Raw genomic sequence first — 72089 nt, 5'->3', positions numbered from 1 at the left:
GCATATGAAAAATGTCTAACTCATTGTCCTCAGATTCCTTGTCTTATATGAGGGCTGATTTCACTTGAAGGCCCTGAGACTAAAATCCCTGTTTATGGCTTAGAGAGGCAAACAGGAAATTGCCTCACAGCCTTACTCCAGAGCTTGAACATCCCTGGAAAGCCAATTGCAATTTGCTGTTTGCACTGGCAATCTCTTGCAGGGTTTCTGTTTAGCTTTTCTGTGGAATGGTTCAGTCTCAAGAATAAAATATTGCAAACTAAGACCATTTCATATTGTAAATAGGTATAGCTATATCCAAGTCAATGTTCAGTGATTACAAAAGGATTACACCAAGTTGTTTTTGTTTTAGGTAGGCATAGTTTGTACCACATTTGTGTGGTTTTTCACACAAATGCATACTTTTAGTATCCACACATCAGCTATGGATGTACCCTAATACAGATGAGTGGAGGAAAGAGCTATTCCAGCATGAGCTAACTTCCCTGGTGAATATTTGTGCAAAAACATCGCTGTAGAGATTTGCGGCTCCCTCAAGCTCTTCCACATTTGTTGCCCAGGATTATTAGTGTCAGCTAAACCTTGGTAAGTTTGACATTTCATTTCAGCCTAAATACAGAGTCTTTGCTAAATTTAATCTGAATTAAGAATAAGAATTATTCTGCTTAAATTGAGCTAGAAATTCTGTCCTGTAACTCCATCTATCATCTGATTTTCTTTTCAGTCCAGACCATAACCAAGCAGGTCAGTAAATGAATAAAAATAGGCGGAGGGAGAGAGGAAAAACGTTCATGGTAAGAAGGTATTAAACATAGTTTTCATCACTAAAAACTTCTATATGTCAACAGTTCAATATTTGGCCAAGGATTCAAATAATTTGCTATTTTTTTATCAGTATCTTGTTTTCTTAGGTCTATAAAATAATACGAGGAGAAGTTTAAACTTGTAGTAGTAACTTTCATTATATTACACTTGAATAATTTGATAAATGAAGACTATTGGCATTAGTGAACTTATCAGCTGAGGAAAAATGTCCTCTATGTAGAGTGTGATGATTTACATGAACAAAGCCTTCAAGAAGTGTCTCAAACACATTTTATTTCACCAAAAGTTTGATTTTTTCACAAGTTAGTTGAGAGCAAGGTGAACTTAAAGGTAACGAGAGAACTTTTTATTAACTTTTCAAGGAGGTTTCTGTATTGTGTTTCTGGTAAATTTGTATAAAATATTGAAACCTCATCATATTCTCTTGATAGAGTAATAATAATGAAGTTTAAGGGAAGACATACAGCATTGCCTTTCTTGGCTTTCCTCATGTGTAGGATATACCTCACCAACACAAATGTCTCTGAAAATCTGCAGATGTAAAAGGCCTTTCAGATAGAGATTCCCAAGCTGCCTGCTTCAGGTTGGAGTCTACAGGAAGCTATTTTATAAGTCTGAAATATCCATCTTGGTTGTACTGTCTTCCAGTCCTGGGTTTTCTTCCAGTACAAATGTAAATGATGTCTTATCAGCACTGGTAAGGCCAAATCACCTCGTGACATTGGTGTCGAGGGCTCTGTCACCACTGAAAACCTCCCCAGCTGGGTCCCCCCCATTGGTGGATGCAGCCAAGATAAGTGTTTTTGATGATGGTGGCAATTACAGCTCACTTTCTTCTAGTGGACTGGTTTCCAAAATTGATTCTGTTGAAGATCCAAACGCCATCCTTGCTGGCCAGATTATAGCCCTGTGAGATGAAAAGGAGACTGACTCTAGAACTTGGTTCCTACTTAGCATGCAGGAGTCCTGCTCCCTGCTGTTGTTTTTGCTGAGAGAAATTGCTGCCTTCTTGGCAGACTGCAGGGGCAGCCTTGCTTACAGAAACTCCTGCCCCAGACTGCCTGCCATAGCTATGGAGGGTCCAGGACAGCCTAAGCCCCTCTCTTGGTAGCCAGGATTAGCTACAGTGAGTACACAGGAAGACTGCAGAAACATGTTTTAGTACTTGGGATAGCAAAGGCAGCTACAGATGAGATAAATAAGCTGTGAGCAGAGCCCAGATGTAAACTTTTTTTCAATTCTAAACATCTTCTGTGCCAAGTATTCTAGCTTGACCACCCCAAAGCTGTCTGAAGCAAATGGAGCTCATTTCTCTGTTCCTTATTTCTGTTTTTTTTTTTTTTTTTAAACAGCAGATGGCAAAGCTGTTCATAGACTCCGTTTAGACTAATGTATGCTGTATTGTAAATAATCATGAACTGAACTTTCAGACCGACCATTCCCCAACCCTCATGTATTTTTATGCAACATATGATAAAGTGGTACTCAGAAAAAGTTCATATGTTTCTGTTATTATATCGTATAATTTTTGGGATGATTTGTGTCAGGTGGATGAACAGCCTGCCAAAACCCAGGAAGCCAAGGATCACGAGGCCTTGTGAGCTTTTGCTATTTCTGCTTTATTGTGGAGTAAATATCTCTGCTAGAAAGTGCAGATTGTGATATTGCCTTAAGGGCCTACTGTATCAACTACAATGTATTATAGCTTTCAAGTTCTGACATAATACGTTTTGCTGATTTATTATTTTGAAGTATAGAGACATAACATGACTGCTATGTATATAAAATGACAGTAAGTTGATCTATATTTTCTGTTTCTCTGTGCCTTTGGAACTTGAACAGGGCTCACTCATTCTGCTTTTTCTCCATTTGTCCTTATTATTGTACAAAATGTCAAGATGCTAGCTCTTCAGTAAAATTGCAAGTGTCTGTGTGAGGGAAATTATCTTCTATACTTACATTTAAACAGTTTTATTTGAGCATGGCAATGTCATGAGCTGCAAATACATTTATTCTTTTGAAATAACAAAGGTATTTTTCCAAAACCAGTGAGATTTCACAGAAGAAAATGAATTCTAAAAGATTTTCTATTTATAGTCTCTTGGAAATAATGATATATTTAATTGTCTGTAGGTTTCCATTATTTCATCACAAAAATTAGAAAAGTAAAGCCAAATTCTATCTAATGATAACTGGTCAAAGAAAGAACAAATAACTAATTTGATAAGACTTGGATGATGGTTTACAGTATCTGTTATACCAGGAGAGAGAAAGAAGATATCCTGCATGGCCTTGAACCTTTGCTGTATCATGCTAGAAAACACTATTTATGCTACACTGAATGATGTTAATAAAAAGGTAAAATTTGCTTTGTCCTTTCTTTACTCTTCCTTACACAGACCAACCTGCAAAGCAGAAAGACGCAAAACATTTTCATTTGCCACTCACTGATTTTATTTTCAAATCATAGTACAAATGATTAACAGTCCTTGCCTTTTCTTGAATTCTAGTGTGGGCTTTTAGTTATAAGTCTTGGAAATGCGTTGTAACTTGTGATAGCCACATTGATCATGTCTAAATTGTGGGATGTGTTTTCCCATGAGAAATCCAGTGTTCTGGACCTCCCATTTTCCAGAGCAGAGGCAATCTAATCCCTCTGGCTCCTATAAGCAGGTCTCTTCCCCTAGAGACTAGCACATTACTGAGAGTAGGAAGAATGGTGGAATCCCAGCGTCTTATCTCACTGTGAGGTCAGGAGAAAGCTGAATTTGACCCAGGATGTGAGAAGTACATCTTTGTCCCACAGTGAAAATCTAGCTGCTGAACACACTGCTGTATGATAGTGCTCTGAACTCAGCAATTGCATGACACCTTCACAGTCAAGTGAATTTCATGTCAGTCTTTGTTCAGGTCATTTTATGATATTATCAAATGTATACAATTTAAAACAAACCATAAAAAAATGTACAAAAAAGTTAGGTACAACATGAAAACCTTACATTCTTTCACAATAAGAAAAAAAAAATATTTTAGTCTTAATATCCATATTCACAACAACTGCTATGACAGAATGAACAAGATATAAAAAAAAAGCTAATTAAATTAGCCATGTTTTAGTTTCTACATTCACTTGGCTCTGAAATCAGTGGAAATGTTACTGTTGGGCTTTCTCCTGTAGAAAGAAACCTGTCTATCAGTAATCCTCAGTGAGACAGCCTGATTAAAATAGAAGCAATTAACAAAAATTTCCTTGTCTATTTGAATGCAAAATATGAAAGTATGCACTTTGTAAGTCAGTAAGAGATTTCCACACATATATGCACTACTTTATATCAAACATTAGTAACAAAACCTCTAACTGTTGCAAATCAGTGTAGGATCCAATTATTTTATTGATGTGATACCAATTGTTATAGACAGAGGACTTTTCTGTGTGGACAATTTCTAGAGATGATTGTGTTTGCTAGAAGCAGAAGCTGTGAGTTCCCGTACATTGAAAAGAAAATGGCCACTTAAGGAATGATGTTATGCTTTCTGAGATAAATCCTGTAGGACACATAAAGCATTGCCTCAGCTTCACTTCCCACCATGATATTGAGGAACTGGATTTAGTGAATATTTTGGGCCATGCTTGCAGATCTTCTTCAAGAAAATTATGAAAGTTTTTGTTTGTTTTGGGGAAGATCTGGGCCCTGTAGCTCAGGCTATGATGTGTGCCTGGTTATGCTCAGAGTTCAGATGCCTCAAGAGAATACTAAGAAGCTATATCTGCTGGATCTCTCCATGCTGTATCAAAAATGCTATACTTGTTTTGCCCTTAATTTTATATTCAATACTCATGCATTGAAGGTTAGAAAGGAACATTGCTCATCTCTTTGAGAGAGCTGTGACTGCCACAGAGCTTTTGGATTTACGCTGTAAGGCACCGAGTAACCTAACCACACTCCCTCAAACAACACAAATGCACAGGAGAGAAGAGCAGCGATGCAAATAACCAGATTTAAATACTTTAAACATATTTATTTACATTATTGTCCTGGGTTCATTGGTGGCAGTCATCTTTTTCTCCTTGGTAGCTGGCGCAGAGCTGTGTTTTGACTTTCAGCCTGGGAACGGTGCTGATAGCACCCATGTTTTTAGTTACTGCTCAAATATTTACTTGGGTCAAGGACTTTGTGAGTCTCATGCTCTGCCAGGGAGGAGGGGAGGCTGGGAGGAAGCAGAGACAGGACACGTGATCCAAACTAGCCAAAGAGGTATTCCATACCACAGCACATCATGCTCGGGAAGGTAACTGGGAGTTCCCTGGAAGGCCTCGCTCTCTTCCGGGTTGGGCTCGTTTCGGCGGGTGGTATCGTATTCTCTTCCCTTGTTTATTTCCTCTATCATTATTATTATTGGTGGTAACGGTAGTGATTTGTGTTATACCTTAGTTACTGGACTGCTCTTATCTCAACCCATGTGGGCTACATTCTTTTGATTCTCCTCCCTAACTCTCTGGAAGTTGGTGGAGAAAGGGGGGGAGTGAGTGAATGAGCTGTGTGGCTGGGTTTAAACCACGACAATTATGAAATTAATGAAATCAAGCCAGTACACCAATAAGTGTAAAAGTTTTACCAGTACAAATATCAGTTACATTTGTAATTGCAAATAACGTAATCACGTAAGCAAAAAGTTCACTATAGTTGTAGCTGTATCTGCAACTGCTGACATACAGTTATACACTGGTTTTCAGAAAGTGAAGCAAAACTGCAAAAGATTCTCCCTGAACATTTCTATACAAAACTTTGACAGAAGTCATACTTTAAGTCATCTTTGTATGAAATTCTGCAACATATATAAAGTTGTGTAATGTATATACAAAGTTATAATATGTATATAAAATGTCAAAATGTTATTTATGTACAAATATAGAAAAAAAATGGAGTGAAAACTCTAAGGTACTGAAATATAACTTGTCATTACATTATATATTTTCTTTATTCCTATTTTTTTTTTATTATGTATTTTTCTTAAATGACAGATTATTTTATAGGCAGTTATAGTAAAGGACCCTGGAATAAGAGTGTGAAATAAGTAAATATTTAATTTATCTATTGGGGTACTTATATGTGATTTCTTTTTTCTGACAAGTTTCTGAGAAGAGTAATAATAGTAATCATAAAAAAAATTGACAAGATGACTAAGATTAATTTCTTCAGTTTCTGAGTTTGAAGTATGAATTGTGCCTGAAACCTTGTCAAAATTTTTTGTCTGTACTTGTTGATCTAATGAAGCATAACACTTGGTCTACTTATGAACTTTGCCCTAAATATGTCCTACATGCAGCAAAATATTGCTCATGCATGGCTTTTCCAAATACATGAAAAAAAAAATCTGTAAACATTGAGACCCATCACTCTTTCTTATGAGAAAACATGTGGAATGGGTGGAATTTTCTGCTAGACTTTCCTTTCAGATGCTGTGTTTTCCACATAGTGAATATTTCTTCCAAAGCCACAGCGATATTCAGTCATGTATAAATGACAAGGAAGAAACTATCCATACCCTCATCCTATCACAATTCACATTTATCAAAGCTTATGTTGCTATAATTTCATAGTCCCATATAAATGTGATCGAAAGACTACACTGACAGAAAACTTGTATTACCTTGCATTCTTTCTATATTTTAAGAACAAATAGCACAAGATGCTTCTTTTCTATTGTGAACACATCAAGGGAAGAGGAAGAATGTATTTTAATCCAGTCAGTCCTCAGTCTTGATGCCCAACATCTTTATTTAATAGATGGATACCTGGAACAAGTTTCTTGCTTTTTTTGGAAGCTCAGAGACTCTTATAGTTTTTGTGCCAAATGGTGTAGTTCAGTAATTGGTTTTGACAATTTTTTTTTTTTTTTACTCAAAGAAGCACATGCTTGTTGACTAAAACTAACGCGATAAACTGATTTGAAATGATTATTTGCTTTAAGATGCACTCAAAATGTTCTTAAAAGCAATTAGAAAAAAAAAGTTTATTCAGTCATTTATCCATTTTTATTCACTGAAACTTAGACCAAAAGAGACTCCAAATATTTTCTTATTCCTTTTCAGAACTTTTAGGCTTTTGATGAATGAAAAAAAAAAGCTGCTTTAAGTGACTGTGTCCAGAAACTCATACAGACAAAACATTCAGTCCCTGAATTAATAATTCTGAAAATGCTAGGAAAATATACTTCATTTTCTACAAGAGATGATTCCTCTGAACTGAATTTGACTGGGTTGACTCTCTTTGGAGAGTGTAATGTCACTGCCTCCATAGATCTGTTCTATTCACTGCCATTCTATCCTTTTTCAGAATTATAAGACACTGAAAAGCAAACCGAAGCAAGCAGACTGCAAATAATATTGACTGGTGCTTTTCAGATGCTAATTTTATTTTTCCACGTCTTTCTAGAAATGTGCAGACCTTGTAGTTCATATATAAAAAAGGGAATAGCTTTTTCTTCCTGATACTATCAACACAGATGTTCTCATGGTTTTCCCAGTCAAATGTTTCAGAAATACGTGGCAAGAAAGTAGGAGCAAAAATAAACATTGAAATAAATGGAGGATGATCAGTGTACAGAACAGGGTTAATTTATTTTACAACTACCAACTAATACCAGAATACTTTGATTGATTGATTGATGGCTTGGCTTTGTGAGCAAATATTTGGGAAGGGCTTTAACAACTCTTACTACAAGCAAAATGACCAAGGGCATGTGGGGCACCTCATCTAAAAAATCCACTGCGCAGGCTGGAAGGTCTTACTCTCACTTGTCTGTATGGACAGGCAAGGGTCGAAACGGTAAGTGACAAGGTGCATGGGAAGCTGCAGATCCAACTTTACATGCAGGTGGACCAGTGCATGGGTAGCTCGAGATTGTTCAGGAGATGGCAGTCCTGGTCGGACACTTCCTGTTTGCCTAAGCATCCTTTTTTTTCCAACTAAAATACTTTGAAGAACTAGAGCAACAAACAAAATTGAAGTACTTAATTTGTGGTAAGAGAAATACACAAGTTAAAGTTGCTTGAAGTTTACCTGAAGATGTCAAGCAAGCCAGATTTAAGCGTAGAGCATCCTTGCTGCTACTCCCTTTACACTTTCTTTCTCATTTGAATTAAGTCAGAAGTTCTCTGATCATCTAGCTGGTGGAAAGGTAGACAAACAGCTGAACTAGACTGAGCAGTGTGCCCTTCTTGCAAAGGAGGTGACCAGCTGCATATTGGCCTGTGCTAACCAGAATGTAGCCAGCAGAACATACCAGACAATCAAATACCATTTATATCTAAGTTATATATCCTATTCTTTTACCAAAAAGGGAAAATGGTTATATCGGGAGTGAGAAATATGAATGAGAGGCTAGTTGAAGAGGTAGATGCAAATGTGAATGCAGATTACATAGACAAGCAGGCACTGTGGTTTATTTTCGCTTTGGAGGGTTTTATGGGTTTGTTGTGTTGTTTGGTTGGTTGGTTGTTTTTTTTCCAAGGGAGATCAAAACATCCCCTTCTCCAACTTAAAGACTCTGACCAAGCATTAATTTCAAATTAAGATAATATATTTTTAAAATTTCACCTGATTGGTTTTATGGGATATAGCCCTAAAGGGTAGGGCGGCCCAAGACTTTTGGTTGATATTCAAAGATCCCCTGCTACGAGCTCAGGAGTATTACGTCCCAACTAGAAGAAAGTGCAGCAGGAGGGTCAGGAGACCTCCTTGGATAGATAAGGAGCTGCTGAGGAAACTTAGAAGGAAAAAAGAGGTTTATATAAGAGGACAGGCTGCCTGGGAAGAATACAGGAATGTTGTCTGGGAAGCTAGGGATCAGGTTAGGAAAGCTAAGGCCCAGTTACTATTAAACTTGGCTAGGGTTGTGAAATATAACAGGAAGGGATTGTATTTGCAAATAAAAGACAGACTAGGGACAACATGTCTGCCCTTCAGAAGCTATCAGGAGAGCTGGCTACACAGGATTTGGAGAAGGCTGAGGTTCTGAATGGCTTCTTTGCTTTGGTCTTCACTGGCAAAGGCTCTGACCACACCACCCAAGTCTTGGAAGGCAGATGCAGGGACCGTGAAAACCTAGACCTTGGGTCCACTGTACAAGAGAATCTGGTTCAAGACCATCTTAAGAACCTGAATGTACACAAGTCCATGGGACCTGATAAAATCCATTCGCAGATCCTGAAGAAGCTGGCAAATGAAGGTGCTAAGCCACTGGCCATCATATTTGAAAAATCATGGCAGTCAGGTGAAGCTCCTGAAGATGGGAAAGAGGGAAATATATCCCCCATTTTCAAGAAAGGGAAAATGGATGACCCAGGGAATTACAGACCAGTCAGTCTCATCTCTGTGCCTGGGAAAATCTTGGAGCAAATTCTCTTGGAAGGCAGGCTAAGGCACATGAAAAACAACAAGGTGCTTGGTGACAGCCGGCATGGCTTCACTAGGGGAAAATCCTGCCTGACTAATTTGGTGGCCTTCTATAATGTGGTTACAGAACGGATAGACAGGGGTGAAGCAGCTGATGTCATCTATCTGTACTTGTGCAAAGCGTTTGACAATGTTCTACATGACATCCTTGTCTCTAAATTGGAGAGACATCAGTTTGGTAGGTGGACCACTCGGTGGATAAAAAACTGGCTGGATGGCACCACTCAAAGATTTGTCAATGGCTCTGTGTCCAGCTGGAGACCAGTAACAAGTGGTGTCCCTCAGGGATCAGTGTTGGGACCAGTCTTGTTCAACATCTTTGTCAGTGACATGGACAGTGGGATTGAGTGCGCCCTCAGCAAGTTTGCCAAAGACACCAAGCTGTGTGGTTTGATTGATATGCTAGAGGGAAGGAATGCCATTCAGAGGGACCTTGACACGCTTGTGAGTTGGGCTGATGCCAACCTCATGAAGTTTAACCATGCCAAGTGCAAGGTCCTACACCTGAGTCGGAGCAATCCCAGGCACAGCTACAGGTTGGGCAGAGAAGAGATTCAGAGAAGCCCTGCGGAGAAGGACTTGGGGGTGTTGCTCGATGAGAAAATGTGCACTCACAGCCCAGAAAGCCAACTGTATCCTGGGCTGCATCAAAAGGAGCATAACCAGCAGGTCAAAGGAGGTGATCCTGCCCCTCTACTCTGCTCTCGTGAGACCTCACTTGTACAGTTCTGGTGTCCTCCACATAAAAAGGGCATGGAACTGTTGGAATGAGGGCCACGAGGATGATCAGGGGTCTGGAGCACCTCCCATATGAAGACAGGCTGAGGAAGTTGGGGCTGTTGAGCCTGGAGAACGCTGCGTGGAGACCTCATAGCAGCCTTCCGGTATCTGAAGGGGGCCTATAGAGATGCTGTGGAGGGATTCTTCATTAAGGACTATAGTAACAGGACAAGGGATAAAGGGTTGAAACTTAAGCTGGGAAAGCTTAGACTGGATATAACGAAGAAGGTCTTTACTGTGAGGTTGGTGAGGCACTGGAATGGGTTGCCCAGGGAAGTGGTGAATGCTCCATCCCTCGCAGTGTTCAAGGCCAGGTTGGATGAAGCCTTGGGTGACATGGTTTAGTGTAAGGTGTCCCTGCCCATGACAGGGGGGCTGGAACTAGATGATCTTAAGGTCCTTTCCAACCCTAACTACTCCATGATTCCAGGATTCTAGACACTGCAGCATTTCCCCCAGCTTGAGGAGCAGCACAAGAAGCCTTGGTCAGCGTTGGTGCAGGCTGGGCCCAATGGCAGCAGCCAGCCAGGGGTCCTGCAGCCACAGAGGGGTCGGTGCAACCACCCACATCTTTGGTCCCTCGCCTGTGCCCAGCCCTGTCCGAAGATGCAGGGAGCCTGGAAGAGCCACTCTGCCAGGGCAGGGAGACCATGCGAGGACAGGTGGGGGGCCCCAGCACCCAGTGCCAGCATCCCCTGACCCCTCCAGCCCTGGGAACCTGGAGCAAGTGGAAACCACTTGTCTGCCAGCGCCTTGTGTGCTCACAGCAAATACAAAGAGAGACTGGATCAAGAAAGCATTGAGAAATTTATTTTCAGAACAAACAACACAACAAACCACAACTCTTCTACATAAAAAATACAACTATTCTATGAAAAAAACCCTCATCTGCAAAAACCCAACAATCTTCCATGAAAACCAGCAACTCTTCTGTAAAACTCTTCCGTAAAACTCTTCCAACACCTCAAAACCTTCATCTGCATCATCCCTGGAAACAAGCAGCACAAGGTCATTTCAGTGAGGCTCCTGATGGGTCATTGTGTTTGCCACAGCCCTGGGACATGCTGGGAAGAGCAGGATTCTACCGTGGGGCTCAGTCCTGGCTGGGGCTGGGAGCCAGGCTCTATGTGATCAGACTTGGCTCTCGTGGCCCCAAGGCAGTGCAGGGCAGCACAGTGGTGGCACTTGTGCTGCCAGGACGAGACCACAGGGCACCGTGTCCCTACAGCGGGACTGTCGCACACAGCTCCAGCCCCAGCGTGGCAGCAGCCGAGCCAACCTCACTGCTGGCAGTGGATGGGGGGCACGTGCTGCCTTACCACTCCTTAGTCCACCTCCATATCCTCCATCTCCTCCACCTCCACATCAACTTCCATGGGCTCCTGCTGCAGCCCCCCTTGGGTCCTGCTGGCAGCCTCGTTCTCCTCCAGCTCTCGAATGTGTTGGAACAGCCTAAGGCAAAAGCCAAGCAAAAAAGTTCATTGGTACTGCCCTGGGCAGCAGAGCAGAGCTGTGGGATGAGGCTCTGGGCACCCGGCCCCCTCTCGCTGCCCAGGCAGAGCCATGGGGCGCTGGGGCTCTGGGCACATCTCCAGTGGGAACTGGCAAGAGGCCGGGGGCTCCTTGTCCAGCAGCACCCACCAGCTCTGACAGGCTGGCACTTGAAGCTGGAGGAGCCTGCGCCTTCTGAGCTTCAGCACCTTGCGGGGCGGTGGTGCCTTGAGGACCTGCAGAGCAGAGATGACAGGGGTGAGCGACTGTGCTCCCTGCCTGCAGGCCCCGGGCACAGACCCGGCCCCGCGCCTGCCTCGACACCCACGGGCTCCATACTCTGCAGATGTAGGTGCTGGTCTCCTCGCTCCCGCAAGGGCTGCGCTCGGCTGCCAGCAGGACAAGTATGGGCTTCTTAGGGGGCTGCATGGGGGTACAGGGACAGGACCGTGGATCAGGGAAAAGGAGACTGGGGCAGGCAGTAGGTTAGAAGGGTTGGGAGTCAGGCAGCAGGGGTCCAGCAAGGGTCAGAGGGAGCAGAGGACAAGAGCAGGGTGCAGGGGTAAAGGTGTCTCTCTTGTGTGTCTCTCTGGTAACGGGCAGTTGCTGGTGGAACAGGGGCTGCAACATCACAGCTCTGTGACACTGGAGTTCCATAACAGCTGGGGATGAGGACGAGCCCCGAAGGGGCTGCAGCTTCGTGGGGAACATGGGGCAATCCTAACTTTACCTCTTGAGATGACTGAAATACACTCTTGTGCTTAAATAGACAATAAACTGGTTGAATGCTGTGCTGGCTGGCCAATTGCACAGGGCCGGGACCATCTCAATGTCTCTTTCACTGTCCCACAACCACTTTGAGAGTGATCTAAGCAGTGCTGACGTGCTGCAGTTGTGATGAAAAGTTATGGTTTCCACTTGCTCCAGGTTCCCAGGGGTGGAGGGGTCAGGGGATGCTGGCACTGGGTGCTGGGGCCCCCCACCTGTCCTCGCATGGTCTCCCTGCCCTGGCAGAGTGGCTCTTCCAGGCTCCCTGCATCTTCGGACAGGGCTGGGCACAGGCGAGGGACCAAAGATGTGGGTGGTTGCACCGACCCCTCTGTGGCTGCAGGACCCCTGGCTGGCTGCTGCCATTGGGCCCAGCCTGCACCAACGCTGACCAAGGCTTCTTGTGCTGCTCCTCAAGCTGGGGGAAATGCTGCAGTGTCTAGAATCCTGGAATCATGGAGTAGTTAGGGTTGGAAAGGACCTTAAGATCATCTAGTTCCAGCCCCCCTGTCATGGGCAGGGACACCTTACACTAAACCATGTCACCCAAGGCTTCATCCAACCTGGCCTTGAACACTGCGAGGGATGGAGCATTCACCACTTCCCTGGGCAACCCATTCCAGTGCCTCACCAACCTCACAGTAAAGACCTTCTTCGTTATATCCAGTCTAAGCTTTCCCAGCTTAAGTTTCAACCCTTTATCCCTTGTCCTGTTACTATAGTCCTTAATGAAGAATCCCTCCACAGCATCTCTATAGGCCCCCTTCAGATACCGGAAGGCTGCTATGAGGTCTCCACGCAGCGTTCTCCAGGCTCAACAGCCCCAACTTCCTCAGCCTGTCTTCATATGGGAGGTGCTCCAGTCCCCTGATCATCCTCGTGGCCCTCATTCCAACAGTTCCATGCCCTTTTTATGTTGAGGACACCAGAACTGTACAAGTGAGGTCTCACGAGAGCAGAGTAGAGGGGCAGGATCACCTCCTTTGACCTGCTGGTTATGCTCCTTTTGATGCAGCCCAGGATACAGTTTGCTTTCTGGGCTGCGAGTGAAAACTGAAGCTGGCTCACATTCATTTTCTCATCGAGCAACACCCCCAAGTCCTTCTCCACAGGGCTGCTCTGAATCTCTTCTCTGCCCAACCTGTAGCTGTGCCTGTGATTGCTCCAACCCAGGTGTAGGACCTTGCACTTGTCATTGTTAAACTCATAAGGCTGTCATCTGCCCAACTGAATTGTTGACAAATCATATGAAATGTCTTGTAAAAGCAGAGGTTGTATTCAATGAGTGGAGATAGTACTTTCAGTTCTAAATCTCTAAACTAAAATTAAAATATAATAATTTTAAAGGTGTATATAAACCAAGTAAACTTGGAAAGCGATTTTGAAGAACAGCAACAACTGCATAGCAGATATTTCATTCAGATGTGCACCATGGTGTAAACCCATTTCCTCTTCTCCTTGACGAATGATAACAGGACCTCTATGTGGAACTGTTTTGTGAATGCGTATAGCATATCCTTATTTTATTTTTTTTTTAGTTTACTTGTCTTTGTTATGGTACTATGGCTTAACACAATAGACATTGATAATCTGCATATATTTTAGTATAAGGTACTCAAACTCTAAACGGGACAAAAGAACTGTATTAATCACAGAGTTATATTTTTCTGACAATAAAACTCAGCAAAGACCCTGCAAACTGGCAAAATGAGCTATGGCTATTGAAAAAGTACTTCAAAACTTCAGAGGGGAAGATAGGATATTGTGTGAGGTTAAACCCCCTTCTCTGCCTTTTCTATAAGGTCTGACAACCAGTCTGGGAACCCACAGTGTACTTAAAAATAGGTATTTGATGTTCATGTACTAACTTGTGACACCCTGTATGCCCAGTACCTCTTGAATCCAGGACAGGGGACAGGGAAGGACAGGAAGGGAAAGACAGGGATTAGCAAAGCATATGTACCCTACAGACCCTGCAATGTTGGCAGCTGTGCACTGGCAGAAGTCCTATTTGTAAGATTTCCACAGGCATGTCTTGTGCTCTGTATTACAATCATATATTAGTATAAGTAGTATAATTGTGTCCTTATCAAGAGTGTACACAGTCATGAAGTTTATAGTTCTCTGGTCAAAGGAGTCCAACAGAAGTTGGGTGGTTTTGTACTCAACACTGAATATACGTTGTTAGCATTTCTGAAGGTCATAAATAATGGTGCAGTATTTCACATGCTGCATATACACCTGATATTGTGGGAACACAACACAGATTTCATAAGTTAGGAAATACAAGCTAAGCTTTCTTTTTTGTTTTTCATTAACTCATGAAAGCCATGGGTTACCAAATATAGATGGTAACTGAGGCATGGCAAGTCATCTCTAGCTTCTGTAGAATGACATAAAGTAGAAGAATTCAAAGCTCATAATTTCCCAATATATCTATTTCAGTGCAGCACATAAGGCCTAAACCGGTGTGTTGCTAATGACTAACACACGTTAATATCTATTTGTATACCTCAAGGTGGTTGAAGGTCATGCAATTCAGTTGCTGTAATAGCAAAAGTAAGTCATTAACTCATGGAAAGTTCTTAGCAAACTTGGAGAGTAAAGAAATAACCACAGAAGTAATCTTGCAGGGCAAAAGTAGACATATTTGGTTTTAATAGGTTTTGTTAATTAAAAAGGAAGGCAATTTTACTATATAATTATAATCCCAAATGTTCTTAGAAACTTCCCAAATCTCTGAAGCTCCTGAAAAGACCTGTTTTCACTGATGTGAACAGAACAGTCTGTGATAGGGATCTGAACAACCATTCTTGAACAAGAAACAAGAGCAAGCTGGTTATTATTAGAAAGCTCTACAATACTGCAGAGCTTTGTTTTCCCATGATGTAATAATCTATACTGTGGGAAAAAAAAACCCGTTGAGATATATAATTTTTCTCTATCAATACTTATAGCCAACCACTTCTTCACATACTCTGCTGCTGTACAGTCAGTCAGAGGCTTCTGGGCAAAATACTATTTTTTTCCCAGTTGCTTTTCACAAGAGGTCAAAAGGCTGTTACCCTTCAGGAAGATGCTGGCATGATTTTAATAAAGCTATAAACTGAGGCCCAAAGATCTCACTAGAAAATAAAATTTATCAAACATTGCAAACATTTAAATATTTAATTATGTTCTTTGTTTGTATTATATTTATGATCCCAAGAAGTATCAAAGCCCCATTTTGTCTAAATGTTATGCAAATTTACAGAAACATCCTGTGACACAGACAGTTGTTACAGTAATTACAGTGGCAAGTCCAGCACTGAATAAACAGGTGGAGTGGAAACAAGTAGTTAAAATAGATAATGGTACGTGTACTAGGATCCTACAGGTTATATCTTTGTAAACACAGCAGAAACTAGTTCAAAAAAGTACCGCCGATATATATGCAAAAAGAAGAATATTCTGTTTGTTAAGCATCAGCCTTTCCCCCTGGCATGTCCTGTTCCCCTGATCCTTTCTGTGAACAGCACACTGGATATATGGCCTACAGGCCTGACATCTAATGTCAGCATTTCTCCAGACCTGAGTCACTGCACTGCTAGAATTCTTAGATTTCTTTCATGTGTTTAACTTATAATGAGAACAAAGAGCCTCCTATAAAAATTGAGTCTCCATGTTTCTTCAAAGCTCAACATTCAAGTAGTTCTTCTGTATCACTTTCAAGGCACATTTTACAAACTTGTCCGTATTGAAATGATTTTTTATGTGTTCTGCTGTGTACTTTACACAGAGATGTTCTTGTTTAATTTAATGTTTCTTTTAGAAGGTTAATTAAACCAGTAGAAATACTTTTTTTTCAGAGTGCATAAGGCTTATTTTAGTTTGGTTTGAGTAAATTAAGAGGAAATTTGTACTAAATGAAGCAAAACAAAAGAAGAAAGAAACGAAAGCAAAGTGTAGTCTATATGCTAAATTTCTATCAGTATAACTAAGTAAATTAGGCATATTAAAAGTCACAGCACTAAGCAACATGGCTATCCTGGCTGAAACATTGTTGCATAGATTTACCAACAATGCTCTTTACTACCTAGCTCATTTTATTCAGATACAAACTCTGACAAATTGTGAAGTTGTTATAAATGAAAGTAATTTCCAAAGTGGAAATTGGAGTAAATGGAAATTGGTATAAATGGAAAGCTCTGCTGGTTTGCTGATACTTGTCTTCAGCATGGACAGGCTATCAGATTCTTTCTTCTATAATTAAGTGCCTAACGATGGATTCAAACAAATGTGAAAGCATGAACAGACATTTCAAAATCTTGCTGTTCTTGTGATGGCAACCACATTCAGTCCTCTCTTTCTTAGGAAGGTTACTGGCCTCCCATTCAGCAACAGCTTCATGAGCTGGATTATAATCCTTTATAACCAGGATTTAGTGAGCAAGAAGTCTCAAAAACAAAACAAAAGGAAACTGGTTTTGTTCCCCTGATGATATTCACCTTTGAAAAATGTTGTATAAACCAGAGGAATATTTCTGAAAAGTGGTTATTATGGCAGATGCGTTAATATTAAACCACAGGAATTAGCTACAGTAACCAGTGTAGGAAGCCTGAGAAGCACAGGCAGCTAGAAACTCTGAGGTTTCTAGCTGAGGCTGTCCCAGAAACAGTCACTCCAGGCATGCTGTTTCTCATATGTCAGTAGCCCCTGCTAAAGAGTTTGCTACAGTGGTATGTGATCAATGTAAGTACCATTGCTCTTATACAAAACGATACATTTTCAAACCCAGTCTGGACCACAGTAGTGTAGAAAGTGCTCATGTAACAGCTCCACCAGCAGACTGTGCCTGAGCAGGGGACAGGTGACAAATCAGCCAGAGGTGAAGGGGCAGGCACTTAACACTGCAGATGGCAGAACACATTTCCCTCTGTCCCCTCAATAATCTGCAGATTGCTTGCATATAAATAAAGCCAGAACTTTGCAGGTCTTCAGAAGATGTATTAATCTCAGAGCGCTAAGTCCATTTCCACATCAGGATTTCCAAGTAAGTATTTCCTCTGCTCCCTATAGCTTCTGTCCTGTCCTGGAGATTTGCTTTGCTATGGTAATTTTCCCGACAGGAGGTGTCAACCTGCGTCTAGCTCAAATCTGGTTTCAAAGACTCAGGCCAGTATATGCAACTATGTATACACCTAAATGTATATGCATAGAGGCCTGTATATATAGAATCATAGAACCATAGACTGGTTGGGGTTGGAAAGGACCTGAAGATCATCAAGTTCCAACTCCTCTGCTGTGGGCAGAGGTATCTCACACTAGACCATGTCACCCAAGACTCTGTCCAACATTGTATTTATCTCTATTTTTTTTCTGCTACATATGAATAAAGATACTTGCATAATCAACATGATCTGTCAAAAACAGGTGTTAGGAAATTACATTCTGAGGAAAGAGAGTCTCTGTGGTAGTTTTTAATAAGATGAAAAATGAGAGATTTTATAAGTCATGTTGCCCATGTGTTGATGTTTGGGCAACAATTTACATGTTTTTAAAATACTGACAAACAACACTGCTGCCCCTTAAGCTTCAATGAAAGTTCCTTTCTGTGGCTTAATTGTATGCAACCTGATTTATTGGGTGTTTTTCTTTTATGATATTCAAAAAGTATAAACAAGTTAAAAGTTTAAAAGCTTTTTGAAATAGAAGGGAAAGTTGCATGGAGAACTAGATTCTTACCCATACTTAGGGGAAATGTTTGCATTGACATTTTAAACTTTGGCTTCAGAGCTTCAAGAGACTTTGGATGAAACAAACAGTTCCATCAGATAATAAGAAATATGAATATGGGCAGAGTTGACAGGAATCAGTGCAGCAAAAGCTCACAGATTTGCTTATCATATTTAATTTTCATACCATCAAATGAAAGTTGTAAAACTCTACTTGTGGTTTTCTAAAATAATTCATAGTTGAGGAAGATACTAACAGTTTGGTTTTGAAAGTTTGTGATATTAGAGACAGGTAAGAATATCCAACAAACTTCTGTAATTTACATGCATGAAAGTGATTATGGAGCTCTTACAGACTTATTTTCAAATTTCTACAAGCCAAAGAAGTTAATAAGATTACACTGTTTTGGTTACAGTGGAGAATGCTTCATAATGTTAGCCAACATAGCATGTGTAGACATGCTCTTTGTTCCTGTTTCTTCATTTCCTAATTACTTTTTCTATCTATTGTATCATACACACAACATAGTAAGGCAGCAATAAACAGCGTGGGGTAGAAGGAGAAGAAACTCAAACTATTGCATTTCACACCCATCACGAGCAGTATCAAGTATATTTCCATGGGCTATATATGAGTATCATTTCATGAGTCTGATCTTTGGTGATGTTATTTGGTTTGCAGATCCTAAAGATAAACTGGTAGCTGAAATCGGGAAGCTGGGGTTTAAACTTCATGATCTCAAGGTACTTTCCAACTGTAACTATTCTATGATTCTATGAGTGTAGAGACTTTTCTGCTGTATTCCATTTTTCCTGTTTCTGTAACAATGTTATGCATTCAGGAGGGAGATCCATGAGGTAAGTCATAGACCCTGACTGTATTTCCATCCATTGCTTTCACTGCTCACACACAAGATATATTTTCCCAGACTTCTTTTTTTATCTCTAGAGAAAGAATGTCACAGTATTATTATAGTGTGGATTTAGTAAAGCATATGGGAAGCATGAACATTGTGTATGTATGGTGGGATAGCAATAATCAGGGGAACATCACTGGGAAGTGTTGTGGGTTAACCCCACTTGATAACTAAGACCCACACATCCATTCTCTCAGCCCCTCTCCAGCCATCCTCCTGGCAGGATGGGGAGAAGAATCAAAAGAATGCAAAACCTGTGAGTTGAGATAAGAAAATTTTAATGACTAAAATAAAGTAAAATATAGTGATAATAGAAAACCAACAATAACAATTATGATAATAGTAATATGGAAAAATAATAATAAAAAAAAGACAAAAAAAAAAAAAGAAAAGAAGAGAAATGAGAGTCCAGAAAAGACAAGTGAAGCACAATACAACTTCTCAGCACCTGCTGATTGATACCCAGCGTGACCCAAGCAGGCACTGGTCCCTTCCAGGTAACTACCACCAGTTTATATACTGGGCATGACATGCTGTGGTATGAAATACCCCTTTGGCTAGTTTGGGTCACGTGTCCTGTCTCTGCTTCCTCAAGACTTATTGTACCCCTCCTCACTGGCAGAGCATGAGACCGAAAAGTCCTGGATCAGGGTGCTACTGAACAACAACTAAACATTGGTGTGTTATCAGCATTATCAGTGTTATCTGACTAAAGCCAAAATACAGCGTTGTACTAGCTACTAGGAATAAAGTAAATTCCATCCCAGCCAAAACCATGGCACCAGTTACACTATCACTTATGCTGAGATAGGGTATTGAGAGCAATAATCTTCCAGTCTAACTCCGTTTGGTCCCTTGTAATGTTTACAATGCTTAAAAAAGAAAAAAAATATAAAAGGGGATAATATTTTTTTTTGCACAAGGAGTAGTATGGCTCAATTTTCAGCTATGAGTTAGTAAGTTATATTAGTTAGAGATCCTTCACTGGTGCCAGCAACAATAGCTGTAGTTAGTACTTGTCTACCCTCTGAGCCACTCCAGGAATACAGTCACATGCTACATCAGTTTTCTATCTTTAGTATTGTGTTACAACTAGCAGAGAAATTGTCAAATAAAATCTGGGTAAATACACCATAAGTTCAGACTTCCCATTTGGATATTTTGCTGTTGCTCAAACATCATTTTTAGACTAATTTTCAGTTTTTTTCTCACACACAAGCCCATTTTTCTTGAGTGCCTTGAGTGCTGAGGAAGCTTTGAACTTGAAAAAAGAGAAGTTCCAACCAAATAGGGTTAATAAATAATCTTCTTAGCCTGACTTTACAGGGCTGGATTGTCTTTTTGCTCATTCCAATTGTACACCTGTACAACCATATTAACATAAAATTATTTCTTTTTGTGAAATGAATGGTTTCCTCTCCTCCCAATGAAAAGAAAGAAAAGGAATAACTTTGACTACTTTCTAATACTCTTTGCCCTCCTTCTTATTTTTTTTCCATAAATTTGATTGCAAGAACAGACTTATGACACTTTGTGATGAAGAAATTAAGAACAGATAAGGAAGGTAGTTCTTCATTAGTGATACATGGTAATTCTGTGAAGCAAGATGATAGTTGCAAATGATACAATTCAATAAAATTTGGAAAAGGTGCATTCATTTCAAATGAAACATACACATGTCCATAAGTATATGCTTTGTAAGTGGGAGTGTAATGATTTTCTTTGCATTTCTCTTGAATAAGATGATTTGGGCCATATTTCAGTATTTATAGCAGCTTGGTTCATAGCAGCTGGAAGACCTCATGCTCCTTTCTGTTTCTTTCTGTGTCTTCCCTGTACTTTCCACAGACATGAAAAGAAGTGAATGTAGATTATATACCTGGGAACTATTTTCTCTTTCCAGAATTCTTTTACAAATGAGAGGCTTGACTGATCTCATAGTAGCCTTGCCCCAAAAACCCAGTGAGGCTTTTCACTGGCTTTTCTGTTACAAATGCAGTTAGCAAATATATTATCTTCTCTCACTCCTTACAGATGCTGAGGTGAGTAAGCATGTCCTGTTATTCACGATTTTTTACTGATTATGTACTTTGACTGAATATCCCTGATGGCTTTGTAGGCTTTATTATACAGAAAAGCCTCATCTTTTACTTAGTTACCCTTTTTACAATTTTTCAGACCCTGCCAGGAAAGTTTTCTGAATTGGAGCTCTTCTGATGGGAAGGAGCAGGAGTTGTGTTATATGTCAGACACAACAGTCATTTGAGTAATTGTGATCAATTTAGGGTTAAAGTTTGTGTCTATCAAAGAGTGCAAACTGTTGCAGAAAAAAAAATAAGTAAATAAAACAGAAGTTCATGCTGCTCTTTCTGTCAAATAATTGTGTTTGTTTTTCACAGACAGACCTATTTTTCTTTCTTAATGAATCTAGACTTTAATGTTTACTGAAATAAGTACTTACAGTAATGGTCAAGGTGTTCTTTTCATATTAAATAATTTTGGTTTTATTTTCTTATATTCTTTTTCTTCTAATATTTCTTCTTTCTTTTTAAGGATTAGTTTTCATATTAATCCAATGTTAATGCATTGTTACTAATGCCATTAAACTAATAATTGAAATTATCTCTATTTTTTTATTTTAAAACTTGTCATATCTTTACATTCAATAAAAAGAATAAAGAAGAAAACAAGAATTAAATAAGGTGAAATGCTGAGGTTCCTATTCTGGCTTATCAAGAGAAGCAGGGATTTACAAAGCAAGGCTCATCAGTATTCACTTCAGTTACCTAAAATTTTTGTACATGGGGTCATGTTGGGCCCCAATTTTATCTAGGGTGAGAAGTTTTGTGGGAACATTATGCAGAGACTTATAAGCTTGCTGCATGAAGGCAGGCTTGGGTCTGGAAGTGGCATAGTCACAAAGACAATCTGAGGAGCCATTGGCTCTTCTCTTTCCAATTCAAAAGTTTTCACGCAGCCACATTGGGCATCCTTGCTTTGTGTTCCCCAGCCACCTGCTTCCAGTTCTAGATTTAGTATGGACATTTCTTTCTGATGGGAGATACAAGCTGTTAGTAATTTCTTTGGAGAAGGGCTTCTGGCAATAGTTAAAGCCTTGGATACAGCACAAACTGTTGTACGTGTAGTGTCTCTAGGCCCACAAAACCTAGCTTGGCATGGTGTGCGTTTAGTTGAGGTCTCTCAGCTCAAGGTTTACATCATGGCACTCTATTGTGTGGCATAGACATGGCCTTAGGCAGACTCCCACAGGCATATGCGGAGGGAGGGGGCCTTTTCTGCAAACCAGTGCACTAAACCACATCTTTAATTTCACTTTGGCACTGTGAGCCATCCCTCCACTCCTCAGGTCTCCCAGTACACGTGGCGCCATCCTACCCCAGACCTGTACAGGTGCATGAGGAAAAGGAAGAGGCTGCCTGTGTTCTTTTCCCTAGTTGGCAAACCTTGCATTGCAAGCCAGGATTTTGCCTTGAGCATCCATTCCAAGAGAGAATATCATGCAAATGAAAGCAAAGTCTTTCATTCCATCATGTCATTAAATAATAATCCCAAAGTAGAAATTATGTACAGCGTCTGCAAGATTTATTCTTTATATTAAACATTGTCTGGTTTTAATGTTCACTTGTAAACCCTCTGGCTTTCATTGCAATAAAATTAATCTTCAAAGTTCTGAAGCAATATGAAGTTTCCCAATGCTCCTTATAAACCTCACCCAGTTTCGAAGGTGTCCGATTTCAGAAGCTGATTACTAGGCTGATTAAAATATCTTTACTCACCTGTTAGAGTCATAAACTTATGTCATCCTAAAAAGGCGCATTTTCTGCATGGAGAGAAACTATGACTGACCGCAAGTGCTGGGAAAGTATTTGTCTACTGAATGAGTGACTGAGGAGATTCAAATCAGTTGCCTTTAATAATGTACACAAATAGCATGTTGCCTATGTACTTTGTTTATATTTGTCTTTTTTACTGATGTTTTTATTTGCATTAGAGTTGCTCCTGATCCAAACCAAGACACGCAATATGTCTGCATATGCAAAGATACATTTCCTTTCCCAAAAGAACTGTTTATTTTCAGACAAGAAATAAGATGTGGGTGTAACCAATACAGCAGGAGGGGAGAGGATAAAGGTAAAACTGAAAAGATAATCCAGCTACATCGGTAAGGAGTGCCTAAGGTTTTTGATTAAATTAATTTGTTTTTAATTAGTTATATAACTCTTGCTTGACTCACACACATTGTGTTTGCAGAGTTGTCAGGAAAACCATCTCCTTGTTTGCACATTTTATCTGGAAACGGTTTAGAAACAATAAATGACTGTACAGTGCCATTTTAATGCAAAGTATATTTTTCTCAGCAGTCTTCTACTGTACAACACTGTTCCTCTCATTTCCAGCCCTCAAATTTGGTTCCAAAACACTCAGAAAAGTGTGCAGGCATTCACAACACTATTTTACTGGGATACCAAGCTCTATGAGTTGTAAACGAATTGAATTATATAAACAAAGAAATAGTCTATTTCTATGTGTCAAATGTAAGCACAGAAATCAACCAAATACATCATGACTGGCTTCTTCCCTCAAGTTCCTCCCCCATATAGGGGGATATGGAAACTTTGCCATGTGGGATATAAAAACACAAAAGGCAAAAAATCATGAGATTGATGGGATGACATCTCTAGCAAACTGCATGTAAAACTGCATGAATAAAGTGGCTAACTAAGGCTCCAAGCCCTTATTTAGTAAGATGCTATAAGCATCCATATGGTTGTTCTAAAGCTTAAATCCTGTTTCCATGCTTGTATTCCTAATTAGCCATGTGTAGTGCTTTGCTGAATTAGGGCCAATAAGAAGACATTGCTGAGTAACCCCAATACATTTAATCAGTATCAGAGATCTGAACTACATGCCTTTATTTGGTTTAAACTGTTCTCCTAAAAAGCACATCACACTATTCCTGATGAGTCTCCTACTTGCTCTGTTTAGATTTTTATTCCTTTGGGCACTTTGAATACTTAGGATGGGAATAATGTATGTTACATACTATTTTAAACTGGGGGTTTTGTTCAGGGTTTTGGTTTGTGGGTTTTTCTGTTTGTTTCAGCTCTTAGGGGGGATTTGGGTTTTTTGCATACTACTGACTAATCCCTTTTGCAGAAACTCAAAAAAAAAAAGAGGAATAAAAAGAAAAGGAAAAAAAAAGAAAGACATTCATGTTTGATTTGGGAGGAAGCCAGTGTCAACGTGACCAATGATGGGAACAATGATGATATGTTGGGTGTGTCTTTCAACTTCTGGAACATGTAGAAGCCTGTTAAATGGGGCTGAGCGATCCTGACAGAAGTGCTCATCTGGCAGTAAAACTCACTGCAGGGAATAAGGGCTAAAAAAGACACCCAACAACAAAACTTATCAGGTTTTGAAGATCTGATTTCTGCACAGGTCTCAGAGCAGCAAAAACAGCTACTGCAAATGAATATTCTGTGCAGCCCTGATATGAAAAAGCATGAGGTGGTCTTTCTTGCTCAGTAGTGTCCTCAAATATTCTTTGCTCTCCTTAAAATGACTCATATGTGTATTTTCCTTCATCATTAAATACTTTTTATCTTCTGTTCTTGCATTTTGTGTAAAAAAAAAGCTAACAAAGGCATGACCTCTCTTACTTTTCTGTGAATTCACTATTCACTAAAACTGTTGTTTTGTCTACCAGATCGGCTAGTTGTAACTGAGTTGCAGCATATACTGTACACCGTCTATTTATCCTATTATGACCATTTAAAGCCAAGAATGTCCTGTGAGGTTCCCACCTCCTCTGCTTTTGGTATTGTGCAAGTACTTCCCTCCTCCAGTTCTGCCTGTCAGTGTTCCTCTCTTCCAGTTTCAGCAGGTGAAAATAGTTTCCACTATGCAAACTCAGTACTCTGCTTCTCTATTGAAACTGAAACAGGGTATGGCTATTATATCTAAGCCAAAGTCTGACTGTGCTTTCTTGAATATAGCTGGGATAAGATAACAATAGCAGCTGAAAGGTGTTGGCACAGACTTCTGATCAGGATGAAGGTGCAGAATTTTAGCATGTTATGAAACCATACACTGGAGTTTCATGGTTATATGTACCCTATGCAGGTATTTATTCCATGCTGCTGTCAGGTCTATTTTTATATTATTTGGCAACTCCATCTAAAGTAGCAATGCTTATTGCACTTTTGTTTTGATGTGTACATATACCCTAGTTTTCAATTAGTGCTATGTTAAGTTGCTTCATGATCTGGCCAGAGGATTTGGACTGTAATTAAAATAAGTTTTGTATTTGGTACCAAGTAATCATTATGGGTTCACCTAACTAGGATCAAAAACGTAAAAAAGAGATGCAAATTAACTTGTTCAAAAAGTGCAGTACAAGCAAGTTATGTTTACCACAGATTTGCATGGATCTCACCTATGTGTTAAACTGATGAGTTTTGCCATCTCTTCCAGATCAGGTGGACTTCTCGAGTCATTTCTAAGCTAATCTAGATTCAACATCACTAAAACCCTCAAGTCATCCTACTGATCATGTTCATGTCACTGACTATTATTTCTGGAACAAAATAGCAAATCCTCATTTTTTCTTTTTTTCTTTTTTTTGTTTTCTTTTTTTCTTTTTTTTTGTTTTCTTTTGTGTTCAGAGGGAATTTAACTTGAAGAACAGAGGATATAATGCTTAAAATTATAGTCTTCTATAAATGAAGATGACTTGAGAGCTATGAACCAAGAAGCTCAATTAAATGTGGAAGGAATGAGCTAGTGAGCAATACACAAGGGAAAAATAAACCATAGAAAAAATGTATCTTATAGTCATGCAGAAGAAGGACAGAGTGTGCAACAATAGATGCTAATTAAAAACTCTGTCTGTACTGAGTATCACCAAAACTTTTCTTGGAAGGTAAAATTACAGATGATTACACCTCTTCCATCTTTACTTGAATCTGCTGTTTTTAATCCTGTCTTTGTTAATCTGCTTAAAACAAAACCAACGACCCTATGGCTCCACCAGATTTCTTAAACATCTCGAAGTCCAAGTTATGGTGGTAAATTAATATTTCTGAATAATATTAAGCTCCTACACAAACACCCCCTTCCTCTCAACTGCCAAAACCTCTCTCAAAGAAGAAGAGAGCAGCTGACCTTTAAATCTTATCATTAACACTGACATATTTGCTATGCTCATTCATTCAGAATGAATGAAAAATACCATAAACAAAGGACTATGAAAGCACAGTGCATAGCAATAGTATTTTGAATCTCCTTTTTTCTGTCCATCCATCTCTCATTTGCTATATGCACTGTTATGCTTATTTAACCCACTGTATTAGCTGTCTGGCTCGAACTGCCAAATGACAGGCTGGAAGGAACCTTGGAGGACTTGTACTTCAGACAGGGCCAAAACTGTCAGTCTGCTCAGAACTTTACCAGCTTCACCAAAGGTGAGGATTCCTTGGCTTCTTCACACAGTCTGATTCAATGCTTAGTTATTCTCACAGGGTAAATCCTTTCCTTATATCCAGACCTCACTTGGCCTTTTCACGCAGTCTGTTTCAATGCTTAGTTATCCTCACAGGGGAAATCCTTTCCTTATGTCCAGATGGAATCAGTTTTCATTTGATCTGTGCCTGTTGTTTTTCACCTCTGCCCCACTGTGCAGGGTCTGGCTTCATCTCTTTGATGCCTGTGGGTACTGGGAACTGCTGGTCAGTCCTATCCCTACTATGGGCTGGACCAGCCCAGCTCCCTCAGCCTCTCCTCAAGGTCAAGAGCTCTAGCCACAGCTATCACGGTGGCCCTATGTTGAGCTTGCTTCAGTTATTAGCATCATTGTTGTTCTGGAGGACTAAAATCGAGTGCAAGAATGCAGATGTAGTCTAACAGGTGCCAAATAAAGTGGGATAATCACCTTCTTTTCTCTATTTGATATAGTCTTCTTGATACAACCTGGTATGCTTACTCTCCACCACTGCCAGAGCATGCTAGTAGACCTGACCTCTGGAACAGCTTTAAGTGATATCTTAAAGTGGTTTGGCGACTAATGCTTTAATTGTTCTCCTCACAGCTCCCAGTATTTCCCAGGTCAGAATAAATGAAACTTGAGTGCAGGATGTACAAGCCCTTAGCAGGAAGATGTAAACATTATGATTCACCTGAAAATCATGGGACCTTAGATATTTACAGCAGATACGCTTATAGCATATGTGTTGATTTGTTGTATTAGATGATCCAATCACTGTGGGCCTGAAAGACAACTTCTGGAAATCTCTATCAGCCACTTGGTCATTACATCATTTAGACTTCTTGCAGCTCTACACATAGTGCTCTTTTTGTATTGACCACCTGAATGTGGAACTCATCCTTCTCTGTAGTGGATGCCTTTTGAAGTGTTCTCTTTAGGTTAACATTTCGGTGGATTAAAACTCTGCATTTGTTAGACCTTTTGTTTAATATTTATGCTATTTTATTATGTAACACTGATTATGCTGATGATATGAAATAACTGGCCTGTGAACTGATTTGCTCATTAAGGGCTTTCAGACATGAAAATGTGTATGATTTCAGCCAGCAATAAAAGAGGCCATAAAGAGCTATGACCGTGCAACCAGGAATATGAATGGGACTTGAGGCTTTCCTACACAGCTCTATGAAAATATCAAAAGCCAGGCAGATGAGTATTTCACTAAAGCATTGCAGCACATGAATAAAAATCTTCTGGGTGGATTTTTTTTTTTTCTGTGTAGGAATGGATTGCAGTTATTGCAGAAATAGTCAGCAACTATTTATGTTTTGAATGCTTATTAGTGACCACAGGTGAAGTCTACCTCAGAAGCTACTACTTTTGTGTTATCTTCCTTCATCTAATTTTTATTAAAATCAGTCCTAGTTTATTACATTACACTACAGATTTATGTGTATAAGTGTATGCATGTGAGTGAGTGTGTATGTGAGACAGATAAGGAAGAAGGCAATGCAATTCTGCTAGTGAAATGTCAAAATAAAAATATCAATGTTATGGAAATGTGCCATGTGAGAGAAAACTGTTGAAAGATGATGGTCTATTGCAGTTATTTTTTATCAAATAGTAGTTTTTCTTCTTTTTTTTTCTGGTAATGTACAACTTTTTGTTCTCTCTATGGTTTTTATTTTCTGTAGCACTGAGCCTTCTGGAGCTGAGGAATATTGCGATCGCTTCCTTTCCAGCTTGAATTCCCTCTTTGCAAAACCCCTAGAAGTACCTAACTTTTTTCCCTCTCTCCTTACAAGTCTCAGTAGGACAGTTTATAAATTCAGACTTTTATCCTATGAGAGTTTGCAACTATACGAAAACTTACCAAACACCAAAACCTTCTACTGAGAGGATTTTGCTTTCCAGGGTGACTTATGCAAGTTACATTTAAAGGCCTAATACCCTGTTTCTGCTCAATTGCCTCTGTGGCCTGGCTTTCTATGATAACCTCTTATTGAACTACTGCAAAGGACCATAGATATCCCTCACTGTTCTAAATAATGGGAAATATCTCTCTAAGAAATCTGGAACATGGAACAGAATGAAAGCAGGAGATATACAAACACCGCTATGGCTAATTAAATAGGCTACCTTATAGTGGGCAGTGGGCAGCTCTAATAGACATCATGGCACCTTCTCTTTAGCAACTGCTTAAGATGTCAAAGACTGGAAGTCCTGTAGAGTAAGCAGTATGAATTGCTCATTGTTCTTTCTTTTTTCTTTTAATTTTCATCTTCTTTTCATCATAGTAACTTCTATATCAGATTGCCTGAATAATGTTCATAGTTCCTTTTCTTTTCAACAGTACATCCACAGAGCACTAGAGACAAGAGAATTATGTGGAAAGTAGCAAAGATTACTTTCCGTAGGACAGATCCAGGATTCAAGGGTCTTCCCAGGCATTCTGAGAGATTAGTCACTAATGCTAGAAACTGCAGCAGCCAACAAGACCCAGGCATACAGTCTAAGAAAAGCTGTAGAATTTTTTGAAAGAGAAAGTAATATAACATCTTTTCATATGGAAAGAGCTTATTTCACCACAGAGTGAAACTTTAAAATTTTTGTAAAAAACTTTCACTCATCAGTCAAAATAAAGAAAATATGCTGTCAGCAGCATAAAAAACTTTTAAAATAACTGTAGCTTGCACAAATGCTTTTGAAAAAGAAAAAAATGAAGTGTTTACAGTAAAATAATACTAAACCCAGGCCATTTTGACTATTCTGAAAATGCTTTAAACCAGTAACTAGAAAACACTTGTTTATATATTTAAGTTTAACTGCAGCTTTATTTGGAGAGACAGATGACTGTGGTTTTGGTCTTTTAAATGAGATCCAGATATTTTCTGTGTTTCAAGCTGAAATGCAATTGGACATCTGCTACTGTAAGTTAATCAAATCATTGTTGGTTTTCCTGCAGAGTGAGTTTAATTGTTCTGTAACTAGGTTGGGTGCACAATGCAATCCTCCCCATGGCTATGTACATTTATTTAAATTGCCTCTGAAGGTGACAGTGATATACTATAACATGAAATTTGTGTTGATCAACAGAGAACTCCCCACAAAACAGTAACTACAAACAGAGCAGTAATATGAACAAATCATTCAGCTAAACAAGATGGCAGGTGGAAGATCTGGTTTTGAATACTAAGAATGCAATCAGTTGAAGTGCTGAACTATAGGCATTCTTGATTAGGATGTGATTCTAAGTGAAAATAGAAAGAGGCTGCCTAGAGTGGAACATTTTCTCTGTTAGGAAAAACTGTCGTTTATTTATTTTAATTATAGTGGCTTCCAGGCAGAAACTCCTTTTGACAAGACTTGAAAATAAAGTGTTATTTTGTTTGCAAGAAGAGTCAAGACAGAAAGTGACTGTGACTGGCAAGTGAATATTAAGAATATGAAATAATATTTAATAATATACTTGAAATAAAGACTGTGTAATTTGCAATGCTGAGGATGTCCATACTCATCTCTCCTAGTGCTAAAGTTATACAGCATTTTAAGTACCTGGCTGCACTGGTGCCACAAATAATAGCATTGAAGTTGGTGTAAATAATGATTAGCTACTCACAGGTGTGTATTGGGACAGCACACTGTCCCAGTGTAATTTCTTTTTTTTTTAACCTCTTAAAGAGCTACTACATGAAATGACTATTTGAATGTTTCCATTATTCTCAATAATATATTATGTGTCCCATAGTTTTCTTTATAGCACACTGGTTTGTCTTCTCAACAATTCTCATCAATATATCACCCATTAACAATCTGAACTTTTTCATGGTTATTCTATAAACCTTTCTGTGCCCTTTCTCTGGTGGGGGGATTTGGCTGGTTTTTTCCCCCTAGAAATGTGAATTTCTTTCTGCGCTTTAGCATCTTCTTCTTTGGTTTCTACTTCAGGCAGCCAGTACACATATCAGATTATTTGTTTTGACAGCATCCCACAATCCGTAGTAAGTTACTGGGGTCATATGTAGCTGCTCCAACTTGTGAGTATTGGGAAGTCATGTGTTTTTTCACTGAGTGAAATAAAAGTAAAAACATTTACAAAAACATACTCATGCAAACAGTTTCTCTTGGATAAGTGTTTGTAGAAATCTATTAAGGCATACTCCACAGCATAGTATCCACTGTTCACAGTAGCAGCATTTTGTGGTTATACTGGGTTAGCATACACTTCAAAGTGAAATCCAGATTTTTGGGAAATGGTTTAATTAGTTTATACCAATTCAAATATCCTGGAAATAAGAATGAATTAATACTTCCTGTTGTCAAGGAAAAGGGGTTATTGACACGACCCTGCTCCTTGAGCTGTCTTACATGTTTCTTACAGGTAAGACTCTGCACTTCAATGGGCAGTACCCAGTGAATAGAAAATGAATAATAGTGTGTGGGGGGAAGATTTCTATGTAAATTGGGATAGTTTCCAAAGTGACTCACCCTAAATCATTACAAAGATTTTGATCCCTTGAAACTGCTCATTGTGCCAGAATTGCACAGCTGAGCTCTCTCACCCTCTATTTCACAATCCCACTCTAAGCAGTTTACAGAAAATAATCATGGTAGTGCTCCACCCTGAAAATGAAATACTGAAATCAGCTTGAGGTTACGTGAGGGAATTCTGCTAGCCTGAACAGTAAAAACAAATTGAAACCAAAGACGGAAACACCTTGCATGAGAGTGGAATCCCCCAGGTCCCCTTGGCAAGTGATGTAACTTTTTGCATTATATTTTTGCTCTTTATGAGGAACACTGCTAAATGGTCACAGGCTTGGCACAATGTGGGTGACATGAATGCATTCCAAACCTCATTATACACTTGCAAGTGGGACAAGTATTGAAACAGAAATATTTTCAGCAAAAAACGTAGGTCCTCTATGACAGAATTCTTGAAAGTAATCTCAGTGCTAGCAATACTTCCACAAAACCACCAGTCTGAAAATTCTCTTCAAGAGAAAAATAGAAAATAGAGTTCATATGCAGTTCATGGAATCATAGAATCATAGAATAGTTAGGGTTGGAAAGGACCTTAAGATCATCTAGTTCCAACCCCCTTGACATGGGCAGGGACACCTCACACTAAACCATGTCAACCAGCTTCATCCAACCTGGCCTTGACAACAAAAGGTATGGAGCATTCACAACCTCCCTGGGCAACCCATTCCATTCAAAGAATCCAGAGAAGGTCTAGGCTGCACACTGGTTTTGCAGGCTGTCTTCTTATGGAAGCATTAGGTCTTTTTTTTTTGTTTTACTTTGACCTTTATTTGGGAGAATAAAACTTGTGATCTTATATGAGGAGCAAGCATAGGAAGAGTCAGTGTATGAGTCAACTGTTTTACAAGTGCTGATGAAGAGGCTAAGATTTGCATCATACTTAGAGAAACCTTATTTCACAAGGGGGCCAAGATTGTTGTTGAAATGCCTCAACTTGTCAAGTGCCCACCCTGCAGTGGCTAAAAGAAGATAAATATTTGTTACATGAAATAAACCATGAAATTATTAAAGTGCAGAGACTGATAACCTTGTAGCTGAAAATTTATCACTAAAAAAAACCCCAAGTGTGTTTATTAGAAAACAGTGGAATTTGACTCTGAAAGAATTTCTCACATTGTCTTATACTAAAAGAAATACAGTTAATCTCCATTATTATCTTATGTGGCAAAACCAGTGTCCTATAACAGTAATTACCAGTTGGCAAAATACCCACCTGAGGCTTTTTTTTCTTAAATATCACAGACAAGTGTATCTTCTATACCAAATATGTCAAATATCAAATATATCAAATATATCACAGACAAATGAGGTCCTGCTGAGGACCACCAAATAAGGGTCAGATTTCTGCTTACAAGCAGCAGTGAAAAAGCAAGTCCTGAAAGTATGGCTGTAAAATAACAAGAAAAATATATGATGAGCTGAGCCAGTCTTTAAAATGTAGCAAAGGTTCCCCAAATCTTGGCTTTTGGCATCAGTTGATCCTGCTTTAAAAAGACGGTGGTCATAGCAGTGGTTCATAGAGAAATGCATTCATGTGACAAAACAGCTAACACAAGGAGTTGTGACGACCTACACACTCTTTGGCAATATATGCTCGTAACTCAACAAGCATGGACACTGCCATTTTTGTCAAAGCTGTATTTCCAAATATTTGTGAAGAATCTTGCATAACGCCTGCATACACCTATGTCTACAGATCAAAGCTACCTTTTAGAACTGCCAACTGGAAGTGTTTGTGAAACCGTAGAATTAAGAGGGGAAAATATGAAGAAAACTAAGTACTTTGCAAATATTCCTACTTAGCATCACTTTGAGGAGGTCATTAGCAGTGACAGCAGCTGCTAAATGTTTCATGATTAGGAAAAGAGAGCATCTGAAATGATTTATGAGTATACAGACAGTCTTAGCTAGTCCAGATAAAGCTTTATTTAGAAGGCTGAATCCCAAATTCAAGTCTAAACTTTCTTCACATCTTTGCTATTTTGATGCAAGCCTGTCCTGAGTAAACATCACAGCAAAGGAAAAAATTGCACAGACTAAAACATATACCATCCTGCGGGGTATCAGTGTCAGCCTTTGGCACTTTACTGTGATCTCTTGTCATATTGTCACAGTGCTGACACCATGCAGATATCTCAGCTGAGAAGGTCTGTTCCAGAAAGCTCAAGGCTGGAGGTCTTTGCCTCCTTTTAACACTGTTTATGTAGGAGCTAAGGGAATTATATAATGAAAGGTGAGTACATAACACAAGATTTTTTTTTTCTGGGTTCCAGCTTAACTTCTAAGGGAACTGTACATGTACTGTGTTAGAGGACTACTCTGTCCTTATTCATTCCAGCAGTGAAGAAGACATTCACAAGATGGATAAGTTGTCTTTCAGTACTAAACTTCTGTGGACCTTGTGTGTGTGAAATTCAGTGGGTGAGGTGGAAAACCAGTGAAATGGGAGGCTTTGATTAAAATCATTCTTCTCTTCAGGATTAAAGGCAATTATTTGGTTTTATTTGTATTAGCCTGTAAAATAAAAAGTATCTTTCTATAGATAAGGCAATAAGAAAATCTCCAGATAATTGGGAGTATTATTTTGGTTATTTCATATTAACAAACTTCTTGGGTTCAATCTAACATTTTCTGTGTACTTCCTCCTGTACTGTGGAGTAAGTAAGACTTGGTAATCATAACAGGTCATTCTAATCTGAAAAATCTATATGTTATTGAAGTTTAACACCAGTGCATCTGCCATAATTCAGATCTTTAAAAGTTAGCTGGATCATGCAACATCAGCCAGTCTAATCATATTGACACTTCAAAGTCAAGGAAGAATCATTACATGTACCACAATTACATATTTTAAAATTAAATGAATTGCACTCTGGAAGAGCCTATTTGTATCCTGCTGTCGAAAAGGGAACTTCTGCATTTCCTCACGTTAATTTTTATTATTTATGTGCTTAATGCTAGGTGAATTTAGTTTGTTTTGTCTGAAAGGGTTCAGGAATGGTGTTTTTATTATATTGGTTTGTTGATGCATGACAATAATAACTTCCTTTCTAACTAAGCAGAAGAATAATATGAACAGTTTAATTCACCTTTCTTCACAAAATGTTTAAGTTCAGCAAGTCTCTGAAGTATGTGCCAAACTTCAGCTTAACCTTCAGTGTAGACTACCTGTCATAGAGAGGTAGTGAGTGAAAAAAAGTTTCCTGGTTAAGGGGAATTCCCTTTGTAGCTATATCTCTTGAATCTTTGCCTCTGCATTCCTGCCTGGAGTTCCAATGCACTAGGAATGGGTGGGGAGGAGGCATAGCAGGTCAGGAAGGATAAGTAAAGTCACAGTGGCCTGTTGCGCTTGCCACTGGTGTAGCGTGTTGGCAGAAAGCCTAGAGGTGCCCCATAGTACCTTTAGGGCTATATCTATAATGTGTGTTTGCTCTTGGTCTCCAAGGCAGCTGGACTCAAGCTGGCCCTGATTCAAAAGCCACATGAGTGCACTGATACAGCACTGTCTCTTAGAAGCTCCTGAGCTCTGTCTCTCAGAAGGGTTCATTAGTGTAGAACTGCACTGTCAGCAGTTATCCTAGACTGCAGCTTGCATGAAACTCACATGTGCATTCATGCCTGCTCAGAGCATAGTAGATATGTCTCATTGTGCCTGAAATATGCCGGGTAAATATTTCTGAAACAGTCCCAGGAGCACTAGGCACCATAAGGCAAAGTTCTGCTATAATACTGCACATTATTGAATCAGCATCTTTCTGAGTTGCCTTGTCAATATCCTTATAATATAAGGGAGTGTTAGAATCTCTATTTTTGTGTATGGAGGGTGTACCAAGGGGTAGTTGCTCTTGGAAGCAGTAGCTCATGTTAGCTCAGTTGTACAAACACTTATGTACGTGATCAGCTTCATTCACCGAAGTTCTTTTCTGGTTCCAGAGGGCCACTCATGCGTGAAGATCGTTTATACGTCTATTTGCAGGGTTGATGTTCGTAACAAGAGTTCAAAGTTCACCTTCAAAAGTAGAATAAATTTTGAGTCTCACTAAAAATACAGGTCTGTGGCCTATCAATCAGGAGTACAAATTGATAAATGCAACAGGGAAACATGGCTTTAACCAAGAAGGTGGGAAGAGAAGGAAGTAATTGTTAGTGATTGTAACTCACTCAAGGGCTTACCTCAAGGCAAAGCCTAAGGGCATATGAAATTTTCAAGTCAGCATCAACAACTTTCTGCTTTCCAGAGGTTATTATTGTTAGATCACTGTTTCTGAGTCTGGAACTGAAGAAGGTCACATCATTTAGACAAAATCTATATTTCCTAAAGTAGAATTTGGTTAGTATAGTTTAGCTTTGAGATTGACCAATAAAACATAAATGAAAGTCTGGACACACTGGGTGAAATTTTTAAAAACCCAGCCATGCTGCTTTTTCTATTCTTGTACCATAGAACTTTGCAAATAGAAATATTTTAAAAGCAATCTGCAAATTAATAAACTATACGGTGTCATTTGCCTCTTTACATTTCTTAATTAAACAATTAAGGAAATCTCTGCTAGTTTTCCTAAGGAAGAATGGAACTGTAGACAGAAAATCTGGGTTGGAGATGGCATCCACTCATTGGACTTTATGAGGTTTTGAGGTTTACTTTCTTTTAGAATAATTTGTTTCCTTTTACAGCTCATCTATTTAATCTCTGTGTTTAAAAACAGTGGTGAAACTCAATATTCTGGACATGCTTTCCAGCATGTATCATATCTAAAAGATAAAATGGAAACATTTGAAAAGCTGTGTTAGAGCAACACTGTCTTCGTTTATAATGATAATTTTGATTTGGTTTTTTTTGTGTGGGGGTTGGTCTTTTTTATTTTCTGGGTTTTTTTTTTTTTTAGTTCTTCCTGACCATGTTTGTGAGAGTTTTTCACTGGGAGACAATTTGACAGTCTAGAGTATGCTACTACTAGAGTACTGTATTCTACAGTATTCTAGTATTCTACAGTCTAGAGTATTCCACTTAGGAACACTCTAGATCTCTTTTCTCACCATCTTAAATCCTATGGCCAAAAAAAATGTCAAGAATTAATTTCTTGATGTATCACCTGTTTTGTTGTCAAGGCTCGCTTTTCAGAAGAGTCTGTTTGTTTGCAAAGTGCATAGAGGACCATTTCAGTGAAGCAGGTTGTTCGCAATTACTATTCAAGCTGACGTATTCTCCAGAAATGTCAGGCAAATCGTCTCCCCTCTGTCCTAAGTAGTTTCCTTAGTCATTTGCTCTCCCTCAGATATTTAACAGCTGTCTCTAGCCAACCGATAATCTGGCATAATTTTTCCCATTTTCTTGGCTTGGCCTATTCATCTCATATTGGTGCAAAGAACACTTGCACTGCTTGAACATTCAATAGCAATGCCATTCTTACACTGTTATATATCACCCCTTTGTGCATCTCAGACACAAAACACACGTCTTAAAATCTCTTTAATACCTTGTGTCTTGGAAATGAAAAGGAGTCTGTCCATCACATGTCCTTTCTACAATTTCTTTACTATACAAAGAAAGATCAGGAAGTCTAAGGCCTTGACAAAGAAGAGTGTTTTAATCCAAACAGTTCTGCTAAGAACTGCCTGACTATTACTGAAAGAAAGACTTCTTTGGAGAATGACATCTTGAGAGATTATATCTGTAAGCACCACCACTAATGGGGCATCCATTTGTCTTAACATTATTTTCAGTTATGCTCCATCCACTTTCTCCCTCGGTTGCTTGCTAATTGTCTAATATTCGTTTCACTTTGCTGTTCCTAGATACATTTCTCAATTGGATGTTGCTTTCTACTTTCTTATCCAGTCTTAACACATGCATTTTGAAGGAAGCCATGCATTGAATACGTATGGTATAATTTCCCCTGTTCCTGCTTCTCTTCCTTATCCTCCAAAGAGTTAACATCCTTTAAAAGAATTTTTGATTAATCTTTTCTGTAGCTATAGCTATCTGTATTATCAGAGATGATAATGAGTAGAATAAGCCACTTTTTATTCTGGAGTCACAGTGTTTTTCTATCTATCCATTCTTCTGTAACAACTTTTCTTAATGGAAGGAGGGGTAAAATAAGAGAAGTGAAATCTAATAATCTGAAGGGGGCCTACAGGGATGCTGGTGAGGGACTATTCATTAAGGACTGTAGTGATACGACAAGGGGTAATGAGTTGAAACTTAAACAGCAGCAGTTTAGACTGGATATAAGGAAGAAATTCTTTACTGTTAGGGTGGTGAGGCACTGGAATGGGTTGCCCAGGGAGGTTGTGAATGCTCCATGCCTGGCAGTGTTCAAGGCCAGGGTGGATGAAGCCTTGGGTGATACGGTTTAGTGTGAGGTGTCCCTGCCCATGGCAGTGGGGTTGGAACTTGATGATCTTAAGGTCCTTTCCAACCCTGACTATTCTATGATTCTATGATTCTAATTCTACAAATCGAAAGTTTCCACAAAATCTGGAAGTTCAGACCCAATATAGATTAAGGGGTGTGTGTGTGCAGAATATATTGCAACACATAAGAACATAATTATAAAAGTTTATTATATAAAGTATATAATATATATGAAAGTATATAATATATATAAATTATGTATTAGTTATATATTAGTATACATACTATCTATAAACGACGTAATAAGAATGGAATGGAGTAGAATATACTAGAGAAAACTAGACCAGAAGAGAACAGGAGTGTGATGAAAGAAAAGGTGTAAGTTTTATAACAGTAGATGACATTACATCAGATTTCTGTTTTGTCTATATATGCTCAGACTAGACTTTATGGATCATGCAAGGGGATGAAGTGACATAGAGGAATATTTTTGTTGTATAATTCTGTTAGCTTAGAGGATTAATTTAACTAGCAGGTCATCTATGATCCTGGGGGAAGATATATAGCTCTACCAAGGATAAACTGGATCAGAAGGCTGATAAGAATTTTCTAAAGGAACCCATGCTACACAAATCCCATGAAAAAAATATTCCCTGCGTACTCCTGCCTGAAATCAAGGAGTTCAGGCTTCTTCATCTGACTTCGTCTCTTTTGCTTGGTGTGCATTTACTGGGACAGGAGTGAAAAGTTCACTCTTGGCATAGAAAGGAAAAGCTGTATTTTTACACTGATTTTGCTCATAAAGTTGAACATAATTCTTTTCATCACTTTAACTCCAGTATTTAGGCCAAGCAGCCAAATTGATATAAATTTACTCAATCTATTGTCCGTGATGAAGAATTAGTTGGGTTATGGAATTGTAACATTTCCTGTTAACAGAAGTGCTAAGGGGATCCTGTGCAGTGATTTGCCCATATATAGTGACTTTATGAATCAGCATTTTCTAACGGTTATGTTTGGCTCGGAACCCGGATGGATTAGTACCTAGTGGGAAAAAAAAACAAACACAAAAGGTGCCTTGTGTTATTTTAAAATTGTTAGTGGAAAAATAAATGATGATCACTGGGCATATATGGTTCCCAGTGATATTCAGCTTCTGTCACCTTCACCCCTGTTTAGTAATATCTTATTCAGTAGCAGTTCTACAGATATGAAGGGGACAGCTCACAGTGTATATTATTTTCCCTGAGCAAAGCTGACAATATATCCTTGAGATACTAAATTATGACAGAATTCAGTGGGGCACCTGTTAAGGGAGACATAAGTTCGCAGTCTGGAGCAAGTTTTCACATACTATTAAATAGCAGAAGATTAGAAACTATTGTAAAATGGCTTCCAACCATCCAATCTAAAATAAACATAATGTTGTAACCAGCTTGCAGAGGTGAGTGCTGACCTATTCTTTTTCGGTGAGAAAGTACTCAATGATTGCTTGCAATTAACAAGTTTGGGAAAATAGAAAAATAATGGGTTGATCTGGCAGATATCTCAAAATTTATTTAGGAAGTACCATATAAGCTTAATAATACATATTATGTTTGCATAATGTTTTAAAATCATAAAAAAGGAAAGAATATAGTAGAAAAAGTTCAAATCGCTAATGAAGAAGTCATTTGAAATGAATGGGTTATGTGCAATGAAATTATTAACACAACATCCTGCAGTATCCAAAAAGCAGACTAGCAGTAATTCAAGTCCTGCAGGAAAAAATCAATAAGGGTTTCTCATGCCTTTCTGATCAAGACTGTAGTACAATATTAGCAACCTGTGAAACAATGGGGTACTCATTTAATCTTGTAAGTATGCAATGTTTATCAGATCAGTCATATTTTCCATGCTTGCAAAACCTCTCTCTCCTATTATGATAAGGTCTGTGATGGAATCTTGGAGGAAGAAGGTTTCTGTCACTCTCACATGAAGTTTATACTGAAAAGGAAAGAAAATTAAGTGGTTATTTACTTAAGCATTCAAACATAAAAAGAAAATATTAAATTTAAGGTTTCAAGTGTATGTGTTACACTGCAGGATTTAATTCTCTCCTTCCATTGAGTAAATTAAGACTAAATATTAGGGTTCCATTACAACAACACCATATGAATCTGCTGTTGTATAAGAATTAAGTCTAAAGGATACAACTACCCCTTGGTTTGCACTATGGGTATTAATTCAAAATCAAGTACGATTTAAGCCACTGTTACTGAATTGTTGCCTTTCAGAACTGTCTTTAAGCTCTCAAATTGTTAGGGATCCAGGGACTTCTTACCTGCATATCAGATTGTAACTTTGTGCTTAAAATATTTTCCTTTAGGAATTATTCTTGTTTTCCCTTTATCTGAAGAATTAACTATTTTGTTATGGAAAACTGAGTTTCTTTCCAAAATGGATTACTCAAGAAGCATTATAAAATTCAAGTCTCTTTCAGAAACATAGTATTGTCTGTGACCTATTTATGATTCTATTTTTTCATATCTGGCATAGAAATGTAGAATACCATTTTTTTAAATTTCAGCTGATCTCATTACTGAGTATATTGCAAAAATACATTAAGCTATGAGTATATGGTGCATTGACAACTGCAGTTCCAAGTCTTCAAAGCAATGTTTCAGCTCAGTACACATGAAAAAGCTTATACTGAATCATATACTTAAGCTGATAACTTCTGGATAAGCCACTTACATAGGAATTAAGTTTAAGCAACTGCTTAAATGGTCTGCTCAGTCAAAGTCTTTTCCTTCTCTGGGTCTGTTCAGAAAGTATCAGAAAAGTATTACTTTGTGCTGCAACTGGAAAAACTTCAGTGCACAGGTAAATTTGAAGAACATGCTATTATGGAGAAGAAAGTGCAATTGCTAGCTGCAATAAATAATAGAAATTATAGTCAGGCAGTAGAACCTATTAGGGATTATTTAAGTTTCAGTGCAATGAAAACACTGTATACTGCCATAAATAAATGAGTTCATTGCTTGTTGAGCCATATTTACTTCAGGTAAGTTCTGAATCAAACAACAGTTTTTAACACTGTGGTCAAACTATAAAAAAGACAAAATAGTATTTCAAAAATGCCTATTTCAAATACTAAAATTTATCCACTGATAGCAACTCTTGAAAGAAAGGACCCCCCTATTTGGACAAAGTTAAATGTGCATAATCTAATTAATGTACTTAAATATTTCACTAGATATCAGATGTTTTATAAAACAAAGCCTAGGGAAGGAACAGTAGATTCAACTGGACTACTCTCATCTGGTTACAGTACACTTTACTTGAGTAAATAAGGTTTTACAGGATATTCCTATCTTAACATAAAAAAAGTGCATCTTATCACCTTTCCTGTGGAGAGTGTGTAATGTCTTTTTAACCCACTGCATGAAGCCATTACAAGAATAAATTAGAACAAACTTCTAACTAAAGTCTGCATGCTGTCTACAGGGTGTTAGAAATTTGCTTCGCCAGAAATGACTCCAAAATCACAAATTCTTCATATAAGATACTCAGCAACACTAAATAAAATAGGCCTGTTGGTTAACGATCCATTAAATTTTATATGTACCATAAACCAGACCTACTTTGGATGGATCCTTAATTAAATTATAGGATTGTCATTCAACTTTCTTTCTGGAAATAGATACTTAACAAATTTTATGAACATGATTTTCATATCTGCTAAGTATCTGCACCTCTTGACTTCTCTACTGACTTAATTAGAAATTGTGCGTGTCCACATCTGCAGGTTTAAATGATAAGAACTTGAGTTGATTAGAAACACTTGCTCACAGCTCACAAATTGTCATTCGTTATTATGCCACACCACAGTGATCTCCAAACCCAGCAATTTGTGAAAGTAACACACCATTATGGTCATTACTATCTGCATCCTCACATATCTTTGTACTATGATATACACATCAAGCAAATCATTACGTTAATTACAATGCATTTGTAAAGTTGTAGCTTTTCAGGCCAGAAGGGACCATCCTAACCAAATAATATGTCCACTCGTGTAATAATTATTTTTCTCACTCTGTCTTTGTACGTAATCAAACTTAAATAATAAATGCACTTGCTTCAAGCTTGTATGCCAATGTTGCACAGAAATAGCGTAGCATAGCTTACTGGATTAGTTTTACCTAAGCTTTAACTTAGCTAAACTAAGAGTCATAATAAGAAAAATGCTTATACTGTAATGCAGTAGCTCTTTTGCCTGACTTACACCACCTGCCACTCTTTGCCCCCAAAGGAAAAGGTAAAGGAGAATAAAGCTTCCTCTTCAAAGACAAAATCACAAAACTGGTAAGGAACCTCTCAAAATTCAGCGACAGTATACCACAGGATCAAGTAATATTTGTTCAGTGAATACACTACTAGAGCTCAAAATTAAAAAATAAGTTTATGCTGTGGATAAGTGTGCAATCTGCAATGGCAGCATCTCCCTAAATCCTGTATGTGCATCTTGCACATCTCTTTACTAATCATTAAAATTGTCTGTATTGCAGCTAATGTGCTGCACTATACTAAGGTTATCAGACAAGTTTACAAACTTGTTTGCCACACCTTTGTACATCTTATATCCGTATGTAAATTTTTGGATTTAGGAGCACTTTCTACCTCCTTGGTTTGGGGGATTGCCATGGATACCTCTCATCTCCATGGTGGGGCCTAACCTCTGGGACACAGTATAAGACTTTCTGTCAGAAAATTTCTGTTTTCCATGGAAATGAAACCCAAACATATAATCTGGGAAAAAGACCTCCACCAAGGAAAAAATATGTACTTCATTTTTCTTCCAAAGCCCTTGAAGTCTTTCCTGGGTAGAGAACCAATGTAAACTCCATCGGTCCAAGCTGTTCATAGAACAGTAATAGTTGGAAGGGACCTCAGGAGGCCTCTTGTTCACAGAGCAGAGTTAGCTGCAAAGCGAGATTACTCATGGCTTTAGTAAATTTCAACTTCAAAATCAATGATCAGGGTGATTGTGTGTCCTATTTAAGCATGTCCTCATCATGAAACTTTCTCTTATTTCTTATTTCATTTGCTTAAAAAACAAGATGTAACTGGTATATACAACTATCAAGTAACGGAAATATGAAAGTAAACATAGTTTTTTCAGTATAGATGAGCTGCTTGATTTTTCTATTTTTTTTTTCTTGTATTCCGTGTAATTTTGTGTTTTATAAGTGACTTAATCTGGGGAGGGGGGAGGGGGAAGAGGGAAAGTGGACCCAACCTCCTCAAAACAACAAGAAGATAACCACTTTCTTATTCTTTTTTTCCCCCTATTATTCATCATGAGTAAAAAAAAGTATATTTAGATAATTATTTTTTATTATATCAAGTTAGAATAAAAAAGGAAATATATGGGCAATGAGTTATCACATAAGTCTACATGTCTAAAAGTAGAAGAACTGTCAATTTTAACAGTAACATTGCTATATCTACACGCTGGTATGACTCACATTGTGTTTGACAAAGTGCAGTTAGAATGTTTCTGCAGTTTTTTAAAGCCTGCAAGTCAATTAAGAAGTGAGAGCTGGAATAACCTAAATTATAATGCAGATAGAATGTCCACTGATTACGATGACTTCAGTAATAGGTGGGCTACAGTTTGAGGTTCATGTAGAGCAAACATAATGTCCAATATTCTGCAGGTTGGAATACTGCACATTTAATATTCTAGAGTACTGTTGTGGTGTCATGAGTCTTTTTAATCTCCCTCTATACAAACCTTCCCAATACAACAGATAGTCTAAATATTGATTTGCACATACCTGACTTGATAGTACTGATTTAAACAAAAAATACTTTTTAATTTAATTTTAAATCTAGGATTGCTAACCCTTTTTGGACTGGATCAAAGACAGCAATTACTCTTACCAGTTCTGTAATTGCAGTTCTCTCCTGGCTTGACATAAAGGATGCAGAGAGATTAATCAGTGACAGGTAGATGCAATGGTACGTGCATATTTTTTGTATTGTTAAATGCAAGAAAGATCTTGGATAGAATATGGACAGGATCTCTTTAAGTCAATTCTTCCATTCTTACACCTAAGTAAAATATAGGGTGTTAGTGACAATGGGTGAAAATACTGAAGTTGTACTTTATATTGGTACATACAAACTTTTTAAAAGAAGTTTCCAAGTTAACTGTGTAGGCAAAGGCATTAAAGTGAAATTTGCCTATCCATACTGCTGTTTCATGTGCTTTAATGATGTTTCTGTAGTGTAGAAGTTCACTACTAAAATTAGAAATTGAAGCCACTATCCCAGTGTTTTATCTTTACTCAATGAAACAGGTTTTACTGGATGGGAATTTCAGAGAGATAGAGGGCCTTAGTAGGTACAGCTGTATCTATTCATATGTGGAACATGATTACAGTATACCAACATCAAGAATATTAGCTTAGAAAGTGTTTTGAATATATTGATTATAAAAAGGAGTTATTAAAATATTTTCTATTTCCATTTTAATGAGATTGTCATTTCACAATTTGCTCTGAAAAAGGGCAGCATGTTAGTAACCCTGTTTTCAGAGAAAAATGCATCATATGTTAAATCTTTATATGTTTTAGTTTTCTACAGCAATGGATTGACCTATAGATCATTTCAGCTAGAAGAATAACTGAATTTTATTGGCTCAAATATACCAGCAAGAGCACTAAAGACTGCTTTATCTTCTTCACCCTTACCAGTAATTAAACAAATAATCACTGTAGAAAGTTTATGGAATGCTCTGAATGGAGCTCCTATAGCTCAACATACCTGTGAAATAGATGAATAAATGTGAACAAGTCATTCTCTATCCTATTCTAACAAGTGTCCAGCTATCTCAGTCAGTAGAACATGGGACCATTCTAAGTGGAAAGAAACTGCTATTTTGCAGCCATTAAGTGTCTAATTTATGACAGATTTTTTTTTTGTGATGTCTGAAAGTGGATTGAGATGTATCTCACCTACTAACACTTTTTTTCACACTGCTTGAGTGCAAAAGAAAATGGAAAATTTTGTAAACAAATGAAATCTTGTCTTATTCACTAAAAATGAAGACTACGAGTTCTCAGTAGCATATTCAGGAACAACAAATACTATTGCAGCAATGGGAATATCCTCACACTATGCTTGTTAGCCTCAATGCTTCAGGATGTGGAAAAGTCTTTTTCTAATATGATTTTATGCTTTATGTTGCCTTTATACTTTTGCTCTTCAGTCATCATCTACCTGACTAAAACACATATCTGATCAAAACTGAGATGCTAAAAGGAGATAATCTCACAAGAATCCTTAAAAAATTGTGAAATTTATTTCTCTAAATACTGTCTTGTGAAAGCAAAATTTGTCTTAGTGTAGGAACTATACATTAATATAAAGATTATAACTTCATTGAAACATAATTGTGCTGCCTCAAATTATGACCTTCATTTATCAAGACTCTTAAATACACGTTTGATTTTAAGTAAGTAAATAATATCCTTGACTTCAGGGACACTATTTGCACTCTTAAACAAGTTCACACATGCTTTGTAGATTTGGGCCCAAGTATTCAGAGCACAGAATCTAAAGGATAAAACCAGGCAAAGCTTTGTTACTTTTCCATAAACTTAACCTCTGTTCTATCAGCTGCTTAGGTAATGGAATGATCAATAACTATTTAAAGTTTTACCAAGGTTAATCATTGCATAGAAACAGGTTGAAGATTAAGTGAAATGCCTGCCTGAGGTATGTGCCTGCACTTTTCACACAGCTAGAGATAAACTTTCAACTGTGACATTTAAATTAGTGAGCCTAAGTTGAGAATAAACAGTTCTGTAAGTGGAAAGCTTTTTCTAACACTTCCCACTCCTCAAATGCAACAACAGTACTTATTTTATAGGCTTATCATGTAGGCACTTCATTTTTTTTTTCCATTTAGGAGATCTTTACACCACAAGTACATGTCCTCGCTATGTAAATGGCCATACCAAAATTTCTTCTAAAACTCTGTTAAAGCAAACTTCATTCAATAGCTTTTTAATTTTATTGTTTCTACTTTTTTTGACTTCTCATGTTCATCCTTCAGACTAAAATTTCCTATTAGCATCTCACATATTTTGAACTTCTGAGTTCTGCCACAGTTAAACCTGTTTTTATTCAGCGATGTGATTTCCTAGCCATTGTTGTCTTACCTTGTTTATTCTCTTAAATTCTTTGGAACAGAGAAAATACATGCCAACTAAAATCTATTCCATCATATTGAGAATGTCTATATAAATGATATTATAGTCCTTTATAGAATTCACAGCAAGTCAGACACAGAAATCTGACAAAAATATCTCACAAACAAAATTCAGTTAATGGCATAGCATAAATCTATTCTGATGAGAATGTTTTACTTGGATCATTCTTTAATTTATGACTTAGTGCCAGTCTTCTTCAGAAGGGCATTACACTGGGCTTGTTTTCATTTATATTCAGTTTGCCCATTATGAAAGGGAAAGTATCAAACCAGAGAAGAACAGAAACAAAATCTAAAGCTCAGTCTCAGGGCCTTTGAGGATAGTTTGCACACTTATCATTTGGCCTGATCCCCCTTCATCTGCATGGCCCTGAAGTTAGCAACTCTTTAAAGGGCTATATTCTCTGTTTTTGGGTATCCTACAGGACAGAAACCACTTAGACAAAAAAGTCAACAGAGTAGCTTTAAAGGAGTTGGAATGAGCCCTTACAGATTCAGGAACAGAAGTGACAAATAAAAATTGACATTCTCACAGACTCTACAATTATTTTATTCATGGAACATCTGGGACTGTATGCCTAGTGCAGCAGCAAGAACAAGGAATGTTAATTGACTGATCAGTCATGGCTCCTACTGAGTCACGCTAACAAAGAAGTGGGATAGCAGGAAAGGCTTCTGCAGGTTAATTAAGAAGTTTGAGGTAGCCTTATTTTCTTCCTTCTTAAGGATTTTTTAAGTTTACTGGTGATTCTAAAGGCTTAATCTAAATAGGTAAAACCAAAATAAATAGTTTTAGAACAATGAAACAGTGAAACCCTATGGAGAACACTCAAAGAATTTGTTTTCATGGCTTTCGTTTCTGGCTTTTACTACAGTTCAGGATAATAGGTGTCCTTAATTTTTGATTGCAAATGTAGCTAAACCTGGAAGACATACAGGCATTGGGTAGGAAGTCAGCATTGTCACAGAATCACAGACCACTTAGGGTTGGAAAGGACCTTAAAATCACCTAGTTCCAACCCTCCTGCCATGGGTAGGAACACCCAAGGCTCTGTCCAACCTGGCCTTGAACACTGCCAGGGATGGAGCATTCACAACTTCATTGGCAACCCATTCCAGTGCCTCACGACCCTTACAGTAAAAGAACTTCTTCCTTATATCCAGTCTAAACTTCCTACATTTTAAGTTTTAACCCATTACCTCTTGTCCTATCACTACAGTCCCTAAGGAATAGTCCATCCCCAGCATCCTTACAGGCCCCCTTCAGATACTGGAAGGCTGCAGCCCCAACTTTCTTAACCTTTCTTCATATGGGAGGTTCTCCAGTCCCCTGGTCAGCTGCGTGGTCCTCCTCTGCACTTGTTCCAACAATTCCATGCCCTTTTTATGTTGAGGACACCAGAACTGCACACAATACTCCAAGTGAGGTCTCACGAGAGCAGAGTAGAGGGGCAGGATCATCTCCTTCAACCTGCTGGTCATGCGCCTTTTGTTGCAGCCCAGGATACGGTTGGCTTTCTGGGCTGCAAGCACACACTGAAGCTGGCTCATGTTCATTTTCTCATTGACCAGCATTTCATTATGTCAGTAGAGGTTTTCATGATTATTTCAAGGAACAGACCTCTAATGACTTTCAACATTTTTCCTATATGGCTTACAGAATGCAGATAATTTTCCTTTATCATGAAGTAACTTTCAAAATTTGTGTCACTTGTCATTTTCTGATTTTAGCAGGAAAACCCAACTGCCTTTCCCATTTAAAACAAGAATGTTGAAGTCATTCTTCTCTGACCTTGTTAACAGTTTCTATACAGTATGAGTACACTACTCTTTTTGAAAAGCAGAGTGATTAAAGTTTGTATGTGCCTAGCAGATAGGAGATTCAGATTCAAATATGGGGTCTGTATGATCTGAAGCAGACTCTGAACCAGAAGTTCCTGTTTAAAATGTATTTAACTGTGTCAAAAAAGTTTTCACATGAACTTTCTCTAAGCTCTTACTATGCACACAGAAATTTTAGCAAATGAAAAATAGTTAATTTTCCTAGAGAATTCAATTATTTATGGAGAGTGGAGTGACTTGAATAGGAAAAATTCTGCAAAGCAGAATAACCTGTAATGTTTTCATCTGTCCAGTCTCTTTGCAAAGTAAAATTTTAATTTCTCTGAAGCAGAGGGTCAGGCAAAGATGGGATTTGAACATTTTTGCTCTCCAAAATGTGATTTCTACACATCCATTGACAAATATTGATAAAAATTCAGATAAAAGCATTGATTTAGGATCTTAAATTTGTATCTGATATTAGAATGTTAAATTAGATCTGATGTTAGAATGGCAGTTAATAGTATCTGATGGCCAAGTGAAATCACATCCTTGAGTCCCAATTTCTCAGTTTGTAAAACTCAGATAATACCATCTTCCTTTGTAGAGTGTGCTGAGACCACTGGATGAACACACCAGTTTGTTTTCTTTTTTTTTTTTTTTTAATACACTGTATTTCTGCCAAAATTATCAACGTTGATATATTATTTGTAGGTCTCCTATGCTTAAACTTAAAATTGAAATTTTAAATTTAATGTAAATTGTGTTAGTCTGACACACCTCAATCTAAAGTTCTTCTATTTCCCTAAAATACCAGATATTTGAAAATAAGAAAAAACAAGAAATTGACATGAATAAACGTATGCCCAGCTTTCTAGTGTAAGTTTTTGCTTCAACTCTGCATTCTATTTATTTAGTGTTGTCCTGGAGGGACTCTCAGGCATGCAAGCATAAGCAAAGCCCATTCAAGAAGCAGATAGTCCTTGTGTTTTGTTCCACTGGTTCATTTGCCATCATACCACAGTCAGCCACATGGTTATAGGTATTCTGCCATGATTTCCTTCTCCTTGGAGTCCTTGATAGCTGAGACACTAAAGAATGCTCTAAACCCCACAAGATTAGGATGCTTGAACCAGAATCAAAGGACTAAAGACATTGTTTTGATGTCTCTCCTTGTCTCCATCAGCACGTATTTCAATGACAGCTTAAAATCCTATATACTCATGGTATATAACGTAGCTTAAAATCCTATATACTCAGAAATATAATAAAAATGCATCTTGAGGTATGTTCTGTTGTTAGTAGAACCACCCATTATCTTCACTGTCGTTAATGAATACACTAGTTGGACCATGAATACAGTATTGCAGCTGCTACTAATCTAAATGTTTCTTGGCCATGGTGAATAAGGTGGCATAGCCTAGGACTATGGTAGTTTGCATGTGGCTTCACTGCCTAAGTGTGTCTGGTAGTCTTAAAATAGACCATTTAATGCCATATTGCCTTGGTGCAAGAGAAAGTTGTAGTCTCATTTTAGTACAGTAGTATAACTATGATCTCAGAGTCCCATTCAGTTCAGTAGGACCCCACATAAACATAAGTGCCATCAACAGAGAACAGTTTTTGCAGGATCAGAGCCAAAACTGCTTAAATATCTGCAAAAATTATTATTAGCAAATTCACCAATTAATACTTGCTACTACTCTTCAAATACATTACTTAATGAACAATATTTAATTAGGAGCATTTGCATATGAGGCAAATTATTTTAAATAACTTATTCAATGCAGAGAAGAAGACTTAACTAAGTAACATAAGCTGTACAAAAAATGTCCATCCAGCCCTCATGATAACCATTTCTCATGCTTCAGTATTTCATCCATGTGTCAATACTGCTATGAACTGGAAGAACTCCCATCACAGTAATTAGTTGGCCACCAATTCGGCTGGGTATCTTTATCTGACTTTGTTTGGTTTTTGCAACAATTTGTCTGTCTCACAACTGTAATAAGACAATAGTTTATATTTAGCAGGTAAAGAGTTTAAGAACAAGCTGTCAGTAAATTGGTTGAGCTTAGTGTGAGGGTCAACATTTTACTGTTAACTTTTGCAACAATTTGTGTTTGCTCATCTCCTGCCATAGTTCTTACCAAGTGTGCCACAGCTTCAATGGCCACAACTGTGTAATGCAATACCAAAGTGATATTTGTCATAAAGGTGTTATGATGGTTTATGTGTCTGGCCTAAGTTGTCCAGAAAAAAAAAAAAAAAAAAAAAACTGATTAAAAAAAATAATTGTACAGTAAGCAACAGGTCCATATTAGCAAAAAATAGCACATAACTGAAATCTATTCATTTTTTATTGTTTATAAGGTCATTATTAGTATTGTAGTTATTTGCTACCTATAATACAATATCACCAAGACACTTATCAGAATCAGAAGCATAAAGCATAATATAAACATTTCTTCAAAGGCTTGAAATTTAACATCACAGTGCTTCAGCTTTTCATAGAACTTGGTGTTCAGAATGACATTTTAGAGTTTCTTTAGTGGCTAGGTATGAATATTTGCCTGAGATCTGGAGTTATCGGAATGAAAAGCAAAATCTGTTTCATAGGCCTTCTTAGTGAACTGTAATTCTCAAGTTATTTCTATTTCTATGGTCATTTACCTGTCATGTGAGCACATCAGAATTTCTTTATAGGAGGCTTTGTCTTCATCTACTATAAATGAATATGTTTTTATCAGTATTTCTCAATTATAGACATTTTTGCTTCTAGGGATGAAATAGCTCATTAGTGTCCGGATTAAGATTCAAATTCTCTAAACCACAAAACAAGGCTGGGATTCTTAGAAAGTACTGGAAACTTTCCGATTGATATTACCTTACCTAGCATACCAGAAACTTCATGCATTTCCAAGACAAATCTATGATTTTTCGTAGGTGTCCCCATCACTCCGATCTTAACTTTACAAATTCTAGTCACTTTGTGTGCTTTATGTTCGCAAGCCACTCTCTATTACTCATTAATATCTATAGTATTTCTCTTCACACTACAGCCCACAGTCTGCTCTGTGACTTCTGTGTCACAATAGCACAAGTAGAAGGGGAATGTTCCCTATGAGGCCTAAACCAGGTACTCTTTCTCATCTCCTCACCATCAGCAGAACATCTTAGTGTTTTTTTTTTTAACAAAATATGACTTCATAAAACTGCTGAAGTGTCTTGTGATCGTGCTAGAAAGTGGTTGTTTCAAAGAACTGCAGTCTTTGTCTCCACTGATAACTGTAGGAACAGTACAAAAGTCTAAGAGTAAAAACATCACAACTTTGTACCTAAATCCATAAATGTTTGCATGTCAGGGTTCTTAGATTTATAGCTGAGCCTTTAGAAATACAGCAAAATTATTTTGCCTTAATTGGTCTTTTTCAGAATGCATGCATAAATTCAAAGACATTAAATTAAACAGTTTTCATTTACAGCAGTATGAAATATTGTCATATGTCACTGTGGATGCAATAAGAAACTTTTTTAACTAACAATTATGGCCTGTCAGGAGCAGGATACTTTCATAGGCTAAATTATTTAGTTTAATGTATACTTTTGTGGGCACAATTATTATTTTATTGATGTTGTTAAAAATTATTACCTTGGCTAAGCTTTCATGCCTTTGGCATTCATCTTTCATTCGTTAGGCTAAAAAAGTAATGTTGTATCTTCTGCCATGTATGCATTGTATTCTACAGTTTGTGTTGCTTTCAATGTAGCTACTGTAGTTTATTACAAAGAATAAAGAATATAAAACACTTACCATAGTTGTATATAATAATTAAAACTTATTCAGGTAGGTCCAGACTTTCCAAGCATACTCACTGTCTTGCAAATCCTGCAAGTACCTCCTTCTATCAGAAAGCTGCTTTCACTGAATTATTTATTATACATTGTTTATAACATCAGACTTAGAAGAGACAATGTTGCAGCTCTTCAGATTGAGTTTACTGCAGAGTATTCCACTTCTCACGAGAATTAATGTCACAACAAGCAATATCCCATTGCATTTCTGGCCATGTTACAAAATCAGTATGTCTTCCAGATCCTCTGCAAAGCAATTAAACAATAATGTTACGATCTGTGTACAGAGATCTCCGTTGGCTGGACAGATGCTCCCAAGATCTCTATTACATTTAATTCCCTATTTTTAACAGTAGTATTGAATTTACTAAATTAATTTGATCCTACTTGCAATCATTAAGGGCTTTGGTCTATAAATAGCAGAAATACTTAGAGGTATCAATTCTATTAGATTACTGTAGTATTAAGTAGATCAGTTTCTTATTCACTGGTCATGATTCAAAAGTAACTATCAGAACCTTCAGCAGCTAACCTGATTCATGCCCCTGCCTGCCTTCTGCCTGGTTTTCCTTCCCTGTTCACTGCCTACTTTCACCTCTTCCTGCTTTCCTTCCTTGCCTCCTTCCTTCTCTCCTGCTTTCCCTCCTTTTTTCCCTTCTTCTTTCCCTCCCTCCCCACTTTATTTTGCTTCATTTTCTTTTTTTTACTTCAGTCAGATTCGAATGAGTAAAGAGCTATTCTCCAGTTGTGACTTTTTTTGTTGCTGTTATTAATTTTGCTCGAGGAATAGTATATCACAGCTCTAATCCAGAGTCTCAGTCTTGGAAGTTTGATCTGCTCATGAGTGTGTCTCATCATACTCAGCTGAGAATAATGGTGTCTCAGTTATGATAGAAGTTATGATAAAGGTTGTGTTAAGACCAGATTACCCTTAAATTGGAGGCTATTTTGTTAGGAAAATGTTTAAAAGAGACTAGGTAGAGGCATAATTTTAGAGCATTTTCATCACAGTGTAATAAGAAAGTGTTTCCACACTCCAATTGGTTTAGAGTTTTATTTCTGTAATCCAATAATAATTTCATTTTCTGGCTCAAAATGCAATGTGCCAGACTTTGCAGTGGTGCGAACTGATGTAGCAACTGATAAAGATATTATACTTTGTTCAATTAGGGTGCAAGAACTAGCTGAAAAAAATTAAAATAAGTAAAATAAAAATAAACCAATATTTTAAGGACATTTGCACATCCATTCATATTTAACTTCTGCCACTGTAGATTACAAGATGTACAACAGCAAAGAAAGTTAACATGTTTCATTTATAACCATATACTGAGTATATTTCACAATCTGTTGAGTACATTTAAAAATACTTGGAAGCAATCCAAGATCCTTTGATATATCTCTCATTAGCATTTTGAAGATGTCAGCCATTTTCAGATAGGGTAATAGAAAGTAATCTGCCAAGGGAAATAGTTAGTGTACTGCTGTGTGTCAGAACAAATATGATTAACATTGTGCCAGATGCGTGTCCTCAAAAACTCCCATGGGGGACTGGAGAAGTAGACCTTGTAGTCAATTACTGAAATTGGAAGCGTTCTGTACCTTAGGTCTGTGTGCACCAACAGTAACTTTCACATAGGGTATCAGAAATACAGCTTGTGCATGCTTGTGTGCAGAGCATTAATAAGCAGATATATGCACATCATTATCCATGTCTTTTTCTTGTTTGCTGAATGCACTTTTTTTCCAAGAGTAATTAATGTGATCTAGTGCTTCTACATAATAAATATACATTTATCTAAAAGTTACAGATAGTGGAAAAAATATTGCTGATGTAGATGTTTATCCCTTTTTGATTATTAATGGTCAAGGGGAGAGGCAATTAACCTGAAAAGTAGTGTAGAAAAAAAACCTGGGAGTATGGAGTTATAAAAATAAGTGGTTTATACAGATATATGTTAATTTTGTCCCTCCATCTTGGGTTGTTCCACACAGTTCTTTTAACTATTTCAGATGCAGAATTATGAGATCAAAATATTTATTGTATTTTATTGTTATTAATTTCTATAAATAACAGCTGAATAGATTTTGTCTGGTGACTAATGCCACTGAATACTAATTGGTGAGATTAAAAAATTGGTTCATAATTTGCACACAGTGTTTCAGTAAAGTCAATTCAATTTTTCAGAAATGTCCCATTTCAGATTCCTTACCCTTTCTTTTTTTGAGCTACATACGAATACTGTTCACTGATCTATAGGCATGAGGGTGATATGAGCGATGTCACAGGCTAATCGTTCTCTCAGGGTATTCTAAACACTACAATACAAGCAGACAGGATTATGCCTGCTTCTAGTAGTCCCAAGACAGCAGGATACAAACCATGTGATGGCATTTCAACAGTGTCAAGTCTGAATGAGTAAGTGCTGCTGGGAAGAAAGATTAGTAGTTCAAACCCCTTGACATGATAACTGAAGTTTTTCTGGTTTTAGTCACTTCAGAATGGCCAGAGGAATGAGCTCATTTTTTCCTAGATGGTATATTTCTCCAAAATCACTTCTTACGAGATAAGGGTATCTACATAGGCTATTTTCAGGCCAGAACCAAGAAGACTTGCTTACACTGTATAAAGCCCTAAGAACTATGAAATTCATATTGAAGTATATTAAAGGAGAACATACATTGTCTGCTGGTTAGCATACTGTCTATTCACAATCTCAGTCCTTGAGATTTGACAGGACATGTGTGGGTAGTGCCTACCATGGCTTCCTAACCAAGTGTTTGCTTGTCTGATATCTGGACGTCACTCTTGTGAGTGATATATTTAAAATGAACTGCTGCCCTAACACAAGCGGGAAAGGGTTGTCTCACGTAGCTACAACCCAAGTATGTACAGATTTGAACCAGTACATTAAGCTGCATGCAGAAACACGAAACTAATCAGTTTTTGTAGGTTTTTTTCTGTCTTGCAAAAACCCGTGTTTTATAAAAGAGAGGTTTTGACCCAAGATGATGCTGGAAGAACCAAGAACAATTATTTATATGATACAGTTCTATGCTATGAACTTCTTGGGTAAGGATGAGATATAGTTATGGTTATAAAAATGATTCCTTACATTCTATTTTGCTGCCCACCTCCTCTGCCTCCTGTCTTCCTTAATAATCTCTCTTTTGTCTGAAATGATTGCCAAGTTCCAATCGCACTAAAACACTGTGAAGGCAAAGACATTGTGCCATCTGGGTTTGCTGGTTTGCTGAGGAAAAAACATAGATCTGTGTACTGTGTCAGTGCAGCACAGATTTCCATCCTAATTACCCAGGCAACCTCATGTGCACACTGAACAAGACAGGTGATGGCAGAGATATCTGTGTAACTTCACATAAGATGGATAACTTCACTTTAGGCCTTTGAGTTATTGAACAGTTGGCTGAAACTAACCAATCTGATCAATGTAGAATGAAAGAATCGGATTTCTTGAGCTGACTCATTCAGAACACAGTACCTAGAAGGAATCCAATAAACTCTGTGTATAAGATCTTACACTGGGAAAAAAGTGCTAAAAATAAACACAGAACACAACAATGTATTTTTGTAGCAGATTAAGGTGCAAGTAAATTGGATTTTGACAGAAAAACAAGTCAAAGAAAATCAAAACAAAGGTGCTATGCCATTTTTCCTTTTTTCTTTTTTTTTATATTTTTATTGGTATTTATTTTTTATTTCTCTAAGTGTTTTCATACTTTTGAGAGCAATGGAAAATGAATTGTTCTATGTAGCTCAGAAATAATTCAACAAAGGCAGTGGCTTTTTAAACTTCTCGATGTTTCTTTATCCATATGTTTTCATCTACCACATGAAAGACCATCTGTTAGCAAAAGACTATTTAATTTCCATGCTGGTCCTGCTCTGGGGGTGTGTAGGTCCCAGTCTTTAAGAATGCTGTGGTTCTTTTTGACCCTTTGTACTTGAGCTTGCCTCTGATAAAAAAGCAAGGTGAAAAATTTTGAAGTCTAAATAAAGAGCTTTCAGGTAACTAGTGAAACAGTATTGGAAATGATCAGTTTAGACCATAGTACCTTAGGACAGAACAGAAAGCTGCCCATTGGTGCCTGGTAGTAACACAAAACACACACGAGTCTCCAGAACTCAGCTGAGATATAAACTCTGGAGCTTTTAAAAAGGTAACAATGGACAACATTGATAACCTCTGCTATAAGGTGACTGAAATCTACAGTCATTCAGGAAAGAATATATAAATCAGGTGTACATCTGGGAACTTATTTTTAAACTCCTTATCATCCTCATTTCCTTTATATTCCTGCTTTTGCTATGGCTATTGGCCTTTTCAGCAATAGCCAGGTTTAATTTTTTACCCAATTTTCTCAGTGTCAGTGAAATACAATTTGAACAGTGTAATTGCTATGGATTTGCACAGAGACAGTGAGTCCACATTTTAAAACAATGAACTTGCACGTAAATGATGAGGAGCAGAATCTGGAAGGAGCTTGAGAATCTGGGGATACAACTGGGAAATAATTGTCAGAGTTCCATCTTCAAAAGAAAAAAATATATTTAAAAGACCCATAGAGTTTTCAGAGGTTTTCGTAAACGTCTACTTATTTATTACGATTTAAGTCTTTAAAAAGTGAAGGCTTAAGAATCACTTTGAATCACAGGATTTTAAATTTATAGATTTTCCATTTTGATATTAAATCCAGTCTTGCTTAAAAGATGTGTTTCATTGTGCCTTTAATATCAAAAGACAGGAAGTGTCCGAAGCCTTTGCTCATTCTATTTCAGCTCCTATTCCATCTGAGACATTACTCCTGTAAATCTCTTAGGCTATGGCTCTCTGTGCTTTCATTTCCAGACACAGGAGCAGTCTCACCCTTTAAGGAGTGTTTTAAGGATAATTAAATTAAATATTGTGAGGTCTGAGATCACATGCAAATAGTTACAATTGAGAGAAAGAATTCAAACATTTTTCACTGGAAATAATTGACTATGCTAACAATGTGCAAATCAGGGTTTACATAAACAAAATAGTACATGCATACACATATATGTATATATGTTCATGTGTATAGAAACATATATATTTTGAGAGGGAAAGCAGGTATTTAAATTAGGCAGACAAAAAGTCTAGCATTTAAATGTGTTCTAATCTTCCAAATGACATTGGTTTATTTTCCATCTCATTTTGATTCCCTTTTTCCAAAACAAAGTGTTTAATCCCTGAGCAAAACTGATAAAAGAGGCTTTAGACTGAGTGCAAGGATCCTTCCAAGGTTATCAGCTTCTGAGAGCTCTGCCACCTGTAGCTTCCCAGCGTTCCTCAGATCTTTCCTGCTGTTTGATTTTCCACTCTCTGCTGAGCTCTTTCACATCCAGCTGTCAGAGTTTGACCAGGTCTCATAACCCAGGCCATGTCAAGGTTTGAACAGGAGCATGATAATGGAAACAGCATGTTGAAAAAACAGTGTTTTGAAAAGTTTTACAAGAGATTTACGGTCATGCTTTTGCTGGAATACAAGCTGTGCTGCGGAAAGACACAATAGGGAAATGTGTATGTGAGTCTATGAAAGGGATAGAGGTGTGCCATTCAGTAAATCCCATTGTAGACAAGATCTTAGAAAGAAAATTATTGAAAGAGGTTCCAGAAGCATTTAGAATGTCTTTCAATATTTCAGAAGAGAAAACAAATAATTGAAACAATTTCTACCTACTCCATATTTCCTATATGGGCTCGTTGCTGGAAATGCTTATATATTTTTCAATATATGATTGAAAATCCATCAAAAAAGGAAAGTGTGGTTTTGCTGATGCTGGGGATTCTTGCTACTGTTGAATTTTTTTGGGGTGAGTAGATTCACTAGAGAAGAATCCCAAGAATAATCTGTTCTGTAAAGGGTGGTCCCTTTGTAGCCATGCAGACAGGCAGCTGTTGCTTTTGAATATTTCTCCAAATCAGCTTTCACTAAATATGGTCCAGTTTCCAACACTTTTTCTCCCACGTGATCTGAATTTAAGCAATGAGGACTTTTTTCTGTTTGTTTTGTTTGTGTGTTTTTGTTGGTTTCCTTGGCTTTGTGTTTTTTTTTTTTGTTGTTGTTGTTGGTGGTGGTTTTTTTCAGTAGTTTCTTGTTTGTTTGTTTCATGGTGATGTTAAAAACTAGAAAACTAAACAAAGACAGAAATAATTCCAAAACAGGTAAAACACTCTCTAGGAAAAGAGCACTCTAAATTAGTTTCTATGCTAGAGATGGAAGTGGTGTCTTTTATTAAGGTTCCTATTATGAAATTCTGTATTCTGCCACATATAATTTTGTTGTATTTTATATAATTGAGCTGGCACTTCAAAAGCTGGTTGCCTTTCCTAGTCAAAATTACGTTATTTTTATATATATTTCAATTTCATAGAATCATAGAATCATAGAATAGTTAGGATTGGAAAGGACCTCAAGATCATCTAGTTCCAACCCCCCTGCCATTGGCAGGGACACCTCACACTAAACCATATCACCCAAGGCTTCATCCAACATGGTCTTGAACACTGCCAGGGATGGAGCATTCACAACCTCCCTGGGCAACCCATTCCAGTACCTCACCACCCTAACAGTAAAGAATTTCTTCCTTATAGCAAGTCTAAACCTCTGCTGTTTAAGTTTCAACCCATTACCCCTTGTCCTATCACTACAGTCCCTAATGAATAGTCCCTCACCAGCATCCCCGCAGGCCCCCTTCAGATACTGGAAGGCTGCTATAAGGTCTCCATGCAGCCTTCTCTTCTCCAGGCTGAACAGCCCCAACTTTCTCCTGATCATCCTCGTGGCCCTCCTCTGGACTTGTTCTAACAGTGCCATGTCCTTTTTATGTTAAGTGAGAATGACTTGGATGTTTCTCAAAATTAAGCTTCAGAAAAATATATTGTTTTGTACATATTAAACAAGAGAAACCTTACCTTTGAAAGAAGGTAAAAATTATCTGAAGGAAAAGGAAAAGCCTTTCTATCAGGGATGTGCCTTTTGCCACCCTCAGGAAAGGCTGCACAGATTTGTCTGGGTTTTAAAGTTTGTCTGGAGTTAACAGGTCAGAGGTGAAAATTCAAAAAAGCACCATTAAACACGATAGCTACTTTTATGTGAGCTTGAACCTGTTTGTTTAGCATTGGCAAGTTTGGTCTTTCTGCCACTGTTGCAATCTTAGAGACCATGGGACCAGCAAATGTGCTGTCCTGGGACTTCAGCACTATTTTCTTCCAGAGAATGACCATGGAGTAAGTCCAGCGTTTACTGTGGAACACATGAACACATTCTGACTCATGTGTGCCCTTTCCATGTATTGGCACACCGCCACAAAGGATTTCTGAAACCAACAAAATCTTGCAAGTTTTTTACCTTCAGTTTTCATAGAAGTCAAGATACTTACGTTTTACATTGAACTTGCATCCTGATCTCTATTTTTACATAACTTATCTATCATATGGCACATGAGCCATAAATATGTCTTCTTTTGCTCCCTTTCTTTTACTCGTTATTTAGCAAGACTGTTCACCTTGTACAGACTCTACTTTGTACACACATTTTGTGGATGGTGTCTACTGCATGTATGTTCTGTAAGGCCTGCTATAACTAATTCTGTAGAAAACCCACATAGGATCATACCTACATGAATATCCTAGCAGGGATACCAATTATACCATCACAACCACAGGCAGTGAACCTGCCTATCCTGTAGTCTGAATAATCCGCTCCTGTAGTCTGAATAATCTGCCCCTGGCCCTCTCTCAAACTCTTCCCGAAACAGTATAAAGAAAAACACAAGACAGGGGACTGAGGGGGGAATAAGACTGTATTAATGAATATATCAAAGTGACAATAGGACTGGGGAGGAGGAGAAATAGGATAAATAGTTGGAAAACAGAAGATTGAGCTAATCAAGAATAAGTCTGGAAGCCTGAGGGAAACAAAGCTGCACGAGGTTTGCTGTGGAGAATGAGACTGGAGTCTGGTGTGTGGGCGACTGCACCCATGAGCTGGAGGAGAGACTACAGATGGATTTGTCTGACAAGAAAAGTAACATGAATCAAGGAAGCAGTGGAGGAAATGGCATCAGGCTTTCTGGAAAAGAACAACCACTGAGTTTAGATAGCTTTCTGAGGGACAGAGTAAGGACTGGAACATCATACAGCAGGCTGGATTGTTTTGAAAACTCAGGGAGAATTGAACAGAACAAGTACTGTAGGAACTGACTGTAAAACCGGTCTGTGAAAAGGAGTTGGTAGGAACAGTAAAACAGAAGAGGGTTTTTAGTTGTTGTTTTATAAGTTTCAAAAGATTCAGAGAGGTAGTAAACCAGCCATATTGGAACAAGGCTGACTGAAAAGAAAAAAAGGAGGGAACAAGAGCTCAGGGTGGCGAAATAGCAATAAGATGATTGGAGGGAACCATCATGAAAATGATCCAAGGTTGTGGTGAACATAAACTTCAGCTAGGATCCAGGATAACCCTTTGATTTTTAATTCCAAATTTCTTCTATTAGAAAATTTCTTCAGATAGAAGATCTGCTGATAGAAATTCTTACATAGGAAACATTTACATATATTTCTTGCGCACAGTGCATGAAATCCTGCAATTGTTATCCTGTGGTTAGTCCTTTAGCTCAAAACCTCGACACTTACTCAGTATGCATGGGAAGGCACTGTTATACCCTGAGTTGCAGTGTCTCTACTTTCAGGTTATGGAAGAAAGAAAATCACAAGTACGCACACAAAACATGTACATGGATGCATACCTACACAGAAGAAAGAAAAGAAACCAAAAATTTAAAGTACTTAGAAGTTACAAAACTCTAGGTTAAAAGTATTAGGGTGGTACTAATTCAGGCTCCTTATACATATGCATTATGATATTGTCTTTAGTGATGTAACCACTTCCAAAAGAATCCTCACACATTCAGTGCATAAAAGGCATATTCAGAGAGTGAATCAGGTCTTATTATTAAGAGGTTGTTTTGTAACTAAAAAGAGACATCAAAAACAAAAGGGAGGATTTCCTTGTTGTGATCTTTGAACACAGTTCTGAGGAATTTTATTTCTTCCCTCCCTTTTCCCATCTGTATGATGCTAAGCAAGTCATGCAAAGTCTGAGGTCATTGCTAATTGCATGTCCTCATGTCCTACATGTCCAGCATGAGACATAAGGGCCTATGAGAAATTCTCACAGAATTGCAACTGAACTTACTGGAACCTGAACTTGAAAAACATGAAGAGCTGTATAATATCAGCTTCTCAGGAAAATTACATAAATATCCCAAGCGGGCAACTTAGAGTACCATCGGTACTCTGACTTTTGAACATCTAACCCTCCTCCTCTAGCCTGATCTCCCATGTACAAATTGGATGTTACAATGCCCTTGATTAATAGGGGTGTTACAGAAACTAATTCAAGAATGTCTGTGAAGTGATCAAGCATTAATTTCTAGTATAGAATGCCATCAGAAGTAATCACCTTAAAATTAATTCTACCTTTGTGTAATGTAGGGATTCTCGGAAGTACGTAAAGCCTGGTTCATTGGACTTTTCCACTGATAACTACAATTGATTAACTTAAACCGAAGTTTTAAACAATTTCTCAAACAAGTAATCATCTTCTATCATTTGCATTAAGTAATAAAGGGCACTTAAAAACAAGAGTACATATACAACTAAAGTTAATATCCTAATGTAAATATACAAGAAGGCTGAATTAAACTTGCATAGGTAATCTTAAAAGTGTTTTTTCTGAATTCTAAGCAATGTATGTTTCAGTCAATAAAGTTCAAACAGCATTGCATGTGCATTTAGGCATAGAAGAGGTATTTGTAAGCTACAAGAGTGTGTGTCTTGTGTATACATAATACCTGTTTTTTAAACTGGTCTTTTCATCATGCTTCCTTGCTGCTTCTCTTTCCATCATTTTGCCAATGAATTAGGGGAATTCAGTAATGATTTAGCTGAGCTTTGAAAAAGGCACCAGGTTCTCTCCTAATCTAATATAGAGTATCTGAACCAGCCGATCTGAGTACGTGTAATATGAGGTAAAACAAGCTTATGAATCCACAACTGAAATACAGTTTTCTAACATGTATTCAGTGTGTGGGACTCAGTATTGAATTGTTTGTTTTTCCAGCCTGTAGTCTTTAAAGAGGGTACATTATATGTGGTGGCAACCACAGAGGCATGTCTGCTGCCAAGAAAACATATTGCTACGGTTCAGTAGTGTAACCTAATTGTTTTCCCTCTGGTCAAGTTACCCAGAAAGACTTGCTTTTCTACATCTCCACAGTAACAGTTAGTTAGATGAAATGACCTGCCCTCAAGAGAATTAGAGCCATTTTTTGAGGTGCTATTACTTAAAAAGGCTTCCTTCTTTGGGAAATTATGTATCCTCCCTGAGCCTGGTATTTTTATAAATAGAGATTTCTATCAGGAGGAACCATTTTATGGTGAAAAATGTTTTTGCCTCATGGATGTGCACGTACCATACTGTATGGGATAGCTGTAGAACATGAAATGATTTTCAAGTTATTGAGGCAATAAAAGTACAACGGGGAAAAAGCAAAAATAACTTTAGCATGTAGGACTAGCATCTTCTTGCTCCTTACCCAGATGTACAGCATAAACAATGAATTCACAAAGGCTGTCCAGTGTTCCTGGACAAAACAATTAGCTTCCTTTCTTATCAGGAAACAATGAACCTAAAAACAGGAAAGGGGGCCATGATTAGAGGAACTGCTGCACATCCCTCCTTTACAGTTGCATGTAGTGTGTTTTCTGTGCTCTCTCAGGGCTCAGTGTTGGAGTTTTGCTCAGCATAGGTCTGTGTTTACATGACACAATCCAAGTCCTTAGAAACTGTGAAGACATTCTCAGCACACTCAGAGCTAAGTGAAACAAATAGCTTATCAGTCTCTGGTGGAAAGCTGGTGATTGTTTCCTTACTTATCTCCAAATAACCTACTATTAAGCTAAATTTAATAGAGAGGAAAATTCTGTCATCTGAGAAAAATTTTATAAAGCCTGTGAATCAAGCACAATTTTCTATAATGAATCTAATGAGATGACAAGGGCTGTTCTTCAGTTAGAAGTCTAATTTAGAAGGCCCTGGTTTGCTGATTCTATATACAGAAACTGATCTATTGATTAGCTCTGCTAAACTAATTGAAAAAGCTAACAAAATAGACTGAAAGTTAAAAAATTCTGTGAGGCAGAGATAATAGAAATAATTTAAATATTTTATATTGATTTAAAAGAAGTGCAATTAAATCTCTTTGGTAATTACTAATTTCTTTTCTCTACCAGGATAAATACATTGTGCCTCAACATAATTACACAGCATAGTACAAAGCAAAACTGGCTAGCAGTCTACTGTTGGACTTTACTAAAGAAGTGAAGTAAAGCATAACTTAAAAAGATTTTGGAGTTGCAAACAGATTAATTCTAGGGGGAATATGTAACTTGTCCTGTGATCCGCACAGGGACATCTTCATGTGGCTGTGGCACAAGACCTATGCCCACATGCAACCAAGAGGATGGGGATGTCCTGAAGCAGTTCTTGGGTAAGAGAAGACACCAGTGCTGCAGGGCCCTTGTTGCTCTGTTCCCAGGAGGCACAGTGCTGTCTCTCCTGTTTCTTTCAGATGTCCCCCAGCCCCCTTCCACTTTGTGTGCTGTAAATGTGAGGGAAGTACTTTGACTGTCTCTGAGTTGTATGCAGACTTGGGAGCTACTGCTTGGTATTTAAAGGATAAGCATGAGGTGCCTGAACAGAACTACAATATGATGAAGTCATACTGAGCTTGACTTATAAAATGGGCATTTCATGGCTCATTTCCAAGCGATTGTAGCTACTCTTTATCCAGTAATTTTCCTTGCAAGGAACCTTGTAAAAGTGCCTGAACCAGCTAAAATAGTAATGTATTTTTCCAGGAAGAAAATATTACATACAATGGGTCCCTTTGTAAGTGTTGAGGCACATACAACTTTTTCAGCAGTTTTTTGCAATGTGGTTATTACATTATTTTTACTGTATATAAATAACACTGACTCACTTTGATTTTTCTAATTTTATCTGTAGTTTAGATAATTTAGAACAAAGCTTATAGAAGCACTGCAACCCAAAGGTTTTTCCATTTTATTTAATGCAACAAATAAATAAAAGGCAGAGTAATATGAAAGACAATATTTTCTGGATTAACTAAGGATTGGGAACAACTTGCAGTTGATTTTTTATGCTATTGACAAAGAGCAGCTATCAGAAAATCTTGAATGGGATTTCATTACAACATTGTCACCACTCTGAAAGATGCATTTTATTTGAGATGTAGCCAGCAATACTTTCACCAGAAGGTTTATTTCAGCCTTTCAGTTTCCTCTCTTTGGAACACAAGGACTTTGGGATGGTGGTAGCTTCTGTTAATAACCAGTTTGTTCCTGCTGGTAAATTTGTTTTCTGTAATTAAGTTTTCTAAAAGTTTAAAAATCTTCGTGGTGTGTTTCCTGAAGTACTAGGTCAGCTGAAGCCCTTCAATTAGTCAAAAATAGCTAACAGAGTACTGTTGAGAAGAACCCAGCACGGAATATGTCTTTTTAGTTGGCCTTACAGTCATAGTCCTAATCTGTTGCTCTGCTTTAAGATCTAGCAAAAATGCTAGGCAAATGTTTTGAAGTTTGAAGTTATTATATAATAGCGTTTTGCCATGGAGTACAAAACAAAAAGTAGAAACACTGTGGAAGTGTGCTGCAACTTCAGAGCTAACTCTCTGAAATGTAAGAGCAATCCTGGAGCATAAGTGGTTTGTGTAAATTTTAGCTCTGAATTTTAACGCTAAGTAAAAGGCTGTCAGTCTTCCTAGCAATCACTTTATTTAATCATTTAACATTTTTAAACAAAATTAATGCAATATGACTCCCAAACTATCTAAAGTAACCAGAAAGTGGCACAGAAACATTCTGGAACTATAAAATAAAAAAAAAATAAAGCAATGTTAAGAGAAAGAGAATTCCATTACAATTAGTACTTCTGACAGTTGCATTTATCCATTAACAGATTATGGTGGGCAGAATTCTCCACAAACATCCTTTTTATTTCTTCTATCAAATAAAGACTGCACATTTACCCTTGTCCTAAATTCAAAATCATTGTTCTCCACTGTACATTTGGGGCCTAGATTTTTTGTTTTTTGGTTTGCGTTATTGTTTATATAATTTTATATAATTTCAAGGTGTATGTGAAAAGCTGAATGCTTGTACATTTTAAACCTGTATATAGAGGAGTAAATTAGGTGCATACTTGTGTATGAAGTTTATTTTTTTTTGTTAATAAGCCAAGATAATTAGCTATTCTTGTGTACTTTTTTTTTCACCATTATAAAGAATCCCTTTCATTGTCTTTCTTTTATTTAGGAAATCTATTAAACCAATACTACTACAATTAGAAATTAGATTGCTCCATAGACAATTTTGTAGTGGCTATTCCAGTTCTTTTATTTACTTACTAGTTTTGCATGAAAAACAACATACCTGTCCCAGTCTCCAGAGTGCTTTTCTGCACACTTTACAAGCCAAGCCAATCATATGTTGAGCTACAACTGGCTTTACTGCTTTTCCGGAAGTGCATATATATACATGCTTGTGGTAGTGGTACACTTGTAAGTGAATAAAGCACATAAAGATTTAGAAAAGAGTTTGAATGCCCACTCCACCCTACAAGTCTGGCAATAATTGAAACAAAACAAGCACCAAAAGAATCAGCAAACAACTTCCTGGAAAAAAAAAAAAAAAAAGAAAATAGAAAGAGCAACTGAACACGTTAATAGGGGCTGCTCTAAGTGTAAGTTTCCTTCCAGGATTGAAATGATTTGTGCTTCACAACCCTTTGCTAATGATTGAGGACTGAAATTTTACATCTGTATTTTAATTACATCAGTGTAATACATTTCTTTGCACCAGTTACTGCAAGTTCATGCTGACACTTCTTCAGGCTGTGTTCTGCCAGTAGTAATTCCCCTATATTGTATAATATAGTAATTTAACTGAACTGCCTAAACATATTGCTAGAAATCTTCAGCTTTGTTTTCCCGTTGTATGGAATGCAACCCACTCTAGGACACTCTGTAAGCTGACATTTAGGTAATAATTTTTTTTTGCATTTGCTATAGGCAAATATTCTTTATTTAGTAGAAGTAAACATCACAAGAGATCAATTTCATTATTGGTTTATCTTGGCAATGTCCTCTTGAGTGTATTCCAATCGTTCCATGTGCACTTTTTTTTCTTTTCTTTTCCTTTTGAATAAAATATCCTATTTTTGTCCTTCCTTTTAATCCATGCTGCAGAGAGGTGCTTTCCCATCATTCCACAGCAGACAGCAGGTTCACAGCATACGTTCACAATAGCAGAGAGTCTGGCATTCTGTCCCACAAGAAATGACCTAAAGGCATGAAATGCAAAGCTCATGAAAATGCAGATCAATGAGAAAGACCAGGAAACCAGTCCTGTAACTGTGATGACTGCCACCAGAGAAAGAGAGTGGACTGCTGGTGGAAGAGTCTGTCGTTTGGGGAAGGTTCACACCAAAGACTGTGAGCTGAGCATATGAGTGTGCTTTAAATGGTAGATGGAGCAGATGGAGTAGATGAAGCAGATGGGCAGGAATACCACTGATAGCAGTGTCTGGTATTTCCATTCCACAGATTTGTACTTGGTCCTTCACCTTTCACTAAATGAGAAGGTGTGGCTGCTTTCTGCTTTTGCAAATCTTTATCTATGACGTTTGCTCTTCGGGGCTGTTCTTATTGAGTCTGAGCCAGTGCAGAGACCTCTAGAAAGGACATACACTATTAGCCTGGGATGAACTTTGCTCTGTGACTGGAAAAGTTCAGAAAAGAAAAGGAGAAGAAGAGCAGTTTCTTTCAAACTCCCCCACCTTTGGCTGGAACTCAGCTTCCTTTATTCCTTTAATCTGTACTATCATAGAATCATAGAATAGTTAGGATTGGAAAGGACCTCAAGATCATCTAGTTCCAACCCCCCTGCCATGGGCAGGGACACCTCACACTAAACCATATCACCCAAGGCTTCATCCAAATTTATATAAGTTCACAGTAGGGACTGCTTAAGACTCCTTCTACAGGGTATCACAGAATCAGAGCAGAGGGGTGTCGCTACTGTAAGGGTGGGGCTTTTCTAAACAATTAAAATGTGTATATAAATTGTGAAGCCTGATATTTAGAAACTATTTCTAGTAGTAAAGAAAGTGAAGTAGCAAGTTCTTCAAGTTGCAAATGCTAAAAATGTAAAAGAATTCCCTAAATATATTCTTACATTACCAATTCTTCTTAAACTTGAAACTGTATAAATCAATTCCCCTTAAAACCTACGAATGCTTTTCCTTATAAATTGTTACTTCAAATTCTCAAGTCTTTAGTTCACAAAGGAATAGGAGTTAGCTCTGCAGACATAACAAATTAGTCATATTGATCCTGCCAAAGGTACTAAATTATTAATAATCTGACTGTCCCTATGCAGGCAGCTTTAAACTCATGAAAAGCTTTTAGGACCATTTGGACAATGCACAAAACCTTTTTTTTTTCCTGAATCTATTGCATGGTTTATTCTTCACTGTTTTATGTTACTTGGGATATATGTGGAGGAAAATATAAAAATAGATTTTACCAGTTTTGCTTTCATGTCTTGGGAGGTGACTAGCACTCTTAAATGCACTAAAGTTTCACCAAAGGGAAAAAGATAAAAAATAAGAGAGAAAGTCAATATTCTTTAATGACATTCCAGCTGTCTTAATTCTCAGAGCCTTGTTTGCAGACAGCCATGTCAGCACTCCAAGTGAAATAAACTTTATTGGCCTGAAGTGCCAATAGTGAATGACTGTACTACAATTGCTGATATGCATACTTCGATGCCAGAGACTGCTTAGGCAGAATGAATATTGTTGTTATAAATTATTCCTCAGAGTAGAGAAAAAAAGAGTAAACACTTCTGCTCCATTCTCAGAGAAGTGGTTGTACTGAGGTTTATGCCTGTTAGATTTGCATTTTTAATGAGCCATGTTTTCTCTATGGGGATACTGGAGCACTATTTAGAGATGGTCTTTCAACACTGCATGCTATGTTTCTCCCAGGCAAGTGCAATGTCTATGCATTTCCTCCCCTATCATCAACACTGTACTGTTGGGATGTTCACAAGAAGGATAAAAGGGGATATACCTATAATAAGATCCATATTCTATTATCTAAATTTAAAGCAAGTTGAATTTTTGTTCTATAAATATCTCATCAGTTTAAAAAGAGTACTCCAAAAAGGCAAAGCTTTGAAATCTTTGTACTGGGCAACAATATATATAGTCAATGGACACAAAATGAAAGTGAAGCATGCTGATAGTTTATTGTATAGTATAAAATCATTAAAGTCTAGAATAGCCCTAGTGACTGCAGCACCCATTCATGTGATAAGGTCCTGTTAGATACAAACTAGTTTGAACATGTTGTTGAATTCTTGAGTAGAACTGGGGTTTAACTTATAATTTATACATACTGTGTATTCATAAGCATCACAAGACCCTCTAACTTATGCATATGAAGTAAAATTTTACAACTTTGTATTCCTCGTTTTTGTAAACAATGTTTCTATTATATGTTCATCAGATGTTATATTTTCATTATATGTTCATAATATGTTCAGAAATCTCTTCACAATTGCTCTTTACTCATTCCCTAGATTGCATGTTTGTAGAAGTATATATTCATGTATTAAGTTAAACCAAGGTGAGTGTACTTTATGGGTCACAGCCAAATTTTAGTTATGAATAGAATAGAAAACAATATTTCAATAGGAAGGGACCTACAACACTCAACTGGTCCAAATGCCATTACTTTCATGTTGACCAGGATTTTGGCAGGGCATTTACAGAGTGCTTTTAAAACACACTACCTGTTGCATTGCATTTCTTCTCACACACACAAAATGGTCTTCTTTGTTACAAACTGCATACAGTTCTGTCAGAGCATAGCCCCTGACCAGCCCTACTGAGGTATCAAAGTCAATGTCCTATTGCTTAGCTACCTCCTTCCCACAGTTCAGCCTTGAAACAAAAGACTCATCTGCACCAGTTGACCACTCTTTGTTCAGGGGCTTCTGTGTCATAGAGAACCATGAAAATTAAAGTTTCTTCATTAGCCCTGTGACCAATCCTGTACGTTTTCAGTCAAAGTGATGTCAGAGCAAACAGGCAAAACCAATATTCAAATGCAGTTTCTAGCTCAGTACCTGTTCACACAGCCATAATGCAAGAGTCACCAGAATCAAAAAGAATTAATCAGTTGTGAACACATTGCCTTCAATATTGTACTGTTCTAAACCAAGACAATGCTTCCCTGCTAACTTCCAGTGTATGCTGAAGTTTTAAAATAGAAGATAGATCTTCACTACGTCTAAATCAATATTCTGCCACTGAAATCACTGAAATAAAGACTAGACCGTTGTTATTTATTAATAATGGTATAAATTAGCTATGCTTTTCCTGGTGTTGGATATATAACAAGAGAAAAAAATTTGCCTTTAGGGCTCCCCAAAAGCCTGGTTCTCTGAACTTCTGCTTTGTTTATTCTTTTGTTTCTTGTGCTATTTACAGACACAAACTTATGAGAAGTTTTTAAAATTACATAAAATTGGTAGCTTCTGAATTCAAACATGGAAATGTCAATACAGTTTGGCTTTAGCGCAAAGGTAAAAGTTCTTTGAAGTTTATATGTGCTTAGATTTTGTTCCTAAGCTTTTGGACAAGGCATAGACTGCAATGATAAAAATAGCTTGGCAGCATCATGTAAACCAAAGCATTCTGCACCCAACTTAAGTAAATTTTCTGCTTTTGCTGATTAGTTTTTTGGGCCATTGCCACTCTGTATGGTGTCGTAGTTTAAACCACGTAAACCAAGTATGGTTAAACTGGTATAGTCTTGCTAATAAGGTATATTAAACAGTGTGACAAGGACCTGCATAATTTTGAAAGTACATCTTTTGAGTCACATAACCTATACCTATTTCTGTAGTGGCTGTACTATAAAACTCAAGCCTCAGATTTTCTTTCTGATACACTGTCTGGAAGCTTGAGGGAAGAGCTAGAATTGTGAAACAACAAATTGTATTCAACCTCCTATGACTAATATACAAACTCAGTATTCTGTTTTAATCTAATTTTGGCATTAAAAATTAAACTGGTAAATATCTTTTTTTGCTAATTAGAAATATTCCATTAATCAGCCTTAGGTCTACAAGAAGGAAGGAAAAAATGTTACAGGTGATACGGATACTCAGCTGATGACAGGTTTTTATTATGTTTACCAAATATAATTATACTGTGAAAATGTCTATAAGCCTCAGCCGGAATTTTAAACCACTGTGCTAGAATATGTAGTTACAAACATCGTGAAGGCCCTTAAGTTTACAATTCTTCCAATTTTGTTTTTTTGTGGTTTTTTTTTTTGTTTTTTGTTTTTTGTTTTTTTTTTTTTTTTTTTTTATTTAGCTGCTTGCTTTTGTATATAAGTATCATACAAAAACCTACCTGCTACCACTGGGGAGGCAACTTTATGTTTCATAGGTGAAAATTAGCTATATGATTGCCTAGAAGTCTGTGTAGGTCTTTCCAATGTATAAAGCTGAATTTATGTGACCTCTACCCAATTTACCTCCACATCAGATTCACATGAACGTGACACACACCATACATTATGGGCTTTAAGAAACCTTAAGCATAAAATAATGACAATTGTAAATCTGCAGAAAAAAACATGTTACTACATTTAATTTCTAAGCTGACTTATGTCAATAAAAATACAGAGCACACTTTTAAAAAGGACATTTCAACTGCAACTGTACCGTAGTACTAAAAGGAGAACATCAGGGTAAGTCTATGTCTTGTCTTACTTTCTCTTTATACTTTCAGGCAGAATTCTTAGTCCATGTTTTAATGTAAGTGTAGTGCTTGGGAAAGGAATTTGGATGAGAGCAATGGAAACTGAGCTCCTAGGTGAGTTACAGACTTAACCAGAGAAGTCAAAGGGTTCTAAATATTCCCAGCAGACCAGTTGAGGTGTGACAGAGATTTCTGGGAGTGAGAGGTGGAGCTTCACCTTCCTGTGCTTTCTGTCCTTGGTCTTTTCACAAGGATACTTGAAATAAGGAACTAAATTAATGTTAGATTTTGTCATGCTGACTCTTGCCAAAGTGTAATTGGGCTGAACACCTGCATTCCTGTTCTGCACACCACATACCAACAAAATGATAAAATTGTTGCATATTAATATCTTCTGTTATCCATATTTTTAAACCATCTATATCATATTAATATTTGCTTGCCTATTTTTTTTTTCTTAAGTGAAAAGAGACAGATATTCAGTTGCTGAAAAATCAACTCATTTTTCTGGTGGGTTCCAAGTGTCTCAGATCAGAAAATCCACTGAGAGAGAGACCATTCTTATTTCTCTTAGAGAACAGGTGTAATACAAACATCGTATAATATACAAAGAGGTGCAACATACAGGAAAGAAAAGCATCCTGGGTAGAGGCTGGGCTTTGAGCATGCAGTACTGTTTCTCTGCCCATTGTTAAATTCAAACCACTTGCTAATGCTTACCCTAATTTATAGACTATCTCTACAGCCTTCCATTTTACAGCACTAGCTTACAGACAGATGCTTAAACATGCTGAAGTTATTGAAAACATGCTAAAGCTAAATATTACTTTTCTGCATCAGGGTTTTTACAACATAAAGAAGCAGTCATTGACCAGTTTACTGAACAGATCACCTTATGGAATATATATTTTCTCCTCCACCACATCCTGCCCTCTTATATCTATCACATTCCTCCTCTTTTGTGTCAGGTATAAGCAGATACCATGATAACAGCCTCATTCTCAGAAAGAAACCACCCCCTCAAGAAAACCCAACCAACTAATCAAAAAACAAATAAAAAAAAACCCCAAAATCCTACCACAACAAAAATGAATGAAGGTGTGTATCATTCACATAGCAACTCTTCTCTGGAAACACCTGGTATGACACGTTGTAGCAAGGTGTATATAACAGGTGGAATTCAGGTATTGAATAATTATTTCCTGTCCTTTAAGAACAGATGATAGGCATACAGGATCCATCCAGCCCAGTATTTTCCCCTGAAAAAGGCCAAAAGCAGATATCGGCAGATGATTACAGGAACAGATGCTTATGACATCTTTTATTCCACCAGTACTAAGTGGGGACTTCCTAAGCCAGATGTAGTTCTTACATATTTATTACTCCTCAGCATTTCTGTTATAAAGAACAAAATATTGGGAAACATTCACAGGAGTGCTTTTATTTTGTTAATATATTTGTGAAATTAAATTCAGAGGTTAGAAGAATGCTATACACTTCAAGGCATAATGATACAGAAATAAAGATGAGAGAAGATACTATTTTTGTTGCTGCTGTAGCAAAAAAGGTGTTTCACCGTAGTTCTTATGAACATGAATTATAATAAAGACATTTTAAAACCTGCAGAAAGTATCACCACTGCATGTTGTAACAGGCATAACAAACCTGCCCAGTTTTAGATTCATATTGCTGTGGGAGAGGTGTTAATGACCTATTGGAATTGAAGCTGATTACAGGTCTGTCTCATTAAATAAATGGGTGGAGTAAGCATTCAACTACCCTGTGTAGTAAAAACAACTGTATGTGCAGGA

The sequence above is a fragment of the Melopsittacus undulatus genome, chromosome 5 (assembly GCF_012275295.1).
Source record: "Melopsittacus undulatus isolate bMelUnd1 chromosome 5, bMelUnd1.mat.Z, whole genome shotgun sequence".
NCBI lineage: Eukaryota > Metazoa > Chordata > Aves > Psittaciformes > Psittaculidae > Melopsittacus > Melopsittacus undulatus.
This window is presented reverse-complemented; position numbering follows the sequence as displayed.